The sequence below is a fragment of the Phodopus roborovskii genome, unplaced genomic scaffold (assembly GCF_943737965.1).
Source record: "Phodopus roborovskii unplaced genomic scaffold, PHOROB, whole genome shotgun sequence".
In the NCBI taxonomy this organism is placed as follows: Eukaryota; Metazoa; Chordata; class Mammalia; order Rodentia; family Cricetidae; genus Phodopus; species Phodopus roborovskii.
The window spans coordinates 11,544,594-11,616,682 of record NW_026126517.1 but is presented as its reverse complement, the minus strand read 5'-3'; the positions used below and the strand labels follow the sequence as shown (position 1 = coordinate 11,616,682).

Here is a 72,089-nt window from a genome sequence, read left to right as displayed (position 1 = left end):
GAGTTAAATCAGGAGTTGGGAAGATGGCTAAGTGGATAAAGTTCTTGCTGGGCAAAAAAGAGAACATGCGTTCTAATCCCTACCACCTACTTAAACCAAGCTGATATGTGTATTTGTAACTTTAGCAATGGTGGGGCTGAGATGGTCAGATCCCTGGAGTTCTCTGGCCAATCAGTGAGCTCCAAGCTCAGTGATGTGACTGGTCTCAAAAACTTAACACAGTAATACAGGAAGACCCAACATCAACCTCTCTCTCTCTCTCTCTCTCTCTCTCTCTCTCTCTCTCTCTCTCTCTCTCTCTCTTTCTCTGAGGAATTGGAATCTCAGTTGTGTATGCATCTGTAACCAATATTGTATGGTCAGGACATGGAGAGACAAGAGGATCCCTGTGGCTTGCTGGCTGTAAGCCTAGCTCCAGGTTCAACAGGAGACCCTGTCTCTATGGAATAAATGGGGAGCAAAAGAATAGGACATCAGCTACCCTTCTCTGGCCTTGCGAATGTGTGCACTAGCCTCCTCCTGCACACACCAGAATATATACACACAATCAAAAATTACAGAGCCTTGAGGTTACCACAAACTTAGAAAACAGTTGGAACAATACAAGTAAGCATCTTTTCTTGAACTGATTACAGCTCCATCAGCTCTGTACTGGAGGGTATATTCCTGCTAGGCACCAGTCTCCCCCTACAGAGTCCCCCACAAGCCAGAAAACCAGAAGATTAACCTGGACAGCTTACTTCCATGTTTCAGTGATCTCCTTTCTGTCTGCCCCTACTTTTTTTTCGACCATGGAAACTGAACTGAAGGAAATTTGTCGCACACTCACTAGACAAGCTGTCTACTCTGGGCTATCTTCAGGCCACTGCTTCACTTTTATTTTTAGGCAGGCTTCACTAAGTTTCTCAGGCTGGCTTTACCTTTGTAGTCAAGTTAGTCCTTATGGTTCTCCTGCCTCAGTTTCCATAGTAACAGGAAATAACAGTTCTGTGCCACCAGGCCATCCTATTATCATCTGTTGTACTAGAGTAAAGGATCACTCGGAATCACAGGCGGCATTTGGAATGCCCAGTCTTCCCCTGACTTTCAGAACCTTGACAATTTAGAGTATCATGAGCTGGTAGAATGGCCCAGGGTTTGGTTTTCTGGCACGTGCTCATGGCTTGATTTAGGCCTGGCTTCCTATGAGAAATATCCCAGAAATCATACTAGGTTCTTCCCCTGGCAGCCTGCCGGGATGCAAACACTCTCTGTGTATCCTGCTACTGATGGAGTTCACTTAATCGGTTTGTTGAATAGATGGTGTTTTCCAGGCTTTTCTGAAATTTAAACTTTTACCTTTTGCAATTAGCATTTTGTGCAGATGTCCCTCATGGAATTATGGGTATATCTTCACACCATCAAATTCTAATGTGTTCATTCATACCTATCTGTATATTTAAGTAAGTGTTCCTAAAGATACATCTCTAAAGACTCACATTTTCCAGTTCTATTGAGAGACTGGGATATGTTCTTTTCATTAGTTTAATGAGTATTTTGTCCCTGTAGGAAGCCATTCAGGTGGCTCACTTTTGGCTGATACACACCCACCAATCTTTGATTACTTCTTTATTTGTTCCTTCAAAAACATCTTTAGGCTTCCAGTCCCTTAGTGGGAAAAGATTTTTCAAAGCTGCTATCTGAGTTCTAGGTGTGCCCACTGTTAAACAGTGGCCCTATCCATAGCCCTTCCCAGTGGGCAGCACTAGGCATTATATGCATATCCATTTATATATAATATGCACATACTATGTGTGCATATACATTTCCATATGCTTATGTATACAAATACGTATACAGTCCACATTTATCTCAATTAGTATTGAAAATCCTGAGTTCATTTAGATGCACTCGTTTCCAATCCAACACCACAGGATCCCTCTATGTTCTTCCTTTCCATATCTGTAATGAAAATGGTGGTTTGGTTAGGTATATTGAATATGCTTCCTCACCAGTACCCTGTCAATAAACAATCTTTTCCCTGGGGACCCTCTCTACCCACTTGTGACAGGTTCCTCCATTTCATGGATCTCCTTTCACCCCGCCCCCCCCCCCAGTGTGTGGGTGCCATCTTCAGCCTGTTCAAACATAACCGCCCATGCTGAGTTACCCTCCACAAGAACACGTTCCCAACCTGCCTTGGTGGAACCCTGACCCCCATACACCACAACTTTTCTTACACCGCTAAGCACTACAGCTCCTGTGCCACTGCGAGCTGACACTTGCCCTGTTCAGCCACACCTACAGCTTCAAGAGGCAAAGAGATTGAAGAGATGAGAGAACAGATAACAAGAGGCAGCCATCTGCAGCTTTGATCTGCCTCGGTTTACACACATATGCGTGCATTTTCTGAGCTAGGAAGTATCTGAGAGTGAGGGAACTAGGGGAAATAGTAAATTATAAATTGGCTTTCTTCTAATGAACTTACTCTCCTTTGTAATTTTTTTTTTCCTAAATGACAAATTTTTACATTTCTTTCTCCGGGAGAGAAAACAGGGGAATAGAAGGGAACAGGAGGAGGAGGTAGGGCTGGGAAATGTGGGAAGCAGTGTTCTGAGTTATGATGTTACTGGTTTAGACAGAGACTGGAGTAAGGAATGCATGGCTTTTGAATCACTTTTGAATGTTGAGCAATACAGCGACAGAGCACTGTGAAAGCACAAGTTCTTTGTGTTTGAAAGCTTATGTCCTCCAGTGGACAATAAGGGAGAGAAGGGCAGGGACTGCGTCTGGCTGCGTGCCTGGCTTACGGAAGGCTGCAGTGCATGTCTGTTGTTTATCAAATTGCACCTGCTAGACAGAAAGGGTCCAAGGCCCAGCTGAGAGACAAAATGGAGTGTCGGTTCTGTTACATTCCTGCTAGCACTAAAGATGTGCAACAGAATAAAACCAGAGAGGATACAGCCAAAGCATTAGACTAGGCCACTGTTATAATTTGCTAGCAATTGTTACCAAAGCTGTGCTTGGTGTTAATTGCTTTCCCTGGTAGATGCAGTATTTCTTTCCCCGCTGATTATTATACTGCCCAGAGCCCCTGGTTTCTAGAAATGTTTAATCAAGCATCACATATATCCTAGCAATACATCCCAGACACCTCTGCTTCTCCAGACAGTTTCACCTTCCTCTGCTCTTTCTCTGTCTCTCCCCCCCACAACATAAACTTATCACACAGTTTTCTGCATAAGGTAAAAGTTTGTTACTTAGAAAAAATAGCTTAATAGAGCATACAACCATCGGGAAACCAATTTATGTCAGACATCCCTCTGAGAACTCTGAACTGTGGGGAATGCAGGCTATCCATACAGATAGCACACAGAGAAGCAATACAGACATATGGCTAGTCTCTGCATAGCTAAAATCACTAGGCAATAGCCTAAACCTGCCTCCCCCAAAGGAGTATTTCTAAAGGATTCTCTGCAAGTTCTTTCACCAGATCTTTACAAAGTAATGATTCCCACCTTCTAACAAGGACCCCAAACTCTAACAAATCCAGTCTTTCAGAGGTTCAGGTGAATAGAGAAGAGAGTAAGCCAGGGGCTCCCATCCCCACAATGAGCTCCATTGTCAATGACACAGTGGTTCCCCTGGCTGCTCTGTACTGAGCAGATCTTCACTGTCGCAAGACCTAGACCTCTCTCTTCTGCACAGGAGAGGCCTAGTTAATTCCAGATAGGATCTTTTGAGCATCTTAGTTTCCCAACTCTACCATGCTATTAGAATCATTTGCATACACATGCATTTAGGTTAAATCTTGATGAAGTCTTCAAGAGATCAGTTATCCAGATGATTGGCAGCTAATTACAAGTGGCATGGATCCAAACACAATGAAGAAAAAAAATGAGTTAAAGCAACTACCTCGTAACATATGCAAGAGGTCCCTGAGGAGAAGGGGTTATTCCACTTCCAGCATTTTGGGTAATCAGAACAGATGGACAAGTGTCCTTTACACATGAGGGTCTGTTCATTGTTCGGAGGAAAATATAGCCCAAAGATGAAGGGATTGCACTGAAGTCTCACTAAATTGTAACCACCCAGATCTCTGGAAAAAAAATTGAAAAATTGGCCTAACTATGGAATTTCCTGGTCTTGGTGGATTTACGACCAAAGGATGACCCAAGTCATAACTGCAGGCTGCACAGCAAATTCAATTACCCCAAATTCCAACACAGCACCCTGCTTCCTGTCTGTCACCCCTTTCTCATCATGATCTTTTTGGAGCCATGAAGCCCCTATTGTGTCATCTGCACCCATGTTTAATCTTTCTACAGATGCAGCATTGGGAAGCAATCCTGAGGACATCTCACCAGAGGGAGAGCACCACCTACTTGATGAAGCACAGTGACATAGATTCAGCCCCAGCCTGGCCAAACCCATACAAACAGTAAGTAAATCAGCCCCACCCCCTTTCCGGCCATCTCTGAAGATAAAGAATGCAGCATGAGGATAGAGAGCAGCATGGAGGTGTGGGTTGCAGGATAAGGCAGAGGGCAGTCTAGAATTAGTTTTATCTGCTGAGTTGTTAACCACCACTGTGCAAGCTCCATGTCCCTCTGACTGTCTTCCACCCTGCCAACCTGACCACGTAGGGACAAAGAACATCTCTACACTGTTACCAGACATCTTGAGCTTTGTGGAGATCTGAGGATGTATTGTAAACCTTCCCGGGAATGGCTAGGGAGAGAGCTCAGTAGTAAAATGCCTGCTGTGCCAGCCTGAGAAGCTGAGTTTGATCCCCAGCACACACTCATGAAAGATGGGCATGATGGCTCACACGTGTAATCCATAAACTGGGGAGAAGAAGACAGAAAGATCTCTGGAGCCCAGTGGTTGGTTGGTCTAGCCTATGTGAGCCCCAAACCAATTGAGAGAACCTGTCTCAAAAAACAAGATGGACAGCTCCTAGGGAGTAACATTTGAGGTTGACATCTGGCCTACACACACACACACACACACACACACACACACACACACACACACACACACACACACCATCCTTGGTAGACAGGAACCTTGAAAGAATAGCCAGGGTTTCCTCCCCAAATGGGGTTGTGGATATGGCAAGCATCCTGACTAGCCAGGCTGCCAAAGCCAGGACAGCACATTGGATAGCATGACCCAGTGCAACGTCTCTCATGAGCATCCTGGTTTCTGAAAGGTACTTGCTCTCTCTATGCTTTGCCCCCAAATAGTAAATTAAGTCTTGGAAAGTCTACAAATGTCATATTTTACAAAAACAACTACACATCACCACCTGGTTTAGAATACAATGTGCCATTTGGAGGGTGAAGGAGAGCAATAGCTGATGGTTTTCATTTTGTCCTTAATATAGTGCTTTCCATAGCCGAAGGCTCCAACGCTCTGGGAGGACATGAGTGGGTAGACTTGGCCCCTGGCCTGTGGCTGCACCCTCTGGATATTTGGACTGAGCAGTACTTTCTGCTCCTTTCTGCCCTTCTCTACCTGTGAGCACCTCCTCTGACATCTGCTCTACAGGAAAGTAAGTACCAGAAGCAGGGCTGTTCTCACCCAAAGCACTAAGTCCTTTATTGTCTGTCACTCCCTGAGCTCTATAGGAGCTGGGTGTTGTCTCTTCTCTTCCCTGCCTCAGCCCAAGATGCTGGCCCACTGTAATTGTGGACATGCATTCTTTGTCAATATTGTTCTTGTTTTAAGACAGGTCTTGCTCATTTTGAACTCTAGCTTGAGAGTTCCTTCAGCCTACACCTCCAAATTAATGACTATAATAGGGGAGGCCCTTAGCTCCTAAAAGGAACAGCTAGATAGCTTAGTTCTTCCTCCGGAGAACAGAAATGGGTGCTTTTGGTTCTCTAGAAGCTACTTTGTAGCAACATTTGGACTGCCAAAAGAAAGGCTTCCAGTTGTTTCTTTTGTAAGGCCCCAGACCCTCCATCAAGCAGCAACCCCTTGAGGTCAGAGCTGCCCCACCTGATGGCCAGAGTTCAGCTCCCTCCTGACCACCTAGGCACTACTCCCTGCTGCCCCTACCAGGGTCCCTGCTCCAACCCTCGTCAGCCCATTTAAAATGCCCTTTAAAAAGGGCCCTGTTTGGGTGAGTTCTTGGGCTCTCCTAGAGAGCAGCAGATTATCTGAAAATAGGTGTTATTGATTACAACCAGGTGGTCTTTGTGGAAAGGGGGCCACTCGAACCAAAATAAATATTTGCCAGCACAAAGAACAAGCCGGCCCCTGTTGCGGGCGGGGGCGGGGCTGTGGCCGTCGGCACTGCCCTGTCGGCCCGCGGGTCGGCGGCCGGGATTGTGTTTCTTCAATTAGGAGCGAGAAGCGGGGGCGGGAGCACAAAGTCCTCCCCCCCCCAGCCTCCCACGCCCGGCCCCGAAGCCCGCGCCATTGTATTTGTTTTGGCTTTCTGGCTCACTCCTTAGTATTTATTTCTTTTCCCTCTGTTTTATTTTTATTTTCAAATTGCCGGCCAGGCTGGATGCCGTCCATTCACCCCGCTGCCTTGGAGCGCGGCGCGCAGACTGCCGGAGCCGGCTCGCTGGACCCGGCGGCTTGCCCGCCTCCTGTACCCGGGTCAGGGCGCTGCCCGGGGCGCGGGGGACTCCGGGGACAACAGCACTAGGGAAGCTGCGGGTGCAGCCCGGAGCTGGGGTGGGGGTGGGGCAAAGCCCAAGAACAGTGGAGGAGATCCCGGTGTGGGTTGACCGGCTGGGGCCACAGGAGTCCCACTTCGGATTGAGTCCCACGCGAGCTGGCAGTGATGATAGAGTTTTCTCGAATGGATGTTAATTCGGGGTGAGATCTGGAGGTCAGTTCGGGAGACAGCTGTACCCTCCCTGAGGTCCTATCTGAATTTCCCCTGGCTTCTGTCTAGGGCAGAGCAGACGTCGCTGTCTGATCCTCCCCCCCAGCATCTGAGAATGCCTCTTTTACCTGAATTTTAGAGCACTGTTGGTGTCAGGGCGCCGATGGAGACAAAAAGAGTGTGTGGGGTGGGGGAGTCCTCTGTTAGTTTAAGAGGTTGAGTGTGCGTATGGAGCCTTCGCCGAGCAGCAGGAAAGGTTCCAGGAGCCCCCACCTGGCAGCCAAAGTTGTCTGGCCAAGGGTGGAAGGCTGAAGGCTACAAATGGTATGTGATAAAGGGAGGCAGGAAGGCCTACTGGGAGTCTGAATCCAGAGAGATTCTGGGAGACAGTGTAGTCAGAGACAAGAGAGGCAATGCAACCCCCCAAAAAATGAGATGGTGTAAACCACAGGTGTCGGGATGATGGGTAGGAGCTGAGGTATTGAAGGTTGGAGAGGCACGGTGAGAGGGCCTCATAGCTTCTTTGGCTTTGTGTTACACCCGTGTTGCCTCCTTGCCCATCTACAAGTTACAAATCCCTTTTCCTTCCGGGAATGCCATTGCTTGGCTGAAGAACACATTCCTGCCATTGAGCTGGTGGCCTTTTGGCTAGTTGTCTTAGAAAAGTGTTGTAAAGGAGAAGTGCAGAACAATGATGTCTTCTAAAAGCCCTCTAGCACAGGACTTCAAGCAGTATGCTTCAAGCCAGCCTTGTACAGTCAAGATGGTTTTCAAACAACTAGAAAGAAACCAGTACCTAGAAGGGCACGCATACATTCGCCACTTACATAGCATCTTGGGAAAGAACGGCTGGCCACAGGGCCTTTGTGTCCCCGGGTGAAGATGCCTCAGGATTCAGGGAAACAGAAAATGCTCTGCCAAGGTGGAGAGTAAGCAATGAGCAGAGCAAAGTCTGGATTTGTAAGAAAGGGATGCTCAGTAGATCTCTGTAACCTTACTTCTGACAACACTGTCATCAACCTCAGAATATCCCAGGTGACAGCCAAGTGTGGATATTTTCAAGGCGGAAATTGGCTTCATCTGTCAGAAAACCAGTATCCTTGGAATCTTGTAGGACATTGATGATCCCGATTCTGGAGTTCTGCAGAGGGACCTAAACATGGTGTGTTCATAACTACCACTCAAGGGGATCAAGGGCATGGCAAGACCTGACCAATAAGTTTCCACCTCAGGAGTGTCCTGGTAGTTTTAACAACAGGCTTTTGAAGGGACCAAGGGTGGGAGCATGTGATGGCTGGCATTTGCTCTTTTCCAGGGTGTGTTTCACCATTACAGATATCCAGGTACAATGTGATAATCCTGAATGCAGATCTATGAAGAGATGGCCCTAGTAGGTTTTGTATAAACCACACTCTTTCCAGAGACTCACAGAAAGGATGTGGTACAGCAACTTGGATACAGAACCAAGAGAGGACCCAGACTCAGGACTCGGACCCTGCATGAAACTGTTTCCTTGGGTTGAAGGTCACAGGCCTAGGATATGCTCCTAGAACTTCCAGTCTGGGAGTCAACATTCTGTTTTTGGTAGCATCATTCCCCACCCACACCTGAAATGAGTCAGTGTCTGTCCTGTCACCCTTTCCAGTTTTCCTGGTGGTTGTGCCACTTATGAATGATGACAATAGAGAAGTGTATGACTGATAATTTTCTGGGGTCATCCTCGAGGAAGTACATCCCTGAAGGTGGGGCTCATGGTTGCCTTCCTCATGGCTGTCTTCCTCTAGCCTTAGCTATTCCCAGACTCATAGGCTCCCAAACATACCATTTGAATGAATGAGTGAGTGAGCAAATTAATGAGGTTGTTGCTACTTTGGAGTCATACTTCATACAAATACATTTATGTGTAGATATATAAACATAAGAAAGTTATGCTCCAAAATTATTCCAAATGTCAATATAAAACTTAAGTAAAATATTTATAATTTTTAGTTTCTATTTCTTTTACTTGACATTTTGAATAATTTGTATTAAATCACTCTTTATTTATTTATTTACCTTGGATGAAGATCTTACTATAATGTTCAGGTTGATCTTGAGCCCCTGGATTCAAGTGATCCCCCTGTTTTGGCCTTTTAAGTAGCTGGGCCTCCATGCAGACCCCCTGAATGTGGGTCTCAGTTAGAAGGCCTAGGCAGACTAAGGGACCTCTGACAGGGAAATTGGGATGTATCCCTGGTGCATGAAAGGACTTTGGGAGCATGTTCCCCATGGAGGGATACTCCGTTAGCCTAGAAGCAGGAGGGAGGGCATAGACCCTACTCCAAATGCCTTGACAGATTTTGATGATCCCTTCTGGAAGGCATGGAGGATGGGAGGGGAGGGAGTGAGGGCATTGGAGGGAGGAAGAAGAGGGAACTGGGATCGATATGTAAAATAAGAAAAGATAATAACTATATATGTATTAAAAAAACACAGCTTGTGGTATGCTGGATCCTCACATTCTGGACTTTGCACAGATCCTCTTTTCTGGAACACCTCCATATCTTGATCCTTGACTTCATCTCCTCCTGTTTAGTGACCTGCCTGTATCCCAGGATTCCTCTTAATGTCTCCCCAGGAGGCTCTCTCTCCTTAGGACCAGCTCCACTTCTGAGAAGCATTTTTCCTGTCAGCTGCCCTGGTCTACAAATTCTCATTGCATTTATTTTCTGTGTCTCTAAAACTTTGCTCGGTGCCCAAATATATATTGAAAGTGCATAGCATTTCACCCTGTTTGGGTGCATGCTGAATTCTTTGCTGTGGTACAGTTGGGTCCTCATCACTTCAGGTACTTCTGGAAGACACATCTTCAAGTGAATGAAGTTATGTTATCTGTGGTAATAACAACCCCATGCCATAGACTGTCCCTGTATAATCAACACTGTTTCCACAGATGTTTTTTCTAATGTTCCCACAACTATGTGTGGCTTTTTTCATTAGCATCTTCTTGCTGGTGAAAGATTGCCAGCCTCAAGAAGTTCAGTGACTCCTGAAATTCATATGGAAACCACTGGATGCTAGGATTCTAATGCAAGCTCCCAGACAGTGGGAATTGCCTACCACTTAGGAAGGAAAGCCCATGGATTTTAACACAAGTTGCCTTGTGTTTGTATCTGAGGGACTGTTCTGTCTCCTACAGTGTAGAAGGAATTAAATGAGAAAATATTTGCAAAGCACTTAGAACAGTGTCTGCCAATAATAAGTCTGACATAAATATTTCACACACGGATTCATACCTGCATAGCCCCAACTGGATCATGAGTTTGTTGGTATCTTTACCCCTCTGAGCCTCAGTTTCCTAATTTGTAGGATGGTAGTAGTAACAGTATTTCAGCCTTGTAAGTCAGCATGGGAAGCATTTAGGATCTTGTATACTGTTAATAGATTGCAGCATCTCTATTCTTATACTACAATCTAGTTTTCTGAATGTTTTTATTATCCTAACAATGATAGGCTCACATGTGTGTGTGCCTCTATTAAATACTGGAATCCTTACAGTGGTTATTAAAGAAGGGGAGTATGGTTACTTCATCCTTACATTTGGGATCTGGAAGTACATAGCACCACCTGCTGGCCATTAAGCACACCTCATGAGAATGCCAACTTGCTCTGCTTACCTCCTGGTGGGCTCCCTTCCTTCCCTCTCCCCTCCCCCTCCACTTGGCTTAATAATATTTCCTATCCTTACACCCCAGACTCCTGGGCAACGTCTGGAACTTTGGGCCAGTCAGCAGAAATGCTTTCTCTGGAGCCCTTGGTTTCTCCATCTGTGAAGTAACAGCGTAAAGTGAGGGTGTACTCCGCTCTCATTCACTGCCAAGCTTCTAGGTTTCTGGTGCCCAGAGCATCAATGAAGCAGCCTTGGGAGAAGAATGAGCATTTCATCAAAGCAAAGGAGATGAAAATCAAGACAGGAAAGACGCCTCAGGTCAAGGTGGTCAGGAGCATAGTATGGGGTATATGCTTTGGGATGCTTTCTTTAAAGCCCCCCGAGTTTTACACAATACCCCCTACCCCTTGTAGTATGTCCTTCAGTTCTGGAGGCAGGTGGCCTCCGCCTCAACTGATGATGTGGGTGTCTGAGGCCATATGGGAATAAATGTGTTTCTTGGAGTACAACTTTTAGGTCACTGGTGCCCCCAAACCTGCAGCAAGTAGTAAATTGCCTCCAGTTTCCTCATAGAGGAAGCCAGCCAGCACTGTCACTACACAGATCAGCCTCTCGTGTGTGTGTGTGTGTGTGTGTGTGTGTGTGTGTGTGTGTGTGTGTGTGTGTGTGTGTATGTGGTGGATTCTTAGGCTCCTTGAATGTGTGAGCAGATGCCTCTTGCCTCTGCTACCTGAGGAAGCAGTTCAAGGGTGTGATATGTCTCCGTTCCCCAGACTGGCTTTCCTCCCCTTTCTTTGCTGTCCCCTTCCATGTGAGTTTCCCTTCAGAAGCAATGATCCCATGTGTGAAATTGGTGGAGTAAACCCAAGAAAGCCAGATATGTAATCAACTGGAATTCCAAAGGCAGAAGCCCTGGGCTCCAACCTTTACTTGCCTTCTCTGTGGCTTTGGCATTTAAGTGTGTCATGATAGCCTCTGAGCCTTAGTTTGGCAGAACTTGCCTTGCCATGCAAGCCTATCCATTTCCAGAAGCCTGTGTCTATTCTGTTAGTGGCAGGCAGGTGCCCACCTGGTGGTCCAACTCTCTACCCCTCACCTTTCCTTATTTCAAGTTTTATCCCTCCCAGTAAATCCAGATAAGCCACCCACAAGCCATCATTTCCTCTACTTCACTCAGTATTTAGCGTGGGGGTACAGGACAAAACAAGATTCAATACAACAAGGCAAATGTCCTCATATCAAGGCTGGACATGGCAACCCAATAGGAGGAAAAGGGTCTCAAGAGCAGGCAAAGGCGCCTGCAAGAGATAAAACAGCTTCCACTGTTAGGAGTCTCACAAGAGCAACAAGCTAACACTCATAATATATGTGCTAAGAACCATGGTGCGGTCCCATGTAGGCCCCAAGTTTGCCCCTTCAGTCTCTGTGAGCCCATGCGAGCCCTGCTTAGTTGATCCAATCAGTCATGTTCTGGTGTCCTCCATCCCCAGGGTTCCCCATCTCCAAGGGGAGAGACCCAATGGAGATCTCCAGTTTATACTCTGCACATAATGTCTGGCCTGTGAATCTCTGCACCCACTCCCATCTGCTGACGAGGTACTAGTCTATGAGTATAGCAAAATAGCATTAGGAATCATTTCATTGTTCTTTTGGTTTGTCTTGTTTTCTTGGTTGTGTTTGGGTAGTATTCCACATCCAGGAAACCGCCAGGCTGATTTGTCTGGTCTGTGTTTGGAGGAAAGCCTGTGGATAAGAAATGGCAGGCAGAATAATTAAAGATACTAAGATAGAGACAGAGAGTAGAGTCGGAATGGCATCCAGTGAATACTGAACCACTCATGTTTATTGTGCAGTCTTTTTATACCCCCATCAAAAGAGGGGGAGAGGCAAAAGACTCCTTCACCAACACACAAAGAACAAGCAAGTGTAATTACCTTCTCATTACCCATTACCCCAAACACCAAGTAACTATCTCCTGAGTTAAGTATTCCGTTGTTTAGGCAGGACATGCAGTGACCACATTCTTGTCAAGCATCCTATTGCATTCATACCCTTAGGTCAGAAATCCTTGTTTCTCCTTGGAAGAGAAAGGGCAGGCAAAAATCCTCTGACCTTACGTCAAAATGGAATAGAGTCAATTCTGTGGGCTCACACAGTTTGGTTCTAGCCTTAGTCTCTGGGCTATTCAGTCTCTAGTGTCTGGCCATCCAAGCAGGGCAGGGCTCCCTTTCATGGCCTGGACCTCAAATTAAACCAGACATTGGTTGTTTATTCCCACAAGTTCTGAGCCACCATTGCCCCAGCACATCTTGCAAGCAGGACAGATTGTAGGTGGAAGATTTTGTGGCTGGGTTGACGTCCAGGTTTTTCTTTCCATACCTTCTCACACTGGAGAGACTAGAATGTAGGGATGAAGATTCCATGCATGCACCAGCTCAACCTCTCTGCCCTCTGATTTGTGTGGCAGTTGTCTTCAGCAGGGGGGCCCTGCTATCAGTTTTCAGACAGCAACTTTCTGTCCTAGCATCAGCCTGGCTTGTTTAGGGATTTCCACAGGAGCTTCTTGCTCGACAATTCAATCAAATATAACCCACCACTGGAAGACTTGTCTGGCTACAAAAGATGGCCAGGTCAGGCTCCTTGTTCTCCATTACTAGCAGTCCTTACTAGGGTCACCCTCATAGATTCCAGGAAGTTTCCAAGGGCCTATGTTTCCACATCACCCTCCAAATGGCCTCTAATTCCAGCTGTCTCTCCCTGCACTTTCTCCCTAAATCCCTGACCATCATCTGATCACTTCCTCCCCTGTCCCCATCAGTCCCCAGTTAACACTCAGAATCTATTCTGTTTTCCCTTCCCAGAGAGAAATGCTCATTCAGCACTGTCTTATACTTCATTTTTAACATTTATTCATTTAACCATTTTCAGTGATTTTAATTGTAATGTGCTCTTGCATTTAATGTTACAGTAATGGATGCCCTAAACAGTTCATGGATTTGATTAAAAGGCAGTTACCAAGGGTACCATGGAAATTGAATGCCTCTCTCTCAGGCCACACCTATATCAGAGTAGAGATCCCTGTCCTAACTTTCCAACAGATCCACATTTGAATCTTGAAAAGCTGCTAACCCCAAACAGATTATTTAACACTGGGGAACTCAACTTCATTTTAGGATGAATGGGTAGAGTAAACCTTGCAGACACCCTGCAAAAGGAACAAGTTTTCAGAGACACAAGACAGCCACATTCATAGTCTCTTGGGCCAGGTCCCAGCATGCTACTGCTACTGCAAAGTGGCATGTAGACCATGAGAGGGCGGTCCCTCAGATGTTGGCACTCTCAGCAAGTGTTATGATTCAGTGATCTTAAGAAGGCATTATTACATGACAAAGTGTACTGAAGGACAGGGTTCCCATAATGCTGCCCACTGTGAAAGAAGTGACATGTAAATCCATATGTATTGCTTATATTTCCCAAAAGGAAACCACATAGTGGCCTGCTTCCCAGCATGGTGACTATACCAACAATGGCATGCTGCATATTATAAGATACTTAAAGCAGAGAATTGGAAATGTTCTCATCACAAATAAATTACAATACTGAGCTGATTGTGAGGGCAAATGCCTTAATCCTAGCACTCAGAGACAAAGGCAGACAGATCTCTGTGAATTCAAGGCCAGACTGGTCGACATAGTAAGTTCCAGGACAGCAGGAAATACTTAGAGAGACTGTCAAAAAAAAGGGGGGGGGGAGAAAAAGAAATGATAAATATTGAAGATGATGACCATGCAATGTGTGGCTTGATTTGATCATTCCACAGTTTTCACAGGGATCAAAATATCACACTGCTCTCCATAAATGTATACAATTATTATTTATCAGTTATAAAAATGAAGGGCAGTAGGTTAAAACTATTGGCAGTAGTTAGCTCTACAGGACAAGGAGGGAACAGAACATAGGACCTGCAGGTGCAAATGTGATTCTAAGCCCTGTTCTGTGACATCAGAATCATATGAATCTTTACATAATTATTCAAAGAAAACAGTCCAGGCTGGGGGTGTCAAGTCAGTATTTGAACCCCAGTACAGCAAAAAACAGACAAATGCAGGCACCAATTATTGAATTCAGCAAGAAAAGTCATCTGAAGTCAAGCTGTTGAAGAATCACATTGAGGAAAATAACAGTGACCTTATGGCAACTTACTGACTGTGTATCTCTCACAGGATAGAGGGTAGACAATACAGAGTCTTTGGTCAGATTACTGTTAACATACAATCCTCATCATTTTTAAACTATTGCATATTGAATATGACAAAAATATTTTATCCAGTATTAGCAATTCTGCAACCCACCAGTGGCCCCCCAAGCTGGCTAAGCCCTGGATTCTTGGTCAATGTGAGCAAGTTCCCAGCTTCTGCATTATGGCACCCCAGTTCCTGGCTCACAATGACTTCCAACTAAGCATCTGTAGGTTTAAAATAAAAACCATGGCCTAGTGTCCTGATTGTGGTAACCTTGTAGTATCAATGTGAGACCTGTGCCATGACCACCATCCTTTCCTATAGCCCCTTGAGTTCAGCTCTATCACTGCTGTCCCAAGTAGCCACTGTTCTTTCTACAAAGGAAATTTTCTATCTATTACTCTCTTCAACCCTTCCCCAACCCTATTTACAAAGTTCTTGTTTAAAACACTAAGGACACTGTGGCTTGTGAAGTTCGGTCATTTGTCAAGTTGCCTCATCTAGTAGATGGTGTACTTTGAACAAAAGTCCGTTGATAAATAAGAGACTAAATTCACTGTTAACCATGCAACCCTTAACTCATTAAACAAATTATTGATGGTGTAGGGGAGTATATAGAGAAATACATAAATCCTGGAGAACATAGATCCTGATCTCTAAACATAACCAAAACTTCTTTTCTGTCTTGGTTAGAATGAGAATGTTATCTGTTTCTGCCTTAGAGAATGGAATAAAATGTGTGTGTGGGGGGGGGTGTATGTGTGTCTATAGAAAGCCTAGCACTTGCAATGTGTGTATGTGTGTGTGTGTGTGTATATTCAATGCACATAAATGTTAAATATATGTTTACATGTATACACATATAAATGCAATGGGTTGCACAATTTGCACTGACAAGTGAGACAAATCTACAGAACACCTACAGAAGTCCTGGAGTTCTACTAAGCATACCTACAGCACCAGGGGGTGAAAAAATAGATAAAGCTTGGTCAGGGGCTTTCACATATGCTAATCTTGAGTCACTTCTCCCAAAGTGTACAGCCAGGCAAAGATCATGTATTGTCTGTGGGTTCCAGGTCAATACCTGATGGCCCTGTGAGTTTTCTCAGAAGGCAGTAGATCTACTTCCGGCTTCAGAGAGGATGAATTAATAAACTCATGGGCTGCTCAGCTAGACTGACTGCGTCTGACTCCCAGCCTGCTCTTTGCTAGCTACTGATGTGGGACAAGATCCTTGTTTTAGATGACTCACATAAACAATAAACATAATAGTACTGACCTCACAAGGCTCTTGTGAAAGTTAAAAGGGGAAGGTGTATTTAATTCTTAAAACAAGTAAATACCTAGTAACTGTCCCTGTGCTGTGTGCCTCCCTGCCTAAAGGGTGCTTGTGTCTAGAAAGTCCTGAGCATTCAAAGGTAGGCTGGTTGGAGGCACATGTGAGTTCCTAGCTCAGTGTGAGTACAAATCCCCTTCTGCAGGGCTCCTCTCCAAGAGTCCAGCTGTGTGCATCTGGCTGGAGAGATTAAATTATTTCTGAATTCCTAACCGAATGTTCTTTTAATGGAAACTTAATGACAGACATTGAGATAGATTTCCTCCCGAAGCCCTCCTCCTGAATGCCCCCCACATGACTCTGTGTTGCGCAGTTCCCGATAACCTTTATTCCCTACCCCTGGACTTTTATCTCCCCAGTGACATGCAGCCCTTGCTGGACAGAAAGAGGAAATTCCAGTCATTGTTCTTAAACTTCTGGCTTCCAAAATAAAATGCTCTATCTCCCCTGTCAAGCTTTGATTGACACATACTTCCTGTAATGGTGGACAACAACGGCCCAGGGGTGGGGCCTAGGGTTCATTTACATTCTTACCATTAGACGTTTCCCTACTGTTTGTTCTAGAAAGGGATGAGTCTCCATACCAGTCATAGAAGCATTGATGAAGATTCATTTCTGAGTTTAAGAAAAACCTCCAGAAAGGGTGTGGCCTAAGCCTTCCTGCCATGAATCCATGAAGTTTATCCCTAATATTCTTAATGGTGGAAATGGACACTCTGATCATCTCATTATGACTGGGGGCATCTTTTCTTTCTGCCTTTTAGCCACCCAAATCTTTGCTCTAAATATTAACTAGGAAAGTTCAAATGGAATCCAACTCTCTATGTCAATATCCCTATATCAATAGAGGTAAATTGGGCAAGCCAAGAAGGATCAGCACCAAAGAAAACTTTGAATATAGCAGTGTACCATAGGTGTTGGGAATAAAGAATAATTGGTTGAGACTGCAGGTTGCAGGTTCCTGAACCTGTGCCTGGACCATGAAGATTGCAGTCTTGGGGTGGCAGATGATGGATGGCAAGCAGATAGGGAAACAGACTCATATTGAAAGTTTTATTGAGGGAAGGTAAGAAAATAAGGTAAAGAGACACAGAGACAGAGAAAGGACAGAAGATAAGAGGGAGACAGGAAAGGTCTAGTCTGCCCCAGGGGAACAGAAGGAAAGAGAGCACAAGTAGATGGGGGTCTTTCTTTTAAAGGGGTCCTTTGCACCTGCATGCAGACTATAGACCCATGAAACCCTGGGTTGACCAGGGTACTGCCTGAGTTCATTCTGCCAGGTGACAGGGGCAGGCCAGCATAATGCATGAGTCCTTACAATAGGATGCAGTTTTTCTTTTTAAAAAATGCAGAATGAGGTAAACAGCAAATATAGTAAGACAGCATGCTAATAAGTAATAGCAGTTCCAAGTTGGTCAGGTCCTACATGGGAAAGGCTTTCTGTGCTAGGACAAAGAGCTGACCTTTCACCCTGGCATTTACCTACAACCCAGTTGACCTGCCCATGCCTTCAGCTTCCCATTTGTTTTCTTTCCTCACTGATCTTTGTGCCCTTGTTACCCCTCTTTCTGTAGTGCCTGGGGTAAAATAATTCTGGTTTTGAGCCCCAAGTACTCTTGAGAACCCCAAAGAGTTGACTTCCCCAGATCCCTACTTCCTGCGAGCTTTTTGCTATGTATGGAATGGGTCTAGCTAAAAAGGAGACTGCAAATGCAGGCTTCCAGGTTCTGAAAAAGGAATATTTAGAAACAACCCAGAAACATACCAATGAGAGTTGCATGGCTCAATTCCCTCAACATTCAATGAGATGGCTTGCTCCTAAGCACTCCCTGCAGTCCCCAAGAACACTGCCAGGGAGCAGAAGAGAGCAGAGTAGTATGTTCTGTTTGTGTGATGTCAATCAATACCATTCCTGCTGGTTTATAAGAGGCTGCAGGGTGGTAAGGTCTCCTGCCCATGGGCCAGCAGAGATTTCCAGCTCCCCTGGGCTTATGATACCTGATTTCTTTTAGCTCGGTCAGCAAATCATGATGTGGATTCAAAGATTTACAAGAACAGAATAACCTTTCAGTGTCGACCAGATGTATTCTCCATTGTGGCCACTGACAAGGTGTGCAGCTATAACCCCATCGGTTTCCACTTGACAGGACCATGACAAGTGTTGAGTGTGTATAGATCTGTACAAACTCAACCCCTAATCCAGAAAAACGAAGCTATCTCTACTGAAATGGGTTTGTAGTTGTCTTTCTCTTCACCAAGATTCATGCTGGAGAGACGTGCTCTAGCTGACACAAAACGGGCATTCTGAAACCTAGCTTGTTTCCTCCTAGGAAGTCTAGACAACAAATGCTTGCAGTTTGCCTCCATCCAGCAGCTTTCACCCCCTCCAGGAGAAAGTCTACCTTGGCAAGAACATTTTCTTCAATCATCCTGTCACAGTTAATGCATAGGTGACACTTTCTGTTCATGCAGTTTCAGAAGTTTATTAATCACATACTGAAAATACTCTGATTTTTTTTTAACAACTTTGAATTCCACTTTATTTTTCAAAGTGCATTCAGAATAATACAGGTGGGGAAACAAACAAACAAGACATTCACATTAGAACCTTCCTTGGAAGTGAATTCTCCTGCCGAATGGTTCCCTTTGGAAGATGTTGGGATGGCCCTCAGGGGCAAGAGAACAGCAGCATCCAGACTGTGAGGCTGTATCTCACTCCTTCCTCCTTTGTACCTAGAGTTTCAGTTCAAGCACTGAGCAGAGAAACACAAGAACTGTTCAGGGTTAGCATCGCACCCACTCCCAGACTGACTGCTTTCACAGTCAGTGTCATCTTGAAAGAACAAGGAATAAAAACTCTCTTTAACGGACCTGTAGCCCTATAACCCATCCATTGACTATTAAAAGAAATACTACCACAGATCTCCCCCACCCTGTGTGCGCATGTGTGTAGATCAGTAGATCAAAAGTTGACATTAGATTTTGTCCTCAGTCATTCTCTGCCTTATTTTTTTTATTATATTTGTATGTGTTTTGCTTGCATGTATGTGCACCTGGTACCCATGGAAGCCAAAAAAAAAAATAGCATCAGATGCCCTGAAACTGGAGTTACAGATGGTTATAAAACACCATTTTGGTGACAGGAGTCAAATGTGGGTCCTCTGGAACAACAGCCACAGTATATTTAACCACTGAGCCTTCTCTCCAGCCCCTTCACATTGTTTTTTGAAACAGTCTCTTTGGACTTGGACCTCACCCATTCAACTGGCCATCAAGCCTCAGATATCCTCTTTTGTCCACATCTCCAGTACTAGAGTTATAGGGCATGCTACCAAGTCAGGCTTTGTATGTGGTTGTTGGAGGTCCAAACCCAAGTCCTCATGCTTGCATAGCAAGCTCTTTACAAACTAAGCCACCTCTCCAGGTTCATCACCAACACTTTCAACTCAAACATCCTCCTTTCCAGGAGGATGTTTATTTAGCATCCAGAGAATGGACTTGGTCTTCTGTTTAATGTACCACAGGAAATCATTCAGGCCAAATTCTGTATGGACCACAGCATTTGGATGTCACAAAGCTTGTTGGGGCTTTCCTGTTCCTTTTTACCTTGGGCTCAGAGAGACGCAGAGTTACTGGATGACACTTTACCCCTTCTGAAACATGTGATCCAGACTCAGATGAAGGCTTCAAACACAAGAGCTTGAGGTTAGAGCCTTTGTCCTTCTTTGTATGACAGTCTCTTATTGTCAATGATTTGTTGGCTCTCTTCCCCCAACTCAGGGGACAGATTTTTCCATTGATAAAAGTCTGTTTTAAGATGAAAGTGGCAACTTTCTAATCCATAGAATCAAATGGGAAATATGGCTAGTTCTTGAAGCTATATAAAGCTCCTAACATCTTCCAGGAGTCTTCTAGAAGTATCTCCATTGCATGTCCACGTGACCTTGGATGACTTTGTTTCCATCAAGACTGTATGAGCTCACACAGTCATATTGAAGATTCCAAGTGAGTTCCTATGGCTTCCACAGCCTGTTTAAGTCATATGTGTCCATCATATGCTTACTACTGCAGCCTTGGAGAGCTATGAGTCCTGTAGAGTCATAGCCATGGGGTTCAAAGGTGTCTATGCTGGTAGACTTTGCAGTTTCCCATCCTGCATTCACTCCCCCAACTGTTGGTTGCTTCAGAACACAGCTAGCCATTAGGTTCATGCTAAGCTTTTTGTGAGTGAAAAAGCCACTGCTACATTTGGGTGTCATCTGTTTCATCAACTTCTGACAACACAAAATTAGGGTTGTCATAGCCTCTCTTCATCCTGGCTCTGGCATCTTTCTCATTATAAAGGCACATGGCACAGTGAGGGGTTTCTACTTCTACAGTCTTACCAAAGTTATGAAAATCCACTCGGTACTTCCCTTCCTTGGTCTTAGATACTATAGGGACAAAACGGTAGCCCCAAAGCACCTCCTCGGGGACATATGATGTGCGGACCTGGCAGGTTGCACTGGTGGATTCCACTGTACCATCTAAAAAGACAACTAATTCAAAGTCCTGCTGGGGAAGTGTCTCTGCTGCCATGTGGAAGAAAGGACTGTTGTGGTCAATGATGTGATAGATTGTCAGCGGGGAGATGAAAAACAAATTCTCATTGCCAGCATCAACTATGAAGTTGACGTTGGTCTGATCCAAAATAATGGTCTCTCCTTCAGGAGTGATGGTAGTCTTCAGAAGCTTGCCATATATGTGACTGCCGATCAGAAGGCTCTTCCTAAGATTAGCCACTCGGATGAGGAGGCAGAGCTTCCCACCACGCTTGCTGATTACAGCATTCTTGCTGAATGTAATGGTCTTGGCACGTTTTTTGGGTCTAGAAATCTTGGCTAAGATGGCACCACACATGAAAGAATTGATGATCACTCCAAGAATGGACTGGAAGATAAGTAGGAAAATGGCAGTGGCACACTGTTCAGTCACAAACCTGAATCCATAACCTATGGTCACTTGAGTCTCCAGAGAAAACAGAAAAGCTGAGGTCATACCATTGATATTCTCCACACAAGGAGTACGATTGTCTGGTGGGTAGAACTCTGGGAGGTCCTTATGAACGTAGGCTACCACATACCACAGGAGACCAAATAGGAACCAACTCCCCAAGAAGGCTGTGATGAACACGGTCATTTTGTACCTCCATTTGAGGTCAAGAACAGTTGTCCAGATGTCCACAAAGAATATAAACCTTGACTGCGCATCTACATTGCCAAACTCTATGTTACACCTTCCATCTTTGGAGACCAGCCTTGCTCGTTGCCGCGAATGCCCAAAAATGTGAGTGACAAACCAATTCCGAAGATGTTTGAACATCCTCTCTGTCAGTGCCCTGATCTGAAAACACATCAAAGGAGTGGGGGAGGGGTAAGATTACAGTTGTAACAGTGATGATGGAAGTGACACATATACAGACTTTGCAATCTCTAAAAAGAGCATTCAACTCATCAGGTTTGTTAACCATTAATACAAACCAACTAGTTTGTTATGGGTGACATAGCTGCTATGTCACATAGAGAGAAGAGAAGACACCAAGTAGAAAGTTAGTCACAGCTAGCATGTTCAAGTATTTCCTGACCTCAATCAGTCCATAGGGTCTTAAAAAAATGGAGTTATCCATTATAATCTGCACTTTTACTTATTGGATATAATCATGCAAATCATCTCCTCTGCATTAAAATTTAACCTGTTGCTACACAATTTTTATGAAATCATAAGCTTGGATTCATATTTTTGTGATATATAAAAAAAACTGAAAAAAGCAAACATCAATATATACATATATCCCCTAAATTCTTGTCTGCTCTACCAATACATCAAGAGACGTCCTGACCCATTTTAGTTCCTTTCTTTCTTAAATGAAGGAACTAAGGCTGCAAAAGTTTCCATAACTTCTCCAAAGTCATACTCCTAACCCATGCCCACCAACTCACTGCCTTCATTCTGGGACAACCCCATTCATGTTTTGGCTCGTATGTCAAATACTCTATCCTAAAGTTGTACTTCCCTAAAACACTTGAAGACAGGACTGGTTAAATTCCTTTTGACTTTTTTAGCAGAGCTCACAGCCCAGCAAGTCATCTCCCAGCCTGTTTGAGGATCTACATGCTGTCCTTGCTCACTCCCCATATTCTACCAAGATTCCCAACAGAAACAGAATGAGGGTAGCCATTGGCATTCCACACTCCCTCAACTGGGCTCCAAGCTGATGAACACTGACTTTACATATGTTCTTTGAAGGTAGAACCATGTTTAACTCATTCCTAGATCTCACCTGCTAGTTCAGCATAAGTGGGATAATTCAGTGACTAGATAAGGCCCTGCAGAACAATGTCTGGTTTCTTTTCAAGGACAGGTGTGGGGGGCACAGAGGTAGGGAGAAGAGGATGGAGGGAGGGAGGGAAAAAGAGAGAGGAAGAGAGAGACAGATTTCCAGCAAAACAGTGATGGGGCTTTCCCCTAAACAGCCAATAGCAGTGAAACTCAAGGGTCTTAAGCCTAGAATACTCTTCCTTTCCCCCACCCCAAAAACAAAAAAAAAAAAAAAAATCAAGGTGTGTCCATTGTGGTTAGCACTGCCTTTGTGGTATTTTTTTTTTTTATTAAATGCAAACATATTTTTAAAATAGATTTCAAAATCCCCCTTGAAAAATGTGTTTGCTCATAAGAACTAGGAAGCGAAACCAGCTTAGTGACACGTTTTAAACAAAAGCAATATTCTTCAGTATCTTGTTCCCAACTTTAACCCAGGTGAAAATGCAAGTGCCTGCACCAAGCAGAAACAGTGAGAGGAAATACACAGCCATAGTGGTGGTTTGAAATGTAAAGACCAGGCTCTAAAAATAAGAACAAGAAAGAGTTGCCAAGAGTCACATACGCTTTGCACACACTCAGAGACCTCTGTCCATCCCTCACTGATGGGGACCTCATGTCCCCAAGAGTCAGACTAAAGTGGTCCCAGATAAAGCACACACAGGGCAAAGGCTCCTTCCCAGGTTACTCCCTCCCATTGCTCATGCACTTAGGTGTAACCTGGCCAATAGTCTCTGATGACAGATGCTCCTGCCCAGGTTTATAGAAGCTTGCCTTTCTCACAGGCTGGCTCTCACCTGTTACCTGCTCTAAGCCCAGCATTACCCATGGAAGCCACATACTCTTCAGCACATACTAGAATTCAAGATGATTTCTGAAGCACCAAATGCCAAGCTTTTTACCCCTCCACCATTCTCCAACCTTTCTAAAATTTGCTTCACTTTGAAGGTGAAAGGTATTTCTGTAAAGTGAAGACATATTCCTAATAAGCTTGGGTTTACCATGGCTGTGCTAGCAAAATAAAACATTTGTTTCCTGGGTAAAACAGGAGTAGCCGTCATCCCACAGTGCTTTCCCCGGACTGTCTGCACTTACCAGCACTCTGAACACATTCCGATCTGAAGTATCCATGGTGGGCAAGGCTGGGAAGTGGTGTTGTTGGGAGCTGTCAGTAAAGCTGACTTCTTTCAGACCCCTACTAATGAATCTTAAGCTTTAGAATAATGCCTATTTGGATTAGCTTTCAACAGTTAATGAGTGGAGTCATGTGGTTTAAACTAACACAAATGGTTGTATTTAGACCAAGCATGGAGCTAGGTATATATATATATTTTTGCAAACCTCACATGGCTTGAATACCGTCATGCTAAGACATGACAAACCACCAGCTGAGGTCCTGGGCAGCCAACGTGGATTGGATCCCAGCATGGCCCCCCTCTCCTTTGCCACGCTCTATAGCTCTCTTGCTGTTCTCCTAAGTCGTGCCAAATAACTTTTGGCTAGAAACAATTAGTTATCATCAATCTTCCAGTCAGTTTTCTGAAACATACCGAGTACTAACCTTTCTAAGTGGTCAAAGATTCATACAGGTGGATGGAGAAACATAGATAGGGGCATGTTTGCAAGACAAGAGTAAGATCATACCAGGAAGAAACAGGAAACCACATTAATCTCTCTATACAACAGCCACTGTATTAATCTCTCTATACAACAGCCACTGTTATGTAAGAAACAGAGATATTATTATGGGGTTTCATCTGGAAAAACTGGACTTCACTGGAGGTGCACTTTACACACACTGGATTAGTGTATGGTGTTGATGTGCTTATTGATAGAGTGAGGAGGACTAAGGAAGCAAGTAAATCCATCCACTGACCAAACCAATCAGTCACATGGTAGATCTGCTGTCATGCAGATCCCACTTTGCTTCGACCATGCCATTTAATCTAACCACAGACAGAGCCAATGTGCATTTATGAACGACTGAGCAATTAGAGATTATCACTGGTGTCTCAGGTTATATAATGTGCCCCAGCTTTTAGGTCCCTTTCTATTGAAATCAGTAAATCTTAATAGCAAGCAAAGGGCTGCACATTAGCTAATATTTACCCAGGTATCCTTGGTGGCTGGCAAAACAAGTGGATTGCATTATTGCAGCTTGCTTTTTATGCCCCAGCATTCTTGTTCTGTAAATAGGACATTTTCAGACAGCAAGACTTTGCCTGATGTTTCCTACTCATTGGCTGTCTGCTTATTCCTTAGATCTGAAAGATAAACAGAACTCTTCCTGTTCTCAAGGGGCTCACAGTCAGATGAGGAGGCGAGCAGAGAATGTTGTAACTCAGTGTGGTTTGTGCTAACCCCAGTAGTACAATTTTTCTATAAGATTTCCTATTAACTATGGATCCACCCTCTGAGGATGTGTTTTGACCAACTGCAAATGCCTTTCTGTATATATTAAACATCTCGATCTCTCATTAGTCCATAGAGATATGCTGACACCACTGTGGGTATCAGTCACTGTGCTACATACCACAGAATTAATAGCTGCTTGTCCTTGTCAACATGCATTTCCCAGGTGGCTTAACAGATGAGTTCATGAGCAAACAGACATAGAAGACTGTCATATGAAACAGGAGGTACCCTCCACAGAGCACCTATTGGGAACAGAGGAGTGACACAGAATCCAACCTCTAAATATGTTACAGCCACAGGTAGCAACAACTCCATAAACAACTGCTGAGTTATGATAAATAAATGGATGGATGTGTTTGTAAACACTGAGAACTGATGGCTACCCATACTGCTCAGTAGCCATCAGCTCCTCCTCCAGGAGAGCTATTTTAAGAGAAGTCCTGAGTAAGATGTGTAACAGTGACTGTCCTGCATTTATTTGTGTGTGTGGCCCAGGCAGGAGCAGCAGAAGAAAAACAAGCCCATGGGAAAAGAAACAAGATCCAGGATAACACATACTAGAGTGCTAAAGGGCTTTGATGCAGCCTAGGGCTGGAAAGTCAGACAGGGGTCAAACCACTTAGTGTTGGCTAGCCACAAGATGAGCTGGTTCTAAAATGAGCACCTATCCAATCTCAGCTACAGAGACAATCCATACTTCTAAGTCCGTCTGAAACACCTCTGCATTAAGGTCCTTGAAAGCAAAGGCATCCTCCTCCAGAGCAGGCTTGTCACTCTGAAAACATACTCTTCATTTGCATGCAGCATCCACCCAGCCAAACTAGCTCTTCCTGCTAATAAGAACCCAAATGCTTCTGTTTCCATCAGTTACTAGATGAGGGCTCTATGATGGCAAATAAGCTGGGAAGCAGAAGCAGACACCCACAGCTAAACACTGAGCCGAACTCCTAGACTCCAGTTGCAGGGAGGGAGGAGTGATAAGATAAAGGGTCAAGACCAGGCTACAGAAACCCACAGAGACAGCTGACCTGAACAAGGGGGAGCTCATGGACCCCCAGACTGATAGCTGGGAAACCAGCATTAGACTGACTCAGACCCCCTGAACATGGGTCTCAGTTAGAAGGCCTGGGCAATCTAAGGGACCTCTGACAGTGGAACCAGAATGTATCCCTGGTGCATGAAAGGACTTTGGGAGCACATTCCCCATGGAGGGCGGGCCCAGACCCTACTCCAAATGACTTGACAGATTTTGATGATCTCTCCTAAAAGCCTTCACCCTCCCTGTGGAGTGGGGGCATGTGATGGAAGGGAGGTCTGGGGGCATGGGAGGGAGGGAAAGGAACTGGGATCGATATGTAAAATAAGAAAAAATAATAAATATAAAGTAAAAAAAATTTAAAAAATCTAAATGCAGAGGTTGTTTTGGGGCATCCACCCAAGAATCCTTAGTGTTGGATTGGGGGGGGTGGTTCTTAGAGCATTTATTGCTCTATCCTTTCCCCATCCCTGGCTGCTTTGTAAGAGAGATGAGTGTTGATGCTTGTGTCCCCTGAGTTCAAAATACAGGGCTGTTGTGCCTTTTAACTAGACTCTTTGCAGCTCCCATATAAGCTCAGCTGACTCTAGGATATTTCTGGAGTCAAGTTTTTATATTAGAGTAGGAAATGTGAACTGGGTGGCCCAAAAGCAGATGTCAAATGATTTTCTCTAATCTCCTGGTAACTCTGGAGCAGAACTTCGAGTTTCTATGAAATTGGTCTGCCTTATCGCAGTCCAAGAATCAATTGACATCAACACTCATATCTGGATCTCCCACATGCATCCCTGGGACTGTGGGACATCCTCTCTGCTGTCTTAATCAACAGACTTGAGCACAAGCTCTGCTTATTAACCATCTACTAAGTACCAGGTGCTATGATAGGAACAAAGAAGGAACCACCCTTACTTTGCAGCTGCTCTTGGAGAAGTCACTTGGTAATTGTCATGCCCTGAACTAAAATGATGTCCATGGGGTTGTGTGTCAAGCTTGGCCTCTTGAGCCCATCTTTGCTAAAGAGAAAAAAAGAAAAGAAAAGAAAAACAAAAACAAACACACAAAAAAGCATAATAGCTTCTATAGAGGACTTCTTCCTCTTTTCTGCGGAAATCATCTCAGGATGGCTAAGAAGAGAACCTCGCAGGTGGACCTGCAAACCCACAGAGCCTGGGGAGCCTCAAATCACCCAGTTTCTGGGTTGCCTCCTGTCTGTTTAGGGCCCATGGAGTGGGAGTCCTTTGGGCATGTCAGGACTTACCCTGACATCCTTGGCATAACTGAGCATCTAGCTAATTTAGAGTAGAACTTGGAGTGGTTAGTTGGACTCACTCCTTCTAGCACACATCCTAGGTGTGTGCCCCATGCATGGATTCCAGGGTCCATCTCTCCTTTCAGAAAGGAGTTTGGGAACAAGCTGGAGAGAGCCACATGGTCTGGTGGTATCAGTGCCTTCACAGGCACACAGTGCTGTGGGTGTTTCAGAGTCATCTACTTGCAACCCCATTATCTAATGAGTTGGTGTGTTTTGCATGGGAAGTTTTAGGGAGATAGGAGACCTAGGCCAAGAATGTTCCCAGAATAGGCAATGACCAGAAGCAGCTTGGAAAAGGAGAAGTATTCCAGCTTGTGTCCACAGGCCTGAACTTGAATTCCAGTTGTACTATTTAGTGACCAGGAGAGCAGAGCAAGTCACCTTGCTTTTCTGAGCCTGTTTCCTTGTCCGTGAGATGGCTCTAATGCTATCCTTACAAATGTCATATAGCAGAATAGATAATGTCCCTAGAGCATATGACAGACAGTGGCAATGTGTATTAATGGCTCCCACACTGAAACCAGCAGCAGTTTAGCCAAATGTCTGACTCTTGTTCACCATGGACTACCATATGGTAAAACTGTAACTGCACCAAAGGAGAACATTCCTTTAAGGGAAAGGAAAGATTCTGGCCATGTGCTACATCTATAAATGATACTTTTAGGAAGAGTAAGCCTAGGCAAAGCAAAGATGATCATGAAGGATTGGTCAATAATAAAGGCAGAGTCTTTCTTAGCGAGGCTGCTCAGAAGCCTGGTACCTCGGCACAATGCCAATCTTGCTGCCATAGAAACTTACTAGAATATGACCATGTACACTTGTTCTCTGAAAAGTCAGTCTCTTGTCTGGTACCTATAGTCATGTTTTGATGGACAAACAGAGTCACAGACATCATCAACAAAAGCACTCTGTTCACCCTAAGTCTGAGGAGTAAGAGTGCTTGTTATGTTATAATGACCCAAGTTCAAGTCCCCAGCACCCATATAAAAAGAGCCAGGTGAGTACCTCAATAACCTGAAGGTTTTTGGATGGAGACTGGAAGATACTGTGGGCACAGTGACTAAACTGGAGCTATAAATGGTGAAAACTGACACTCTTGGCTACTTGTTGCAGATGTCACATGTGCATGCACCACTCTACATAGGTTTATGAGAATGGTAAGAATTATTCATGGAAGCTACTAAATGATACACAAAAGGCCATTGCAATGATTTAAAGTCTGCAAGTTCAGGTTTTAGATGCTGTCTATGTGACTAGCTTTTTTGGGGGGAGGGGGAGGGTCACTGTGCATACTTAGAAACAACCAAAGATCTCTGCTTCAGGCCCAGTGGGAGGCTCTGGAACTCTGTCATTCATTTTGACAAGCCAAGATGGAAACAAACTCAGGGAAGATGTCAGTGAGGTATTACTAGACTTTGGTGGTAGCTCATGCTTGCTGTGGTAGATGGCAGTGGAGTGGATGCTGGGAATTTCTTCTGTGTAGCTTCCCAGAAGGTTTCCTAGTGCAACTGTTTCTAAAGGTCCTTTGGAGATGGTGGCATGTACAGCCTTGCAAAGGACACTTGGTCTCTGCTTTGTTCAGAGTTTTTAAGAAGAACACTTCCCCAGAGTCTATGAAGATGGCAGCAAAGAATATACCTCTCCCACCATGGGGGCAGGGGACATGAGAAACTGGCAAGCACACAGTGTTAAGTCCCAGGACTCTGTCAGGGATTTTCTTAGCCATCTTCCCATCTAGGCACAGGAGCACAATGCTTTATGAAGGAAAAGTGTTACTTTATTGCCTATGAGCATATTGAGCCTGGGGTGACAGGGGAAGAAAGTTTAAAATGGAAACTTGTCCCCAAATGGATGACATAAAGCCCCCCAACCCCTCCGCAGCCTTCAAAAGTGATAATGTGGGAAGAGTAACAAAAAGGGGCCCCAGGAGGCTTCTCTGTCCAGCAAATTGCTCCAGGAGACACTGCTGCACGCTGTGTGTACAGCACCCCCTGGAGCACACAAGAGGCACTACTTAGTGACATCTTGGGACCCCGAAGCCAAACAGACACGGAAATCCTGTACTTGTATCATTTGCATTTAGATTTTATAATAGTTTTGAGAGCCTGAGAACTGAGGTCCAGAGATGTTACGCCACTCACTCAGGTCACAAAGCAGAAAAACAAGCATAAAGATTAGAATGGTCTTTGTTTTGAAGCCCCACAGCATACTCAGAATAGCTGCAAATAGCTAGAGAAGGCAAGCATGCTCCCTGTGTGCAGGAAAGGCAGCCTGGGGTGTGCTTCTTACTGTGTGAGGAATCACTCAAATGGCTAGAGCTGGTAAGAGATGAGGAAGGGAGATCTGATTAGTGGGGAGAGAATGAGTTTGGGGGTCAGGGAAGATATGCAAAGACACCCAGAGGAAACAAGAAGAAGGATATGAGTGGGTGTCCAATGGGGAGGGCACAGGGCACATTGGATTGGATACCACCGGTGTCACTACATGTGCATTCAGTGCCCTAGAGAGCTCGGAAATGCTCAAAATGCCAGTGGGACCAAGAGGTAACTGCAGATGCAGGCGAAGACTTGACACCATCAAAACTCTGTTTCGCCAGGTGGTGATGGTGCACACCTTTCATCCCAGCACCCAGGAGGTAGAAGCAGACAGATCTCTGTGAGTTTGAGGCCAGCCTGGTCTCCAGAGAGACTTTCTGGACAGCCAGGGCTACACAGGGAAATACTTGTCTCTCTGAAAAAGAGACAGAGGAAGGAAGGAAGGAAGGAAGGAAGGAAGGAAGGAAGGAAGGAAGGAAGGAAGGAAGGAAGGATAGGGGAGGGAGTGAGGGAGAGAAGGAGAGAGGGAGGAGGAAAGAAGAAAGGGAGGGAGGGAGGAGGGAGGGAGGGAGGAAGGAAAGAATGGAGGAAGGGAGGAAGGAAGGAAGCTCTGCTTCCTCTATAGCTTATATGGCTTGAGGCAGTATAGGCAATGGCCTGCAGCTGGAGGAACAGTGTCCTCCATTTGGAGATGCCAATAAATGTCTACAGGCTTTCTGCATCTTCTTCAGGTAGCAGTTCATTCTGATGATGAGGAAGAGACCTTGAACTGCTCAACACACAGTCCACTGCCTGGAGAGACTAGATGGTTCCCTCCAGAATCCTGGGAACAATCCTAGGCAGACAGGCCAGGCGAGACTCTTCCACACAGAGAGAGCCAGAAGGATGGACCTGCTCTGCCTCTCATGAAATTAACTTTGATTCAAGTTCTCAGACTTGGTCCCAGGCCTTCCTGAGAGTATCTGCCCTAACAGTAAATTCTGGTTCCTAATAAATTTAGAATTGAAAATTAAATCAGCTCAACGATTCAGAGGCTTTCCTGGTCTAATGGTCTTCGATTCTTATTTCTATTAAGCAAAGAACATCTACACTGGGTGTACAGTTTTATACTGAAAGCAATGTATGTTCTCAGCAGGCAGTATAAGGGCAGAAACTGTGGAGAAATCATATTACACACACAGGAGGATATTAGATATTTCAAGGAATCCTAGAGTGGATTATTTTATGAAGTGAAGAACAATTTTTTGCAAATCAAATAATCACGGAGCACTCATACAAGCCGTACCAGAGCGTGTTTGGGTGGAGGCTGTTACTCTGGAAACTGAACACATCTACAACGACACTATTCTTAAATTTCACTTGTCAAGCCACCCACCTCAAATGGCACAGCAATTTCATGAAGGAATCTAAATGTTTATAAAAACTCGTATTTATTATGTGCACACAAACCCTGTTATTAGCCTGACCCTTCTAGTTCTCTGTGGTTTGAGTTGCTATTACATCAACTCACTCCTTTCAGCCCAGAAATAAATGAATTCCATGTGAACAAGAGCCCCGAACGCTGTCTGCAACAAGACTGTGTGAACCAGTATCTATGTCCTGTATCCACAGGCAATGGCTGTCTCAGCTCAGCCTGATGTACACATAAAGTTGGAGGCCTTCGGTGTCAGCCTCTGTGTTTGGTAGGGTATGTGGGATGACCTCTGGTCCCATGGTCTAATTGATGACGTATATTTTCCTGTTCCAGTGTCATCAGGTCACCAGAGTAGAATGTGACATGTGGGTTTGAGGATTTGAATCAAAAGGTAGTCATTTATTTGCTTGAACACTGGGTACTATGTAAACACTTAGTGGGTCAGCTTCCTCAGCTGTGCAATAGGAACATTCAGATATATTTTGTAGACAGACAGACAGACAGGGAGACAGGGAGACAGACAGAGCTTCAACGGCCCTGAGGATAGAAAGCAATGTAGCCTAAGCCTACCTTACAAAGTTCTGCCACTCCTGCAGGAATAGTAGGAATGGGAGGAACAGACTCAAGGACACCATTGTCTGTGCAGCCTTTCACTCTGGGCTCCTGTGGCCCACGTCAGGTATGCTGCATAGCACTTCCTGAAGGGTAAAGAGAAGGACACAGCTTGAGGTAGCCCATGGAATAGCTGGGGACCAGTCTTCCTGGAGCTTCTATTGCTGTGCCCCAGGGAACTTTCAAAGGTCAATTATTACCCATTCGGGCTTAAGCTCTGCCAAGCCATCAGTCACATTAATGGGAAGGCACGTCATCTATCCTTCCACATTAAGGAGCTCTCTGGGAAAGCCCTGGGGCCATCAGGAAGCAGAGCTGGTAGTCTCTGTGACCCTAAAATTCCGTGCCACCAAGTCATCCTCCATACATCTACAGGGCTCTTCTTTGGGTAGGTGGAATGGCCTCCTCCTTGCTATAGGCAGAGCCCACACAGGGAGCCCTCTTAGGATGGTGACATCATCACAGAGCCTTCCCACCCCATTCTCTCCAGAACTACAAAACATTTAATTCCTCCTTGAATGAAAAAATATGACCTACTCTTGTGTTCTGTCATTGAAATGAGAAAGCCAAACACAGGGGACATCCTTCCAAGATTCATGGTCAAACCAGGATTGGCACCCAGCCCATGGCAGCCCCAGCTCCTGAGAGACCAGTGGAGCCTACTACAGCAGCCAGTAGCTGACGCACATTCACCCATGCCTTTCCTCCCTCTTTGGGTACAATGACCTGGAAAGGGTAAAGGAAATTCTGTTTCCTTTCCTCCTATTCGTCCTTGTCCTTCTGTCCTGATCAAAATGAATGGAGAGAAGCTCCTCGGCTCCACAGCTCTATAGGCTTCAATTTTTTGCAAGTTGGCTTTGGTATAAGAAGGATTAAGTGAAATTCACCCATGCCCTGCACAATCACTTGCCCCAGATGTTTATAGCAGGTTTATTCATTACTGCTTAAAAGAGGAAGCAACCCTATATGTTTTCACTCATCAGTTAATAAGGTGTGGCATGCGTATAGAATGGAGAGGTGCCTTGGTCCTGCCTCAACAAGATGATAGGATAGACTTAGTAGATTTCCTAGGGGAGGCCTTACTCTCTCCAAGGAGCAGATGGGGGTGGGCTTAGCAGGAGGCAGAGGAGGGAAGTGGAACTTGGATTGGAATGTAAAAAATTAATTAATAAAAATATTTAAAAGAACATTACTGAAAAACACTTCTGATGGTGGGATAGTATAATGGGAATTATATCCTGCTAAGGCTGAAAATGCACTGTAAAGTGCCTGAAATATAGTAGGGATGCAACAAACTTCCTCCCATCCCCATCCAGCTTCTGTTCCCTCAGCGTTGAAGTAACCTCAGGTGACCCTGGCTCATCACACACTGCCATCCTTTGGCTACTTGATCCTAGAGCACAGAAAAATTTGTTTTGGCAACCATTCTTCCTATGCTTCCTGGCTATACAAGCATTTGTTCTCATATCTGTGTTCTCCCAACCATGAGCGGGAGGGGGTGTCAAGTCCAGCAGAGGAAGTAGAGTCCTGGGTCTCCATCAGGCTACATTGGATGGATTATGATCTAAAATTTCAGCTCTGGGTACTACCACTCCCCAAACACTTCCAGGGCTGTTACCTGGAGCTTCAGCTCCTACTAGTATACCAGGCCAGCCTCATGGAGCCCTGAACAGCCAGAAGATATTCTCAAGACCTTGGCCTGGTCACTGCACCACATGTAGGCTTCACACAAGAGTGTTTGCAACATCCTGCCTCATACATCATCATCTCAGGTACTTTCTCTTTGTCTTTCTGCTCTTTGTCATTTAGCACTTCTACTATATCCAGCACTTTATTCTTTCCCCACAGCTCTTGTATCCTGGAGTCAGCATCATTAATCTTCTATTCCCATGGAAGATAGCCTCTCTGAAGAGTCAATGCCAACTCAAAGACAATCCCAGGGTCCACAGGACCACTTAAAACCCTTGATACTGGAGAGATGGCTCAGAAGTTAAGAGTCTGACTGCTCTTCCAGGGGACCCAACTTTGATCTCCAGCACCCACATGGAAGCTCAGAACCATTTGTAATTCCAGTCCCAGGGGCCCATCACTTTCTTCTGGTCTCTGAGGCACATACATGTAAGCAAAACATTCATACACACAGAACAATAAAATAATTTTTACAAAATTAAAAAATAAGAACAGAAATCGGAATTGTCCCCTAGTTCCACAACTCCTTCCCCTCCTCTGCTGCCCACCCCCATCCAACAGGAAAGAAAAGGACTAGAGAATGAGACATTGCTGCTCCAGAGAGTAACAACTGGCAGAAAAACAGCACAGAGTCCAGGCTCGGGATCTAGTTGGATCGGGAGATGACAGGATTTCATCCTATGGAGTTTGGCCCCTTGAACAAAAACAGGGCTGATGTCCTTGCATGCTTTCTGAGGAGTGTCATGATCAAGAGTCAGCAATAATATACTGGGCCACCACTCTGTGCTCAGTTTTCAACCTTTAAAAAAAAAGAATCCTTGGGCAGGGCATGGTGGTGCATGCCTTTAATCGTAGCAGTCAGGATGTAGAGGCAGGCAGATCTCTGTGAGTTCAAAGATAGCCAGCCTGGTCTACATAGTGAGTTCTAGTACAGCCAGGACTATAAAAAAGAGACCCAGTCTCAAAAACAAAACAAAACAGAATCCACATCTGGATTAACACAAATCATAATGACCTGGTTGATGACACATGGTCAAACCTAGGTCCCACAGTTACATGAATGTGTGATGGTTTGGAAGAGAAACATAACGACAGCCTATGGCAAATGGGGCCCTAATTCCCTTGAGAAAAAGTAGCCCAGTCTACCTGCTAAGCAGACTCCCTTTGGGCTCTGGTCTTGAAACAGGTGACTGTGTCCTAGTCTGGCTTGAATTCCAGCTCTGCTATTCTCTGGGGCATGACCAAACAGCCTGCCTGGGGGTTCCCAGGGCTCATTTCCCTCATCTAACCCACGAGGGAAAGGAGAGAAGGGGATAACTAGGCTGTTGTAAATCCCCTCTCACCCTGCCTCCCTCTCTCCCTCACACCCTCCAGCCTGTACCAATGTTTCATGATTCTTCATTCAGGCATTCAGCAACATCAGACTAAGTTGACATGTCCCACCTTGTTAAGGCTCCCCTGAGAAGCAAGAAGACCTCTAGGAACAGTGAAGAGATTGACAGCTGTGCTCAGCTGGAACTAAATTCCTGGCTCTCTGGCTCCTGAAGGATATGAGGTCCAAGCTATGATCAGCATTAAGATGGAGATTGTGTCCACTGTCTACAAATGCTTCATGCATGAGTAACAGTCAATGAAAGCTAGTGGACTGGGATGCCTGTGTGTCAGATCCTTCATGCTGTCACTGCTTTATACCCAACACCACCCATGAGGCCTCTAACAGAGGCCCTCTAACAGAGACCCAAGAAAAGAATCTGGTCTAGTTGCTCAGCTAACTAGCTACCCAGCAAATATCTAGGACAGTATGAAAACCACATGTTTTGAATTCAGGAAATGCTGAGGAGGACATAGCAGGAAGAAGCATCAGTTCTCCCAGACACAATGGATATACTCTTGAGCACTCCTTCATCTTCCTAAGTTAAGCTGACATTTGACAACATGTAACAGCATGACATTTGTGGCACAGACATTTTACACGTGTTGAAGTCGCACATGAGCATCTGTTTCCATTACCAAAGAGCTGCTCATTTTTAACATCGATAAACCTATCAAGGGTTTAAGAGTTTAAAAAAGAACAAAGCCACACCTTTAATGTCAGCTCTCAGGAGGCAGAGGCAGGTAAATATCTTTGAGTTCAAGGCCAATTGGTCTACATATCATGTTCCAGGACAGCCAAGGCTACAAAGCCAGTGTTATCCTATTCAAAAGCTTGGAGAGACCAAAGAACATGGATGTTGAATAAAGAGATCAAAGAGAATCTAAACAGTTTGGGGATTATGATGCAGCCATGTTACAGGGACAAGCCAGCACAATGGAACCAAGCAGGACCAAGAAGGAAAAGGAGCAAAATGAAAAGAAAAGTCCCATAATAAAACATAGGAGACAGCACCTAAATGAGTGAGAAACACGCCATCATGTTATTGACAATTAATCTCTGATAGCATGCCATACTCTTCAGGTTACAGCTAGGGTGTGTTGAATGAGTGAATCAACGGATGAATAAATATAAGGGAAGGAGGTATATCTTTCAGAGTAGTTTGAAGATTAAAAGAAACTGGATGCATTAAACTGGCTGGAAAATCTTGAATGTTCCATGAACTTCTCTTGAATCTAGTTTAGCCTCAGAGTAGTTTAGGGGCAGATCAGAAAAAAAATGACATTTATGTGCCTTCATGGTAAAACAATTACAACTGCTCCAAGGTATTGTTAGCTGTTATTAACGCTAATATCTCCTGGGTAGACAAGAACAGGAGGACATCAGAGACTGCAAAGGCCAGGTAAGTGAATGGCATTCAAAGAGTCAGAAAACTGGAAGCTAGCCTACCTCAGTACTCAAGCACCATGAGCTGGGTCATGATTTAATTATTGGATGAAACTCACTAAAATGTATCTCTCCCTAGGTCCAACACACCTGAAGGCTGGCAGTACATTCTTTGCAGGATTGGGGTTGGAAATTTGATGCCTCCTTACCCTGACATCACTACAGAAGAAAGGAGAAGACAGTTGGTGAGTGAATTCCTGTGGTCCCAGAAACTGAACTTCTCAGGAATGACTCATTCGGGCCTCACAGTGATGCCCTGCTGTAGATATACTCAACTCCATTTTACAAGGGAGGGAACTGAGATTTAATGAGTGACTGTTGCTGTTTGGAGCACTGGAGACTGAACCCAGGCCTTGCACCATGCTGAACATTACTCTGTGTCTAAGCTCCAAGCCGCATCATCCCCCTTTCCTGCCCCCACATCTAAGAGAGGTTAAAATTTCCTATGAGACAAAGGTGGGATGGAAACTTAGAATCCCAACCTAGTGTCCAAATACAAGTTTCCTCCGTATTTGACCAATAAAACAAGTGAATTCTAACATCTACTGTGGAATCAGGGGAGGCAAGGGAGGCTGGGGAAGACAGGTCTTTCACATCCCTCCTTTCCTCCTTTCCCATGAGCTTATTTTCACTGGAAGCCTGTCATTGTCATGCATGGGAAATGCTGCAGAGAACTGAGATGTGACATCCATGGGCAAGACTGGTATTAGGGGACATGGGAAGAACTTGACAGATAGCTTAAAAAAGAAAAAAAAAGGACCCAAATAGGGGCTGGAGAGATGGCTCAGCATTGACTACATTGACTACTCTTCCAGAAGACACAGGTTCAATTCCCAGCACCCACACAGCAGCTCACAACTGTCTGTAACTCCAGTTCAAGGGATCCAGCATCCACACAGACATACATGCAGTCCAAACACCAATGTATATAATTTTTTAATGTCCTAAATAACCACAGTGATGATAAGATGATAATAAGGACAGTGTGAGAAGGACTAAGGAATACATGGTAACTAGAAGTGACTTTGAGGGAACCAGTAAGTGGCTGTGGCATTTGTCTGTGTGTACTTCCTCCAGAAGAGGAGTCAGTGGAGATCACAAGTTATGCCCATGAGGAGTCAGTGGAGATCACTTTATGCCCATGAGACTGTAAGAAATTCTTATTCTTTCTCTCCTTCTCCTCTTCCTCCTTGCCACAATCACCCTGTCCTCTCTGTTCTTCCTCTACAACAGAGGTTCTTGATTTCAATTCATAGCAGTAGCAAAATTACAGTTATGAAGTAGTAATGAAGATATTTTTATTGTTGGGGGTCACCAGAGCATGAGGAACTGTATTAAAGACCTCAGTATTAGGAAGGTTGAGAACCACTGTTCTAGATCCTGGTTCTAGAAAACAGAGTTCGCTTTAGTGGGATACCAATGGAAGTCTCTGGTCCCAAAGACTTTTTTTTTAAATTTCCTTTTGATATCAGAAACAGAGTAAGGAATCTGCCTCAGAGAAAGGTCACCTCTCAAATAGGAATGGAATTGGCTCAAGTATATCTGCTACTCTTCCAGAGGACCTAAGTCCCACCACCATCTATATCAGGGGGTTCAGAACCACCTAAACACCAGTTCTAGAGTATCCAACTTCCTCTTCTTCCCTTCAAGGTCACACACATACATATAGCATGTACCCACACAGACAAGCACACACGTGCACATAAATTTGAAACATAAACTAAATTCTTAAAATAAAATTTAAAAAGCAACAGGGTTTTCATTAGGTCTATAGTATGAGTTTGGCTTGATTTATTGGTTTTACCTTGGTGTTTTTAGTCCATTGAGTAAATAGACAATGAGCCAGGCAGGCATAGTGGCACATGCCTTTAGCCCCAGCACTTGGGAGGCAGAAGCAGGTGGATCTTTGTGAGTTCAATGCCAGCCTGGTCTACATTGAGAGTTCCAGAATTGCCAGGGCTACATAAAGATACTCCGTTTCATGAAAAAAATATACAGACAATGTAGTGTCTCATCTCTCTGTGTGTCTCTTATAATACTATATTTCCACCTCAGGGGATATATTTGAACTGTTGTATGCCCTGTGGAGTATCTGGAACCTGTTATATACTATCTGCCCACTTGAACCTCTCTATTTTTTTTAATCAGTTATAGTTTCTCTTATAACATTTGCATCTTTTAATAAAGCTCATGATTTTCTGAGAGATGTCAAGAACTCAATGTATTTTAGTATTATTTAAGAAAATATCAAGGTCCTGTTTGATTGGAGACCTGGAATAGAGAATAGAGAATGGCTGTTAGGCTCTAAGGCATTCAGATTCCCCAGCAAGCTCTTGAAGGGGATAGATTCAGGCAATGATGTCAAGAAATGTTTCTAGATATGGGGGCACTGGGATTTTAGTACTGGGGGTGGCAAGATTATCCAAGGTTTCAGTTATTGTGATTTAATAGGAGACTTCTCCAAGGAAGGGGTATTTGTCAATTGTTTGGGCCCATCTTATTTAAAGACACCTATGATTTCCAGATCAGTTTTACAAATTTGGGTGTAAATTTGGATCTTTTTGTAAAATAAAGCTTGTACAAAATGTAGCTTAGGACATTTGTGAGTCATTTACAAGAGTGGCACAGTTGTAAACTCACTTTAGGATCAATGTTACCTTAGTTTGGCTATGCTTTCAACCCATCAAGCCTGTTGTTTGGTCATGTGGGCCCACATTAAAAGAATTTTCTTCCTTAAGGTTGTGGATCAATTCTATTTTAATTATAAAGAATCCATCAGAGAGGTGAATGGGCAGGAATTAAAGAGGATTTTGTCAAAGAGAGCAAGAGTAAACTGTATCAGTGCTCCTGTCAGTACTCCTGGCCAATGGAGTCAGGACCCACATATTGCCTGGCCATCTGCAGTACCATACACTAATGATTTGGGAGTTACTTTGGCAAGAACTAAGGTCCAAAATCTTGTTGGAAGTTCAGGCAGTACTGTCACCCACAAATCCCGAGATGCCTTCAATCAGCGAAGACCAGAACCCACAAGTCACCCTAATGAGCAAGGCTTGGTCTTTTTGTGCCTATAGAAAAGAAAAGGTATGATTTCCTCTCTCAGGTATGGCTCTAATTTCCTTTGCTTAAATATCAGGAATGATCTGGAAGAATCCCCAAAAGAGGTCTATATTTTGGCACAGTAATTCATAGAAAAACTTATATGTTCCCTTTAGAACCCAGTAAAATATATTAGGTATAGTAGATAAAAATGTTCCAAAACTAGAAGACCCCACCATGAACATCTGGCAACATACTGACTTTATCAACTAGTAATAGAAACAGCCAGAAAACATTGAACAGATACAGTATTAACACTCCATTTGGATAAAAGACCTGAGTTAGATTAGCATGGAGATAGCAAGAGATGAGATACATTTGGAACAAGAACTAATAACCAGTGTCTGTCAAATCCTAGGAAAACAGGGAGCTTGTATGCAGGCACAGAAGTGCACACATAGAAAGGAGCTGTAGACAGGAAGACTTCTGTGGTCTCTACCCAAGAGAGGGGAGTCCAGGCCTTACCACTAGGAAAATCCAATGTAACTGTGTAGAAACTCCAAGAGATGTCCTGGGGGTCCCGTTCTGCTCCGTTTGTCTCCCCACCCTTACAGTCTTCATCAGATGGATTTGAAAGAGACCCAAGTGTAGTTTGTAGAACACAGACTTTATTTCAGGTGGGGGTGGAGAAAACAGAGTTTAATCAAGTGAATCATCCCCTAGGGAGAGAGTGGGCCATGACTGAAGGGCCCACTGCTCAGATTTACATTAGAAAGTAAGCCTGGGCAGCTTCCTGTGGGGGCGGGCTTTCCTAAGTGATTGACAGGGAAGGGACAAAAGCATGTAATGTTTTGAGGAAAGATTGGAATGTCACACCTGAGCCCTAGGTAGAGCTTAGAGCTCAGATTCCATTCTTTGAACCAGCAGTCAGTTCTTTGGTAGGCTTCAACAAAACTTTGAAGTTCCAGCTTTTCATATGGTAGCATAAATCTTTAGGGGATAATTGTGATGCTTCTATTTCTGGGGTTACCACGGAAACGGGGGATGGGTCCATCCTCAATGTCTTCCAAGTCTGTGAATATCTAGCTAGCTACCTAGCATTGGCAGCCCTCATGACTGACACCCTATCTGTGTTTCCAATGAGATGAAAAGTCCTGCAAAGTAGAACTGTCATCACACTTTGTGCAGGCCAGCAGGGCTTTCTGGGAGGTCTTCTAGCATGATCCTGTGACATTGCCTCTACCTTATCATTAAACATAACGCAAACTCTATACTCCATGTATAACTATCAGGAGCTCAACCCCCTAATAACATCAGAATAAAAGGTTGACTGTGCCTATAAGCACAAGGCCAGATCCTCTAATCTCTCGGAATATCTCATCATTGGACTGGACTCCATGGGTCCAAATTTTATGCACATTTTTTCCGTGAGACACTAATAGCAGTCACTCACATTTGCCAAGTTCACTTTTCAAGGACAAATGGCTGATCTGGAAAGAACCAGAAAGTTCCTAAGAATTTAATCAAGGGCAACGAACCACGAGACTTCCCTTAGGGGCAGTCACCTGAGAGAGTTTTGCCTGCTCTAATCCTGCAAAAAACACCATATTAACCTGTTGCTTTCAAATAATGTTCTGTGAATATTTAAATCATCTCCCTGAGGATATGGTGGTATACTGGTAAACACACTGGTAAACACAATTCCTGAATCTGAGCCAAAAACAGTGTCTATGCAATTGGAGGAGAGGAAGACGTATTTGGAAAATTCTAAGTGGAGGGTACTGGCCTGTATCTAAGAGAATTGAACATGAATCTTCTCTCAGAAGCCAAGGTGGTCCCCATGAATCTAAGTAGTGTGCAGGATTTGCAAGCATCCTACATGCAGAACACAGGACAGGGCAGACAGGTGTGCCTTGATGGACATCATTGCTTCCTGGTGCACTCTATGCTGGGAGAAGTCAGACTTTGTCTTACATGAAAGCTGTGAACAAGCCACCACCATGCTGTGGACCTTAGTCTCTTCTTTGATGCAAGAGATGAGCTGGAATCAAAGATTTAAGGTGGTGCTTTAGAACTGTTTGTGACAGGATGCAGCTAGAGACCTTACAGAAGTTTTGAGGAACAATTAAATGAAGCACAGCATTTTGGGGTTGTCATTACTTCTGAAGTTGCCTATCACTTGCTTCACCCTTGGGTTCTTACTGCTATTTCTAAGACTTATTTTATTTTTAATTACTTGTGCCTGGGTATCAGTGTGTCTGTATGTAGGTCTGTATACATGATTCTGGGTGCCTTTGAAGGCCAGAGGCAGCAAAATCCCCCTTGGACTGGAGTTACATACCATTAATGGCCAAAGAATCTTTACAAATGTGTTGCATGCTTTTACCACTGAGCCATCCCTGCTGCCCATTGCTGCTATGTCTTTTCAAAGCTTCAGGTGTTCTGTGATCAGCATTGCTTCTTTTCCCACTTGCTGGAAGATGCTAACCAGGCAATGGGAGGATTGGGCAGTAACCATGTGAGGACAGATCAGACTCACAAAGCTGGAGTGTGGATTTTGTGCCAGGACTCCTGTGACCTAAGTCAACTTTCCAAGACTGTTGACTTTTCCAAAAGTCTTCCACGCAGATTGTTTCCTCTACTTTTCTTCCTTTGAAGATTTTGCTTGTTCATATTCAGTTTTGTTTTTCCAGTGGTCACACCCTGCTTTTCCACTTTCCAAGTACATTACCCCAGAAAGCCATTCTTACCCTTTCAGAGCAGAGCTACCATTCATGAATCATGCATGCTCCAGGAGAAAGAGGAGATGGGGTGGGGTGGGGTCCTCTCTTTACTTGTGGCTTTCACCTGTGTCCCCATAGCCTGTACCACCTTTTCTCCACCCATCAGGTGGGGATGATCTTATTTAGAAAGACAGATCCAAGTTGACGTGAGGGTTGAGAAAAAGCAGAAAGGTGCTATCGCCTTCCTCTGAAGACCTGGGTTTGCCCTTTCTTGAACATTATAGAAGCTAAGCTGGAATCACTTTGGGTTGTTATTGGGACCTTAAGGGTCAGTTCAGCACTCTAGGGACCAAGGTCTTGAAGTATCTGGCTTTACAGTGGCTTTTCTAAAATAGGTCAGGACTTAGAGCCAAGATCACTGAATTTCCAGGTATTCTATGTCGTGGGACCTTATCAGGCATTTCAGAGCCTATGATACCACCTGAAAGGGGAGAGAAAAAGGTGAGTGGGGGTCCCAGGGTTCCATGAAATGCAACTATGAATTGGGCCTCTGTCTATAGCAGGGCTTAGTCCAGTGCTTCCCAAACAGGGAACTCTAAAGGACATCATGGATTTCAGATCTTGATCTCTGTGGCTGCAAAGGTTAGTGAGGACCCAAAGTAGCAGGGTCAACAGCCTCATCCCATACACAGCAAATGCTGCAAACACCACCAAGCTCCATGACATCAAGCAGGAAAAACTTAGGAAACATTGGCTCAACCTTAGTTTACCTCACTGAGGAGGAGGTCCAAGCAGCATCATTCTTGGGAGAAATAATCCCCTGGAACGCCTGCCCAGGGCTGATTCTGACAAGGGAGGGTAGTAACAAAGAGCCTCTAGCATTTGACAGTTGTGCTGAGACTCCTATCTCAACCTTAAGTCATTCCTATGTCCTACAGGGCCACTGAGGGTTTAGCTCTCAGAAGCCAAATTGACTCAAGCTCCAATACAAAGTATCACTTAAGGCCCAAGGGTAAAGAAACACTAGCTACACCTTTCCCCCAGACAACCTTACACTCCACTGAAGTGGAACAGATAAGAGGCCCTGCAGCAGCTCAGGTACACTGCCCAACATGCCCCACACTCCAGCTCTCCCAAACTGCAGCCCAAGTGGGTATGAAGATTAAGTGTAAGGAAAACGCTCATTGTCTTTTAACCCTGTTCACTCATCAGGTGAACTTTGGGGACTTTGCCAGGTCTTGGGCTTTACTTTATTCGTCTCTATCCCCTGCTAGCCAATCAATAGCTAGATCTCAGAGAGTCTGCCTCTTAGTGACCTCCTACCTGGCTTCCGGGCCCAACTTGCACAGAAAAGTCTTCTTTTCACTAGGAGACTAAGCACTTACTTGGTATCCCATGGCCTTCCGGGTATGCTGAGCCCCTCATCGCCTCCTGTGAGGCCTTGTCCCATGTACCCTGTGCCTCCTCATGTCCTATGTTACCCATTCACTCTTACCTCCAACACTGTTACACTGGCTTAACACTCCCTGCATGTGTGCCTGTATGTTTTTGTGAACACTACTTCCTTATTCTGGAATGTTCTTTTTCTTGTCCCTATCAAGCACCATCCTATCTGCCTAAGGTTTTTAGGATCATGCTATGTTGAAGTCTTCTCTTGACAGTGGACAGTAGGTTGCACTTGCGCTCAGCCATGATTCCGTGGCTGCCCTGCTGTAGAGAAGCCCCAGACACCATGTATTTCTGCCACACACATCACACTTGTAACCTAGACTGTAAGTGGCAGATTTCCACAGCAATGCTGGCAATTATGAGCATGTGTCTGGCCATGCAGACCTAGAACAGTTCCCAGAACATTCCAAGTTTGTTTATTGAACACTTATGGAAGCACATATGAAGTTTTAAAAGACATCAGGTATAATATTGATATTAATGAGTACAAGAATGGAAAAAGACAAGTGGCATCGAAAGCATCTTTGATGATAGAGGAAGAGAAGTCAAATGTGGGTTAAGTGAGGATCACAGTGCTGAAACATACAGTCATCCCAGAGAAAGTTTTGTAAGAGCAGTAGGGGAGCCACCTGTCCATTGAAGCCCCAGGGCCAAGAAAAGGCAAAACACATGAGTCACAGCTGGATCTTCGGGAAATCACAAAGGTTTGTAACCTAGTGCTGAAAAACACCTGGCAGAGAAAAGGAAAGATACATGCATCGGGGCTCTGAGTCTCAGCTCCCCAGAACAGAGCATGTGTGGCCATCGTAAGCGTCTTATGACATGACTGCTTTTAAGAATCAGTCAGTGCAAACCAATGCACAGCACAAAGGTGCAAGATTCTGTTGTGAGCAATCTGTGCTCTCTCTGCTTCTTTACAACTCAGTCTTCAACCTGAGAAACTGGTGCCTTCCTTGTGCAGAGGAAATTCATCTCCATGAGTTGAGTCAAAGAAAAGAAAATGGGGAAAAGAACTTGAAATGGCAGCTATTTTCCGAGATAATCCTATCCCATTGTGACTTGAAGAGCTATAGTTGATTGACTGTGTGGGAACATATTCACACAACATAATGCATAGGATAAAGTGAACTTAGCCAAAGGCCAGTGAAACCCAAGAATCTCAGTATTCGATCTCTCCTCCAGCACAAGAGTGTTTGGGAAGCCCTTGTTTATCATGGCTTCCTTCTATACTCACTGTGTTCTTCCCTGAGAGATGTAGGTTGTCCTTTCCCTAAACGTTGATTACAGAAGGCCACCTTCTTCTGAGAACTTATGAACAGAGTCCATAGAGATAGATATTTGGAGAAGGAGCCCATGCCTGCCAGAGTATAGGGAACCATTTGGTCCTCAGTTTTACTCCCCAGAACACTTATCAGAGCAATATTTAGGGAGATGAACAAATAATGAGAGCTCTAAATGCCTGTACTTAAAGGGTACAAAAGTCTACTAAGTGCCATGTAAGAAAATGAAGCAAAGGCAAAATGTCATATAACATGTAACTTGCCTTCTCTATCCTAGACCTCAATTGAACCTTTCTTCTCTCTGCCTTCAAGGCAGAGGTCTGAAGGGAGGCCTGCTATTAAGCAAGGTGCTGCTGAAACGGTACTCCCAGATGCAAGAGCCCTGCACTCATTTCTGTTGCCAAGAGAAGAAGACATTGTGCTCAAGAATGATGTAATCAGACTCAGCCTTCCAGCCTCACAGCTGTGAAGTGGCCAAAGGAAGGCAGAATGTGTAATCCTGCTACTAATCCATCTGTAAGCAGCAGATCAAAGATAACAAGTGATTTAAAACCACACTCTTATCCCCTGGGCATGGAGGGACAAATCTGTCTGGATTACTGGTAGGGGGAAAAGAAGGTAAATTTCCATGAGAATTAACTATTTTTTTTTCTACAAAGAGACAATGAGAAGGTTCTCTTCTTACCTCATGGATTGCTGGGGTTAAAATAGAGGCAAGCACTCATTTTCTTGGTCCCCAAGAACGTAGCCAGGTGACTGATGTGAGCAAGTCCCTTGCACCTTTGATTGGAGAGTTTGGATGTCCCAGCTGAAGGTACTCAGTGCCTTGGTTTTATGTCTGTGGGTCAGCTTAGACCGGCTACTGACTCATCTATATGCAGCAGTTCGCAAAGAGCATGGTTTACTTTATAACCGGATCCAACAAGAGTAGGCGTGGCATTAATGAGTGAGATACACCAAAGGTGTTGAGCTGCCAAAATAATTAAGAGACTGGTTTTTGGAGCCAGAGCTTAGAGCAGAAGGAAGGCCTTCTTGTGTGACAGTGTCCATATCACATAACTGAGTACACAAGGGCCAGGGTGCTTCAAAGAGGGAATTTAGGGTCCCCAAGGAGCCCCTCCAAAGTGTCACCTGCCTGGTGACTCACTCAGCTATCCTAGAAGGTTAGGCCAACCTGACCTTCCAACAGTTCTTTTTCATCACTGTAGTTATATGACAATGTTGTCCTTTATTGCACAGACTCCTGAGGAGCCAGGCAAGGTTGAGACCCTGATCCTGAGGCAAGTTGCCTAGCTTTTTGTGTGTTCTGAGAAGCCGGTACTGTGAAGCAAGTGAGATAATGTGGGAAATGCATCAGCATTAAGTGTGTTCCATCCTCTATAGTCACCTCTATATCAGATCCTGGATCCCTTGAGTTGTCCTTCTAGGTGCCGCTTTAGGTTACAGTATTCTCTCTGAACACTCACTTCACCACTAATCACCACCAGATGCTTAGAAAAGCTGTCATTGTGCAGCAGAGATGGTGGCAATCTAAACAGGGTTTCACTATCTGGCAACACAGAGATATTAGCCCCAACTCGGGAGTAGAAGCAGAAGGTCCAAGAAGAAGCACCTCAGGTTGGAGATGCTGTACCAGTGGCTCTGACACTATAGCTACTGTGTAGCCATTTCTTTCACACTCCATCAGGTGGTGGTGGTGGTGCACACCTTTAATCCTAGTAGTACTGAGAGGCTGAGGCAGAGACAGGTGGATCTCAGAGAGTTGGAGGCCAGCTGGATCTACAGAGTGAGTTCCAGGACAGGACAAAGAAACTCTGTCTTCAGGATAGATAGATGATAGATAGATAGATAGATGATAGATAGATAGATAGATAGATAGATAGATAGATAGATAGATACACAGATAAAACATTCCAGCAAGGAAGAGAATGGAGGCTACAAAGCTCATGAGAAAATTGCAAGACTCAAAAGGTTCCTGCCTCAGAACTTTATAGATGGATAACAACTCCTCGTGGAGAAGAGACTCTTCATTCAGCGATATGGCTTTCATGAGTTGTCAATCATGCTGGAGTAGCATTTTGGTAATGCAGCTTCTTCTAGCCTCTATAAATAACCCCAGTGACCCCATTGATTCATTAAGTTAGATTTGGGTAGAATTGTTTCTTTTGTCTGTCATTAGTATTCTTTCAGGCCTGAACAGACTTTTGCCCATGTTGCCCTGGGTAAAATCATGTAGAAACTGCCCTCTAAAGAAGAACTGACATACAATGAATGATGTTTGCAACATGGATCAAATGGAAACTGATATAGAATTACATGGGTAAAAGATACTAGTTGGGTACTGTAGAAAAGGGAAAAGAATGTAGTAGGTTGCTGTGGTCTTACATGCTGAAATGAAATTGACAACATGATCATCTTAAAAGGTAGAGTCTATAGAGGGAGATTAAGTCTTGAGGGCAAAGCCCTCCAGGATGGTACCCAGGCCTTTGTAGAAGGGCCTGATGGAGTGGGTACATTCTCTTCCACTGCAGAACACAACCTTTATCTACTTCCTGCCTTTCCCTTTCTATGCTGTGAAGGCACGGTGTTGAAGGTGCCATCTTGAACAAGTAGATCAGGCATTCAGAAGACACAGATCTGCTATCGCCCCAATCTTGGGCTTTCCAGTCTTTAGAACAGCAGAAATGATTGCTGCCTATGGACTACCCAGTCTCACGTATTTTGTTGTAGAAATCCAAGAAGACCAAGACATGGCTGTAAGTAAAACCATTGTTGGCAACATTTCCCATGTCAAGTTCATATGAGATGTTTCCCAGGGAGCAATCATATGGCACAGGGGAAAACAAGAGCAGAGACTCAAAGCTCTTGCTAAGTGTAACCTTTCCTTTCAAACAAGCTTTCCCATGGACACTCTAATTCCCAGCTGCACGCCCCTGTTCCTAGGTTCATTGCTTTTCCCTGCTCCATCCCTCATTGTGTGGCTCTCTTTTTATTTTTTAGGTCTTCCCAACCAATGGAATATGCTGACCCTTACCACAACCCCAAGCAGTCCTATTTCCTCTAGAGAAGTCTAACCTCCTCAAGGCTGGAAATAGGGTGTCCTGAGATCAAGCCCTGAAGACCTCCAAATGCAGGGAGAGCCAGGCTCAGGCACATACGGTTGACATAGTGCAGCAGGATGCTAAAGAGAAACCCTTTAACATCTTCATCGATCTCTACAGTGGTCTGTGGTACAGCCACCAACCTGTCTTCCCCTCTTCTTCATTCAATCAGTCTTGAATCAGTCCTTGATTACTTCTGCTTTCCTTCCCCGTTTCTCTCACCTGGGCATATCCCCTAAAAATCCATTCCACCATTAATCTCATTTTATGGTTTGCTTCTTAAAGAACTTGAAAGAGCACAGTGGTTTGATCAAACAAGGTGGGAACCATCACAGAGCTTGACAAGAGAGATACTGGGGTCCCACAGAACATCTTAGGGAAGGAGCTCTCATAAGCCAACATCACAAGCAGCACTTTCATGAGCTCATATTCTGCCTGCCTGCCTCTGTGAACTGTGGGTCTGCTTTTTCATCCTCCCAGGCACCCAGTAGTTGACTGTGGCAAGACAAACATGTATACCAACACTTAGAGCTCAAAGATAAACAGTGCTTACCAAATGTGAAGAATAAACCCCAAATGCGGAAAATAAATGTTTTCTTAACTGCCTCATTTATTTGCGAGGCAGGTGCCTCTTGCACAACAGCACCAGGTTGTCTCATTATTATGCAGACCAGGTAGTGACCTTAACTTTGTCCACCTCCCTCTTGTCCCCTACCTTCAAAATGGGGCCCCTTTGCACCTGCAGGGAATGAAAAAAGAAACTCGTTGCTAAGCAACACAGGAGGGCAGGGCTGATGCATTCTCTCAATTCTACAAATCTTGGTGCTAATGAGTAAGTGAAGGCAGCTGACCTGATAGATGCTGCACCTTCTGTGAAACCCACATGGCTGTTCCATCCATCCTTCCTCCTACCTCATTGTCTGCTTCTGCAGTTAGGGGGAAAGCCTGGGTCTCCATTCTATAGCATTTGGAGACAAAATGAAGAGTACACACCCCACCCCACATCCCACACCCACCACTCTGTCCCCTGTCCTTTCATGTGTCTAATCGTGTTGGCCTCGCTGACAGTGAAGGACTTCTTATGCATCACCTCACCCAAGAACCTGAATGCAAGAAACACTAGTAAATTTAGAATATTTTTAAAATACTGTCCTATTGCCACTAAGTATCCCAATAGAAGTTGTTTGGAGAAGCCATTTTAGGGGTATCTATGCTTTAGGAAAAGACAGAACATTCTACTCCTGCCACAAAGGAGAATAGTGACAGATTTCTAAGGGCAAGAGCCCTGGAGGTGAGAACAGGCAGGGAAGGCAGAGAAGACTTTGCAAACTGGGCTGGAGAAAGAGGAGGGGCATGGAAGACAGCCAAGCAGAGCCACCAAGCCCAGCAAGACAGTTGACTTCCACTTGATCAAAAAGAGGAAGAGAGCAGCTCACTGGATTGTTTGAGGACTCAGCACACAGAATGACAGTTCATCATTGGCAGATCCTTAACTTGCTACTTCATAAACAGAGAGGCTTTGCTTCTGGATATATTCAGTTTGTGAATAAGCTGAGATTCAAATGCAGACCTACGGGGCGAGGAAGCACTCCTAGTAGCTGACCCATGGAAGGAATTATCTAGGGAGCAGACAAAATGTTCTCCAGTGGGGGGATGAAGTCTTTGCCCCTCCTCTGATCTAATTCATTAAAATTCGCTTTTAACTGTAGATGTCATAGCTCTGTAAATGGTCTATGCAGAACCCCGAACTCACCTTTTGGGTAATCTGGGAAGAAATTTGGAAGAATCTTAATATAAAAATATAATAGATTAAACAAGTGTTGTTTTAAAGACAGAGTAAAGAACCCCAAAGGTAAAAAAGCAATGAGGATTCAGAAAAGATAACACAGTAGTTAAGAGTTTTTTTTTTTTTTTTTTTTTTTTTTTTACAGAGTTTAAGAAGCTGGAAAACAATCGAAGAGAATATCACTGCCAAAGGTAAGCTTGGGACCAATAGACAGCAAGAACAAGCTCCCCAAGCCCAAACCAGAGGAGCAAGAGTGGCCAGATACCTCTGAACAGGGCTGATATTAGCGGCTCTAAATAGGAATCCTGGCTGAATGTCTTATAGGGCTGAACATGGTTACACACACCTTTAATCCCAGCACTTGGGAAGTAGAGAGTGGTGGATCTCTATGACTTTGAGGTCAGCCTGATCTACATAGAAAGTTCTGAGAGAACCATAACTACTTAGACAGACCCTGTTAAGAAGAAGACAAAGGAGGAGAAGATGGAAAGGGAGGAAGAGAAGGAAGAGGAGGAAGAGAAGGAAGAGTAGGAGGAGGAGAGGAAACAGATTTCCCAGCACAGGATTTGAGGTTCACTCTAGAGAAAACCAGAAAGGGTGTGAACTTGGCTTCTTCTGTCACAGCTTAGGGTGGACACAAGACACTCTATAATATACATTCAATGCTTTGTGCAAATCTAAACTGCCTAATAAGAGGCCTTCACCTCCTTTGCCAGCTCAAGTGCTGGATCCTAGCCATGAGAAGAAGTCCTAATAAGGAAGCTATGGGCTGAGGAAAAGGACACTGTCTATACTGACATCTTGAGGTCCCTCCACCTGCAGGATCAAATGCAGCCTTTTCCTCACAGCTTCAATAAGTGCCATTGTCTTCAATGCCAGGCAGTCAAGGGTCACCAGACATCTGAGGATACTCTCTAACATGAAAGAGACTCTGGCAAACATGTGTACAAAACCAGAATAAGCACAGACAAAGCAATGGGCAAAATAAACTGAGATGACATTATAGATACAAACAAATAAAGGAAATGGGGGTGTGGGGGATGCACCTGGAAACATAAATTCTTACAACAGGAAAAAGATGTAAAACATAGCTAAGAAAACTCAAGATGGAAATGATACCAAAGAATAGGTTTGATGCAGGAGATTTAGGATCTGCATGATGATAAAATGTGGTAGCCATGATACTGTAATGACCACCTGCAAATGCACATTAAAAAAAAAAAATCCCATCACAGCTTCTGTTCCAAGACCAAGGTCCCATGGGATGTTCTCAGCCATTGTCTGAATCAGGGCAACAAGATAGGCCAGCTCCTAGAAGGGCTGAGACTCAAACAAAGGGATTTTTTTCAAAGATGGAAGACCATAGGTAGTATCCTCTCCAAATTTTCTTCCCTCTCTCCTTCACAGAGGACATCAAGCTGGCTACCTCATTCCCAGAGCTCTTCAGACTCCTCCCCATATTCTCTCATAGGAATGTCCCTTAACAAAATCTTTCTGCTGTTCATTTTTTTGTTTGTTTGTTTTTGTTGTTAATTTAGTTTTGATTTTTTTGTTTTTGAATCTCACTACACAGACTCAGCTGGCCTTGAACACTCTGTTTAGAGTTGACTTGAATTCACAGAAACTCACCTCTGCCTCCCAAATGTTGAGATTAAAGTTATGTATCACCATAACATCTACTTCATAGAGAACTCAGGTAGCACCTAGAGCTTCTAGAAAGAATTGGTAAACAAATGGGAGAAATGTGTCTTAGTTACTTTCCTACCCTATAATCAAGGAAACATAAAAGAAAACATTTATTTGGGGCTTACTGAGGGGTAGAGTCTGTGACCATCATAACAGGAAGCATGGCAGCAGACAGGCAGACATGGTACTGGAGCAGTAGCTAGGAGCTCATACTTGGATCCCAGCAGAGAAAACTGACAGGAAATGGCATCACCTCGAGAAGCCAAATTCCCAATGACACACCTCCTCCAACAAGGCACACCTCCAAGTCCTACCCATACTGTTCTATCATCTAGGGACCAACCATTCAAATATGTAAGCCCATAAAGGTCATTCTCATTCAAATCATCACTCAGTTAAAGTACAAGAACTATAAATAGAAAAAGTCCACTCAGAAATCAAACCAAGAAGTTCTAACACTTACATCAAGGTAATTTTATGAAAACATTTTCTTTTTCCGTCTTCATTTTTTCTTTTTGGTTTGTTTGTTTATTTGTTTGTTTTTCAAGGCAGACAGGGTTTTTCTGTTTAACAAAATTCTGGCTGTCCTGGAAATCACTTTGTAGACCAGGCTGGTCTTGAAATCACAGAGATCTGCCTGCCAAATATACAACCATCTTTCTTTCTTTCTTCCTTCCTTCCTTCCTTCCTTCCTTCCTTCCTTCCTTCCTTTCTTTCTTTCCCTCTTTCCTTCTTCCTTCCTTCTTTCCTTCCTTCCTTTCTTTCTTTATTTCTTTCTAAATATGTGATTCCTGGTAAAAGATATGATCTTTTTTAATGAAAATAATTTTTCAGTAAATATATTCTGAACATAGTTTCTCTCCCCCACCTTCTCCTAGATCCTTTCCATCTCCTACCTACCCAACTCTACACCCTTTCTTTCTCTCTTCCTTTATAAAACAAACAAACAAAGAAAAAACACAAGAAACATACAGACACACATGCATAAACACAAAACCTATGAAAACACAAAAACCCCCACAAAATAAGAAGCCATAATACACAAGCAAAAAGACCGGTAAGAAAAAAAAAATGCCCAAGGAAAACCATATGACAAAAAGTCTACAAAAATGCCATTGGATTCATTCTGTATTGATCATCTACTGCTGGGTACAGTGTCTACTCTGAAGTATGATTAATACCTAGTGAGATTACACTGGACAAATCTAGTTTTTCATATGCAAACTGCTGCCTCCTCTTTCACGTAACTCCCTAAGCCCAGAGGCGATGAGTTGGATGAAAACACCCTATTTAGGGCTGAGTATTCCAAATTCTTTCTCTGTCTACAAATTGTTCAGTTGTGGGTCTCTACATTAGTTCCCATCTACACCAAGAGGATGCTCCTTTGATGACTGCTGAGTGAGGCACTAATCTATGGATATAGCCAAATGTCATTAGGAGTCATTTTATTGCTATGTTCCTTTATCAGAACAATAGTATTTGGTTTTCTCCAGGTCCATGGCCTACCTAGTCTCAGGTTCTTGGCCACCTGGGCAATGTCAGGTCTGGGTTCCATCTCATGGAGTGAGTGGCTCTTAAACCAAGTCAGAGATTGGTTACTCCAACATTTTTGCCACTATTGCAGCAGCATACCATTCATGCAAGTCACCATTGTAGGTCATAGGGTTTGTGGGTTGGTGGTTACATTTCTCTTCTGGTATTGTGATGACTGGTCTTATACTAACTTGATACAGCTAGAGTTATCTGAAGGAAGGGACCCTCAACTGAGAAAATGCCTCCATAAGATCCTCCCCAAGTTCCTTTGGTCATCATCATTGCAATAGTAACTCTAACCAAGACAGGCATAGTGCAGAGTACCATCGAGTACCATAAACACTAGTCAGTTGGGGCGAAGGCTCTACATCACCAGGTCTACTTATAAAACCATTTTAATGCATTAAAAATAAAACAAAAGATGTCCTCAAGCAAACATGCTCAGGAGAAATCACCAAAAATCCTAATAGCCACACTGGATGGAAGCCCCCCACACACAAAACAAAAAACAAAAAACAAAAACAAACAAAAAAAGCAGAGCAGGTTTACATCAAAATTATGAGAGGAAAACAGTCCTGTACATACTCAGATTGATCAAGAAAATTGAAGGTGGACCAAAGACAATTGCACGTGCACAGGGTTCAAATAGCAATGCTCCAGATCATTCCCTCTGAGACAACTAGAAGATACAGCAGTGAGATGGAAGACACCCATGAAGCAGAAGGGAAGTGAACCCAAGCACAGGAGGCCAGCACAGGCTAGAAGTGAGGAGTCTTGCCTGGGTAACAGTGAAGAGCCGCCTGAGAGAGCATCTGTTCAGCTGACTCTGAGGATAGCCAGTACAGAATGACTGTCTCTCAGGGGAAATGGGCTATTTGGAGTTATCAATAATGGTGTTAAAAGGAGTTTTATGGTTCTAATGTTTTTCCAGATGAATTAATGATAGATATACAGAGAACTAGGTAAGTAAAGAATGAGAAAATTGTTGATGTTATTACATGCAAATATCTATAAATGAAAGAAAAAGTCATTCTGCACTAACTAATGCAGACAAAGCAGGCAACAATATTTATTGAGAAACAAGAACAGGAAACTAGATAAAATGATGCAAAAAAAAAAAAAGCAGTGTGAGCTAGACTTAGTGAGTTGTAATAATTCAAATGTTAAGTATTGAACTACTAAAAAAGTCTGACATAATCATTCAGGAAGAACAGAAACACTGAATCTGCACTGAGACACTGAGATCCTTCCAAAACCTTGTCCATGTTGACATATCAATTCATCAAGAATAAATTTAAAAAGCACAGACCCTTTCTTTTTTGTGGTACTATGAGTCAATGCAGGGTCTTGCACATGCCAGGCAAGTGCTCTACTAACTGAGCTAGATCCTGAGCACACACAGTCCACTTTTATCATTGTAGAATTTACACTGAAATTCTGCATGCTGGAGCAAGCACAGAGACAATGGGCTCTGTTCCTTTCAGATGAAGCCTCTGGCCTTCCTTGAGCCACAGTTCCCATGGCCCTGGACACTGCTGCCATCCTTCTACTTATAGATGGTACTGTAACTAACTTTGATTGACTTGAGATATTTTTACCCAGAGTGTAAGTCTGATGGAAATATAGTGGTTAAGTCCTCTGTGGACAGTTGGCAACAGTAACAGCTCCTCCAGAAATTTCTGGAGGGTAGGGCCCTTTTCAGAAACTTAGTTCCAGCCAGATTCCCAATCTTGAGATTATGTGATTGTCAGTCTTCTCCTCGTGGGTAGTACTTCCCTTTAAGTATTTCACTGGCAGGTTAGGCCTTGCTTTGTGCTATAGAAAACATGCATGGCATCCACAATTGTCTGATAGACAGGAAGAGTCAAACAGTGCCCACTGTGCATTGGTGAGATGTACATGACAGTTTACCATAGTCTCCTTCATCTTACAGAGCAAATTTACAAGTTGAACCCTTTTAATGTAGCTGCAAACTACATTAAGTTTATGAGTGACTTGATGGACCCAATCTGTGTAGGTCCAACCTCAACAACTATTTCCAATACAGTGAGCCCAGTTGAAGTCTTTTCATCTAGCTGCAAACCTACAGTCTGTCTCTCATCTTTACTTAAGGAACCCTGATCTCTGCCATCTATGTTCTTCTTTCAGTTAAAAAAGGGTGGCAATGAAGATGCTCCCATTGGAAAAACACACCTTCCTTGGGCATCTCAGCTTCTGAAGGGAGAGGACAAAGGGACTTTATTGAATTTTTATCTTTTTAAAAACTTTTTGTTCCTTGATAATTTCATATCAGATGCCTTATGATAACTGTAATCACCATGCTTTCTAATCTCTCTCCCTCCTCTACCGATCCCCTTCCTATGATTGCCTTTTAAATATTCATACCTTTCTTTCCTCTCTCTGTCTCTCCCTACCTACTAAGTTAAACTAGGATCATCACTATGACTATGTGTTTAGAGCTATCCGTTGGAGTCTGGTGGGCTCCTCAGTGGGTAGATAATTGAAGACCTAATGTCCCTCCTCTGAATCCATCAGTAGATAATACTTTATCATGAAGGGACCTAATGGTCCCTTCTCCAGCCCATGAATGACTTGATAAGCCCACTCTGTGTAAAACCATTTCAGCTGTGGCTGTTCTAGGTCATGACTGCATTGGCTCTGCCATGACAAGAAGACAAAATTTCACTGCTCTTCTCCATATTTTCTGGCTCTTAATATTCTTTGTGCCCTCTTTTCTGCAACGATCCCTGAACTTTGGAGATGGAGATATAAATGTTTTGTTTACTGCTAAGCACTCAACAATCTCTTGCTCCTGGCAACTTTAGAAGCCATATATCTTTGCAATCATTGCCATTATTTGCAAAGAGAAACTTCTCTAATTAAGGCTGCAAGTAACATTTGTTTATAAGCATAAGCATAAATATTTAGAAGGCAACTTGGCACCATGACTATTAAACCATACAACAGTAGTAAGCTCCTCCTTAGGGCCTAATATCTCCTCAACCATGACTTTTTTGACAGATTTACAACACAAGGCATGAATTTCTTCATGCGCAGTAGGATTTAAATCCATCAGAGAGTAGTTGGTTACCACTTTAACAGTTGTGCCACTATTGTACAAGCAGACATCTTGCCTGGCAGGTTGCTATTGCAGACAGGGTCTTTCATCATTGAGGCTTGATTTTCATATGGCCTTTGTTAGGTAAGAGGAATATGTTTGCTACTGAGAACTAAAGAATCTACTGAGATGAGAAGAATTAAAGAGCTATCTCTGTTTCAAGCTGAAAGGTTCTAAGAAAGCCATATATGAGAAATGTAATAAACACACACACACACACACACACACACACACACACACACACATATATATATATATACACACACACAGAGAGAGAGAGAGAGATGAAGAGTAGACTTCAATGGAGGTTTTTCATGATTTTGTTTAAAGCTTGTTGAAGGACTCACTAAATAAAAGGCACCAAACATGCTAATGATTTTGAGAATTACAAGATACTAAAACATGCTCTCTGCCCTTCTAAAATACAACATTTGGCAGAGGCTTAGACAATGTTGACCACAGAAAAGCACCAGTGACCAGGAAGTGTTAGGGATGCACAGAAGAAAGTTGCTTCAGCTGGAACTATTGGGAAGGAATCTTACCCAAGCATGTTCACATGGGCACAGTCAGAATGGAGAGTTACGTTAGACGGATTGGAACCAGGAGAACTGCTGAGTGAGTGGCTACCGAGTAGGGTCAGGGTCCTCACAGGAAAAACCAAGGCTTAGAAACAGCATGATGGTGGATGGGCAGGGCAGAGTTAAGTAGGAACTAAACCGCTGAAGGACATGACATCATGCCATTGGGATTTTGACTTCTGAGTGTTGTGTCTCTCTAGAGGGTGACAAGTACCAAGAATGCAAAAGCACTGATGTTCACTTCTCTTTAGTCTTTGTTTTCCATCTCAAGTTTTGTCATGTTATTACCAGAAATTTTGTATTTCCAGATCTATTTCCTATTCTGGCATCTCTGGTTTGTTTTGAACAGATAATGAAATTCTCCTTCTGGGCAGGGGGTTGCATCCAGTAAATCACACATACACAAAACATGTTATTTGCAGAGCCCAGCAGCTCACATCAATCAGAAAGCACAGTCAAACAAGGAGGAGAAGGTTCCAGCTGGCTGCAGACTGGCTGGCCTCCTTCCCCTGGACCAGACTTTGCAGAAAAAGACCTGACCATCAGCTGGGTTCTGGAGGCATGCTGTCTCAACATGATCAAGAGTGGTTGGACTGTGATCAGTCCCTTCAAGCAAGTGTTCATCTATCCTAAACAGCAATGGTATCTCCTGGCTCCTGCCCCTTAAGTAGGACTTCACTGCTCACTAACTCCTTGTGCAGACTATGTGTGATGACCATGGCAGGTTTGATGGCCTGCTCCTAAGAGTGAGCCAATCCACTTGACAACCCTATGGACTTTTCAATGCCTGCTGTTGAGGAAAAACATCCTCACTAGAGTTGGACTCCTAGGTTCCTGCCCAGCTGCTCTGGGATGCTTTGCTCATGAGAAGGGCGGCATTGAGACATGGAGACAAGGTCCCTAAGTAAAGCTGACCAGCTGCTTTTCATCCTGCGATTCCCAAACACTCTGAAGTTCCTTCACTGGTGGTGTCTTCTCCCTAGAAAGGAAGTTGCGAATAACCATCATCATAGTGACTAAGAAACCGGTTTAGTAGGATTCACTTTAGAAGGATGTAGAAGGATTGCAATGTCTTCCTAAAGGAATCCTAGTACTGGCTGAAGCTGTGACCTTGATCCTGGCAGTATTTTTGACAGTTGGATAACATATCAGGATTTTGGGAGACTCTGGACCTCCCCACCCTCACCCCATGTCTCCAGGTAGGTGCCAACTTACGATGCAAACAAGGTCTAGATTCAACAACTCCACACATTTAGCAGTCACCTCTGGCTCACCCACATTTCTTGTATTTTCTCCCCAAACACTCTAGCCTTCATCCTTAAAATCTGGCCTTTTTGGCTCACTACAATTAGCCCCAACAAGACAGGGCTATCATTTCCTTTGTTCTGGATATCATGTTCCTATTACCTCCCCCCCCCCAATATACACACTCTCATTGGGTGAGACTAGAAGTGATTTCTGTTTTGAATGGCTTTGCTTACAGATGTTAATCAATCCATGTACCTCTCAACCATCCCTTATATAACCTGATGAAGAGTTCAAGGAGACAGCTTCCCTCTCTAAGTCTGCATCCACCAAAAGAGAATGCCTGCCATCTACAAGTGTCACAAACTAAGAAAATCTTTTAAAAGTCACTATCATACATCTTGCAAATGTCTTTTATACACTCAAGATCAAGGCAGGAATCTTACAATTTCTTCTTTTCCTGCCACCTGGCCTGAAACTATAGCCATTGAGCCCATTGAGCCCCTTATATAGGGGCTGCCATGATACATGTGGTCTTTAGACTCCTATTTCTTGCAGTTATTAATTTCAGAACCTCCCACAGACACAAGTATCTCCGTGTGTAAAATGATGTGGTATCTGTGTATGAATTATGCACTTCTCCAGGACTCTAAAGCATCTCTAGATGTCTTAGAATATCTAACATAATGTAAATAGAATGGGAATATTTGTTAGGCTGTGCTGTTTAGGGGTGATGGCAAGTGGTAGAGTATTATGCTTAGTATAGTTGCTATTTTAGAAACTATTTCCCATGAATTGCTGTTTGGTTACAGATAGCCAGTGACACTGTGCTATCTAAGGCAAATCACAAATGAAGTGCTTTCTACACAGAGATTCTGTTTGCTGAGAATTACTGAGTGGTAACTGAGGCCTCTATTCAAATGCCTTCCATTAGGAACATCCAGGGTGAGGCAGGATCCCACAGAAGGCTTTTTAAAAGTTCCCAATAGGCTCAAGAACAAGTCTTCATTCTGTGTGGCAGGATCGCTGGACTTCTAATCCCTATACTTGTTTCAGATTCTCAGTTAACCTGGCAGGTGTCCCCTTAATATCAGAAGATAACACAAAGGGCATACCCAGCTGTTTACCCCACGTGCTCATTGACATTCCAGGAGGCAGGAGATGCAGAAGGAACTGGCAGGTTTTGGCAGGACCCTGTGCCCAGGCTAGCCTGTTCACCAAGGTCTGTTCTCTGATTCCAGCACCCAGTCCTGGCTGGGACATCACTGGCATCTGCATAACAAGCACAAGCACTTTGGCCAGTCCAGCGACCTTCAGGCGACATCCTTCTGGCTGCTTACCTGAACAGTTCTCCTGTGGCAATGACTGACCCACCCCATATCTCACTGGATTACTTCACGTAATGGTACACAGTCTTAGTATGCAAGACAACCCAAAAACTACAGGCCTTTTTCCATGTTCTCACACTGAGAGCATGGCCTCCCAGCCCTCCCTCATCCCCACCCACTCCCCACCCCTGCACTGGCTTTCTGGCATATAGGCCCTTGGCTAGGTCATGAGGAGTTTCTGTCAAGGGTGGGAAATGTGTGTTAGAATAAGGTCCCCAAGTGAACCTCCGGGAGCTTGGGTGATCGGAAAAACACTGAGTCAAAATCCTGGGCTTGAGATCTGACTTTGCCGTGTCATAGCTATACGACCTTGGGTTAGTTGTATAACTTTTCTGAGGCTCACCTTTTATTCCAAAGTGGGCAAACTGTCCTTCCTTGAGTGACTCTGCTTATAAGTGCCTAGTGACAGCTAAACTGCCTGCCATCAGTCTCCCTCATTGTATGGAATACTAAAGCCAAGTGCAGCCTGCAACTGGGAAGTCCTCTGCGTTGCTTCAAGTCTTCTGAGCCATGTTCAGAGGAGGCCACCCTTGCTCCTCTGCTGTGACACAGAGGCAGAAAAAATTGTCCCACTGGCTCTGGGGGGTAGTTGGAGCTGGGACGTGCTCTTCGGAGCCTGGAGATGACAAATGGGGGCTGGTGTAGGCATGGGTTTCAGGACATGGGGACTTTGCTGTCACAGGATCTTGCTGGAACTTCTGAGGCAATCATTATCATGGCCTCCCTTGGCCTGGCCCTCACACAGCATCCAGTGTTAGTATGTGACCAGCTAAGGATGGGAAATCAACAGCAGAGAGGGACGAGGAGTGACCCTGGCCCTATGGCCCCAGTCAGGTCAACTGTCTGTCCCTGTCACCCCAGCTGCACTGGCCCACACTTTCCCATCTCTACAGCTCACACAGGGCCTTCCCCTCCCTGACTCCACATACGGAAGACCTAGGAGACCCTCTCTTACCAACAGCCCGAGCACTTGATCTCTTCCTTGAAGGAGCACTGATGGTTGCCAGGTTCCAGGGGAGGGGATTTGCAGACACCAATTGCCCACTCAGTGGTATTTGATGCTATTAAGAAGGCAGGAGGGACTCTTTCTGTGACTCTCTCTCATGACCTTAACCTTCTTATTGTTCTCCAGTCCACAACAGAGGTAGAGAACTCTCACTCCAAGAGACATCAGTATTCTCTCTTCCAATCCCATCAGCCTGGGCTCTAGTCTCAAGTAGGCGGCTGCAGCTGAGGGTGAGGATTTGAGTAAGGCAGTCTTTAAAAATGCCCCTTTAAGCCAGGAGTGATGGTGCAGAGGCAGAGGCAGGAGCATCTCTGTTAGGCCAGCATGGTCTACGAAACAAGTTCTAAGATAGCCAGGGCTGTTACAGACACAAAATCTGTATCAGCAAAAAGAAAAAAAAATCCAACCCTTTTGTGCCTTCATATAGAAATTGAGCTTTATGTCAAGAAAAAAAAAAAAAAAAAAAAAAAAAGAGGGTAGGGCGGGGAAGGGACCCTGTATTTGAAGTTGGGAGGATGGAAGGGAGGAGACAATAGGTGAGAAGAGGAGAGGAGGGAAGAGGGAAGGCAGCAGAGCAAACAAGGACAGGGGCCCTCTGCTCTCCCAGGCACTTTCCAGGAAAAGGCAGACTCATTCAACAGCTCCAACTTTGCCTCCCACAGAGCACACCTTCCTGCTTGCTCAATAGCCCAAACCAAAAGCACTGACTGGGTCTAGCCTGCCTGCCTACCCACCAGCCCATGACAGATTGCAGGTTCACCCAGCAGCATTGAGGCCCAGGCAGCTCACTCCCGCAGAGAGCCCTGTGCGGACGGAGCTGTCCTCTGTATTTTTGTGCCTGTGATGAGTATGGGGCTCACTGACTATGAGTTAAGGAATTAGCCTTCCCATCTAAGGCAGCAGGAGGCTAGATGGCTATTGATGTTAGGAGGAGGTGGCTGTGAGGGAAAGCAGGTGTCTGGGCCTGCAAGGAACCCTCAGTACATTGCCACTTGCTGGAATATCTTGGAAAACAGCTTATCTAACCTCCATGGAGATTCCCAATCCTCTCAATTAGCTGCATTTCTGCTCTAAATATACTTATCTAAACATTTATTCCTCTGCCATGTGTTTAGAAACATCCTGCGGGGCAGAGAACGCAGCTTTATTCATTCATCACACATCTAAATCCAGCCCAGGTCCATTTGTGTGATAAGGGCCAACAGGCGGCTACAGAGTGAATGAGTGGAATGAATGAGTGACCAGTGTGAGGATGGGAAGGAAATGCGTGTCCTTCCGCTCTTCTCTGACAACAGCACAAGGCAGCTCTGGAAAAGGCATAAGCCTTCAAGGGTAAGAAGATCTGGGGATGGCAACTCAGGTGTTCTCAAAACCCAGGAGGTGCCTGCATTCTACCCTATGGTGGGTCAGTCAGCTTTCAGGTACTGTACCAAATGCCTGAGTTAATAAACACATTAAAAAGGAAGATGTGTCTGGGCTCGCAGTCTTCTAGGTTTCAGTCTGGTTGGTCTGTGGCAAGGCAGCATCACGATGAAGCACATGGAAAATAAAGCTGTTTACTGTGTGGATAGAAGGCAGAAGAAAGGGGGAGAGGAAAGAGCCAGAGTCCCACCTCCAAGGGCAGTCTCCATTGACCTGAAGACTTGTCAGTAGGTCCCACTTAGGAAAGAATGCACCCCCCCACCACCAACAGCACCAAGCTGGGGGACACGGTTCTAATGGAAGTTCCTTTGAAGATATCTCAGATGCAAACACTTTTAATCATTCAGGAAAGAAAACACCACACCTGGCACTTCAGATCCTGAAAAACATAGTCATCTGTGGCACTTTCTGTGGTAGATGGATTGAGAAGTCAAATAAAAGAAGTTGGTGAGCTGAGGGTCACATAGAGGTCATTAGTAAGACTCCAGCTCCCCTCCCTGACCCAGGCCAGACAGACAAGTCCACCAGGCTTTTCATCTCTCTGATGATTTCATCTCTAGGGAGCAAACAACACCAAGGTTCTGAACTGAGAGACACATGGCACCATTAAAGAATGACTTATTTATACCCCAGAGATGATTAAATGATCATGGCCACATTCCAAGACAAGAGTGCAAACTCTTCACCTCATGTGAGAAGTCTGGTGATGAGGGTTCTGTGGTCAGTGTTATGATGGTCAAGGTGCTGTGGTCAGGGTTTTGGTGGCCAGGGTTCTGTGATCAGGGTTCTGGTGGCCATGGTTCTGGTGGTCAGAGTTCTATGGTCTGTTTTGTGTGCAGAGTTCTGCGGTCAGGTTTCTGTGGTCAGAGTTCTGTGGTCAAGATTTTGGTGGTCAGGATTCTGTGGTCAGTGTCTTGTGGGCAGAGTCCTGTGGTCAGGGTTCTATGGTCAGAGTTCTGTGGTCAAGGTTCTGGTAGTCAGTATTCTGGTGATCAGGGTTCTGGTTGTCATGGTTTGTGGTCACATTTTTGTGATTAGGGCACGTGATTAGAGCTCTGTGGTCAGGGTTCTGTGGTTAAGGTTCTGGTAGTCAGGATTCTGTTTGTCAGGGTTCCATCCTCCACTCAAGAGGGAAAAGTTGTTCCCAGGGAGTTTTACTACCCCAAAAGCAGCATGTTGGCTTCAAGTTCCTGCAGTGAAATGGCTCAGCCAGAGAATTCTTGAGGGAGCCAGACAGGTACCAAGTCCTAGCCATGGGCTGCAGTCTTTTCCAGCCAGGCTAGCAGATATTTGAGGAGAACCAGACATGAAAACAGTAAAGGAGAATAAAACTCCAAACAGAAAAGACACTGCCAGTAACAAAAACATGCAGTAAATCACAGCCGAGGCTCCTGAAGATCGCACAAGAGAGAAAGCACAATTCTCAATGGCAGCGTTAAGAGAAACAGCTGGGTCACAAAGAAAAACTACAAAGAGAAGTAGATGAGGAAGATTTGTGTATGGATCAGCTACAACCAGAATGGTTGGGACACAGTAACACCCAAGCTGTCCAGCTAGCATGGTGGCATAGCTTCACTTCGGGAAGAAATGGGAAGAGTGAAAGCATTTGGTGATGACAGAGAAGGAAGAAAAGTCAAGTTTCCATCCTCAGTGCTGTCCATCTAGGAGTATTACTGTAAGTAGAAATATTCCTGTAGCAATGTCATTTGGGACAGGCAACCGTGTCAAAAGAAGTTCAAAGATGGCTTCTTCAGATGGTGAAATGGAGGGAGAAGAGGACAAATTGTTATCATGTCAAACTACAGCAATGCCATGCTTCAATACATTCATATATTACTTTAATAAGAACACAAACTGCAGATGAAAAATAAATCAATTAAATATAATTCTACTTAATGTAGAATCTTTTTTGTAACCACCAGATGGCGCCATTGGCACCTTGTGGAAATGGGAGAACCCAGCATTTGTACTTTTCCAGACTGAATTGAGAGGTTTTGTTCTTGTTTTTGTTTTGGTTTATCTTTTACTAATAAAGTTAGGGAAGACATGAATCATACAATTCTTCCTTCCAAGGCATTTTTTGTGGTACTATCCCCTCCAGACAGCACCCATTCCAGCCTGGCAGTATTCTCCAGACCTCCAAATCCTAGACTATACAATATGGTTCCACCTCAAAGCCTGTTCAATAAAAATTAACTCATATTTTAAACTATATTTTGTTTCGGTATCCCTTCTCCCACATGACAGTGTTTTCTGGCTGTCCAGTATATACCAGGTGCTGTTAGCCCCAGGACCAATTGATGTTCAGGAAAAAGCCAGACTTATGTGGCTCCTATAGTCTTGGGAGTCACAAAATAGGTACTCTGCAATTATTCATGGAAAAGAAAAAAACCTTTCATAGTGGACTTTCATACTTCTGGGGTGGGGACCCCAGAAATCTGAGGTACTGACTTCTCACCTGCAGAGTTAAGTTCTAAATCCATAGCTGGGGACACAGGCTTTGCTGGAGGTGCCACCTCTGGTCTTGTGGTCCTGTATCCTATAACAAAACGAGTTGATCAAGCCATGGGGTGGAAGTCAGTAAGCAATGTCATTCTGTGGTTTCTCCTTCAGTTCCTGCCTCCAGGTTCCTCCCCGTAGTGATGAAATAAACCCTTTCCTCCCCAAGTTGCTTTCTGGTCATGGTGTTTTGTCACAGCAATAGAGACTCTAAGACACAGGCCCTCCCTGGCATAAGTGTATTGGTTACTAGATTTCTATAACTAAGTACCGTGCCAAAGGCCAGACACTTGAGAATTTTATCTCTCACAGTTACAGTTACAGAAGCTGTGGGACCAATAAGAAGGTACTGACAGCCTGCTTCCTCATGAGTCCCCTCAGCTTGTATACAATTGTCCCCTCCTTGTGTCCTCCTATAGTCTTTCTTCTGTCCTGACAATTCCTGATGTCTCGCTGTGTCCAAATGTCCTCTCTTTATAAGAGCATAAGCCAGATTGGATTAGAGCTCACCACAGTATCCCCATATTGATTTAATTAATTCTTTAAAGCCCTGTCTCCAAATACAGCCACTTACCAAGGTACTGGTGGCTGTGTTTGGTATGGTCACAGGTCAGTCCATCACAATTAGAAATATGATTCTCAAATCTAAGGAAGAGTGGGTTCTGCTAAGAGCTCTGAGACACCGCTGATGACAGCACCAATGGGGAGGACCCTTTCTCCTCTGAGTCTGTTCTCAAAGGCTGTGAGAAAATGACAGGCAATTGCTTACAGGAGCCTCCATGGGAGTGGAGAACATAGTAGGCACTCAGCTAATTACAACTGGCCACATCAGTCTTCTTCCAAAGTCCCTGTAGCACCTCCCTCCCCGACACTACACACTTCTAGTCCCTGAACCCAGGGAACTCATCTGGCCATTTGTGGTTCATATCCATCCTATCTCCTGGGAAAATCCCAGCATCCTTTCCAAACTTGTTCTCTTCCTAGCCTGGTAGCTGGGAGTCAGCCCCAGTTGACTGCTGTATTGCTCTCTCTGGGCTTCATTAACATTCTTATCAGTCCCACACCATCACCCAAGTATCCAGGAGGAATTAAAACCCACTTTATGAGTCTGGCTTTCCTGTATACCTGCTGACCTTCACAGGAAGTGCTCTTCATCCAAGTCCATTTTGCTTGTTACCTTCTCTTACAGCATCTGTCAAAGTGTTTCCAAGACCTAAGGCCTGCAGGTGAATGTGAAATGACTCACAATTCCCTTAACCTCTGCCTGTCTCCAGGTGCCCCGAAAATACCTGAACACATGTTGCTTTCCCTACATGTATGTAAGGCCTCTCCAACCAAACTAAGTCCACATCATCCAGTCCAGTTCAACCACAATGGGATGCCCTCCTCATGTAACAGTAACCCTATCACAAATTTCTTTTGCTTTCTTTGAAATTCCACAGACCCAAGTTTTGTTTTTTACTATTAAAACTGTCCCAACCTAAGGTGAATGAAAATTCTTTCTTCAAACGTTGGGAACCTTCACCATTTCACTGAAAAGGACTCAATATTTGGCCGTGGGGTCTGTGCCGTTTGTATTACTACACTGCTGCTTCAGAGATATTATTAAGCAAGGTAGGGACAACGTAACATTAACATTGGTTACCAAGTAAATGCTCAGGGAATGGTCTCTCATACAGTGTAGACACCTGTGCCTTGATGGGACATAGTGAGGTGGCGTGAGATTTCACCATGCGACTCAGAATTGCATGCAACTTAAAATTATACATTGAGTATTTCTGAAAAATTCCATTTGATTTATTCAGGCCACAGCTGACTGATTGTAACTGAAACCAGACAAAGTGTGGCAGTGAATGAGGAGGAACTATTGTATACATGGTTAGTGTTCACTGATTGGATAGCACTTTTTGTTGTTGTTGTTTTGTTTTTTGTATTTTTGTGTGTGTATGCAATTTTAATATAAAGAAAACTTAAGAAAGAAAAAACAAATTCAGGTTGTTAATTCTTGAGAGAAAAGGGAGCTCTACTATAGGGAGTTCAGTAGTAAATTGCACGGATGTCATCTGACTATTAGTTAACTATTGGTTAATAATTTCATTGGTTTATATCTGCTGTTCCTGGAGAGTTTATTGACACACACAGCAATGGGTAAGAGATTCTCCTAGCATGAGAAAAAAGTACTTAAAATATTAGTCTTAGAAGAGATATAGTTAGGATTTCAGAGTATATAACTCAACCAATTCTTTTAATTAATATTTTATCTGGCAGGAAATATTCATGAGACATCACCGGCCTCATAAATGCAAATGCAATTTCTATAAATAGGAGAAAAAACTAATTTCCTGTAGGTGTTTTAGTCTGAAGAGAAAACCTTTAGCTGTGAATGCAGTTGCTCAGGAAAGAAGGGAAGAGAAGCAAATGAAAGAGGCAGAGAAGACGGTCTGCTCTTCAGTAACGGTGCTAATACACACCAGTTCTGCTACTTTCTTGTACTTCTCATTAATTTCCAGATGATGAAAGACACACTTAGCACCTTGCAGGCTCTCTAAGCAGTAGTGACACCTATCCTTAAATGCCATTTGTGTTCTCTCACAGACTTGGCCTAGAAAAGTCCAGACCACCCTAAATTCATGAACCAGACAGGACTAGAATTCCATCCATCACTTCTCATTTTTCAGGCCCAGGCTACAAACTGGGCTTAGATTTTTCCGTCTCTAGTTAAAGATTCCAGTGTTGATGGGATATTGTCAAAGCAGTATTGCCCAGACCATCCTGTTTTATTACAAATTCTGCCATGTTCCATCAAGAGGCAGAAAGAACAGCTTGCTCTCTATACTAATCCAAAGGCCACTGCTGCTACAGGACGGAATATGGAGACTCAGGAGATGCTTCAAGTGGGCATTAGCTGGATCTCAGAGCAGCACAGCTTCTCATGAAAGCTAGGAAATCAGAGTTAAATACTACCTGCTGAGTGTCAGCACACAATGGATGCTCTGACCAATTTTATGTTGACTTGACACAAGCTAGAGCCATCTGAAAGGAGGGAACTGTGGTAGCATCGTTATCATTGCATATAGTTTTTATATCAGGCATAAAACCTTTTTCTTTAGACAAAAAGGGAATTGTAGGGACATCTTTCCTTACCAGTGAACTTGTAGTAGTGGCCACACCCTTTGGGCATGTCGCAGGTGCATACCCATTACAACTTAGAGTAGCTGTGAGCTTGTGCTCTCATGGGTTGTGGAGAGCGCCAGAAGAGCAGAGACTGCATCTTCTGCAGCAGGAAGACCTGGGCAGTTATTTACTCTTATCTGGGTAAGTTCTTTCCTAATAAAACACCTACTTACCATTTATCTTGGGCTTGGTGAACTCATTTAGCCCCCCCCCCCCACCTTCAGGGAACCTCAATTAAGCAAATTCCTCTGGCTGTAGAGCATTTTCTTAATTAGTAATTGATAGGGAGAGGGCCCAGCCCATTGTGGGTGGTGCCATCCCTGGGCTGATGGTCCTGGGTTCTATAAGTAAGAAAGCAGACTGAGGAAGCCATGATGAGCAAGCCAGTAAGCAGCCCCCCTCCATTGGTTCCTCATCAGTTGCTGCCTCCAGGTCCTACCCTGTTTGAGTTCCTATCCTGACTTCCTTTGGTGATGGACTCCAGTGTGGAAGCTTAAGCCAGATAAACCCTGTCCTTGCCAATTTGCTTTTGGTCACAGTATTGTATCATAGCTATAGTGACCATAATAGGACAATGAGATGAGCACAGAGACAGTCAAAGTCCCTTGAGGGACAGACAGACAAATTTCGTGGTTAACAGAGTAGGCCACAGTGAGTAACCAGGGGCAGTAACCTGGTGGCATTCAGTTCTGTTTTGGGGTGGGATAGGACTGTGGCTCCTGGGTGCTGCTCTCCACCAAGACTGTATAGGTGTACTCAGGCCTAGTGACAGGCATGAATACACCAGCCTCCTTGGCATACCCATCATTCACATGACAAATATTCTCCCAAACACAGGACCTAGGACCTGAAGATACACAAGTATTTGCCTTATGGGCCAAAGACAGCTTACTCTAAGTCTGATGTTGGGGTGCTGAACCCTAAAAGCTGGATAATAGTCATAGAGGGGCTAGAGTTAATAGTACTGAGTTCGATAGGCTCCCCCAAAGGCACCAGCAGACAGTCACCTGCTGGCCCTCCCCAGACAGCAGACCTCCCTGTGCGGAGTGGCATTTCTATCTTTCCTACAGTTCACAGGAATTGAATAGAGTCCTCTTTGCTCAAGGCCAGGAGTCCACAAAAGAGGTGGGGGGGGGGGTGGAGGGGTTCTGACAGCAAGGAGAGGAATCTGAGCTTCATAGAAACAAACAATGGATCCTGGAAGGGTGTTCAATCCCGGAGCAGCAGCCAATGGAGTATATACATGGAGCATGCTGCACGGAAAATGAAATAAAATTGAGAGATCTGCTCAGATGCAGAGGAAGATGTACAAGAAAAAGGACTGGAAGGTAGGTGGGTTTGGTGCTTAGTGAGACATGGGGATTCAGGACTGTGCCATTAATACCATTATCAAACAGATTTCCATTTCGTATACTCATTAATACAACAATGTACATAGGACTTCATTTCAGAAATGGCATTTTTTTAATATTTATATAAAGGACTTTTGGGAAGAGACAGAGAGTGGAGCAGTGGGAGGTAAGGCCACCCACCTCACCAGGGGATGATTCAGGTCTCATGTGTCCTTCTAGGAAAGGCCATTTACTTGCCATTCCTACCTGGCTATGGGCTGTTTGGGAGAAAGGGCCTAAGCAGAAAGCCCAACAACAGACTCATTTCCCTTCTCCTCAGACTTTCACCTCCAGTCAGAGATTCAGACCTTCTGAAAACAGTCTGGCTACAAGAGCCAAACACACCAGGGTAGGGATTTAGCTTGAGATGCAAATGGGGCGGTGACTCTTGAATTCCCTGAATGTCCCCCACCTGCTGCACTGGGTCTCTGAAAAGGCTGGAAGTTCTGTCAACACCTCCTTCAGCGCCCCACAGGGACTGCGCAGTCCATGCAAGGCTCTGAGCCTGCATTTTCTACCCTAAGAGTTTTTCCTGTCTGCTCCTTCGCATCTTCTAAACACAGGTCCCCAGGCGCTCACACAATCGCGGGGGCGCTCACACACGTAGACCGGCGCACACACAGGCGATCACACATACACACAGGCACATGTGAGCCTTCCCAAACGTACACGGGATGCTCTCACACACTTACAACGGCCGGTGCAGGTCTCGGACCCTCACATCTGAGTGGCTAGAAGCATAGGAGCATCACCAAGGAGGATCAGGAGAGAGGCAGAGAACCAGGGAAAAAGAGGGTAACAGTGGGCAAGAGGGCGGAGGCTGCAAGCTCTCTCCGATCCGCCTCCAGCACTGGACTCCTTCCCAAGTGACTTCAACCTCTATACCAACAGCTTCCACCTATCTCCACTCTCTGCCCCATTGTGCATGCATTTCCCCCTTTGCTGTCTTTCCTTGTGGTTCTCCTTTGCCTGTAGCCCTTTAAATCGCGTTGTTATCTAGAGATTCAATTGTAGGGGGACAGAGGGAGGAGGACCCAGGGGGGACGGGAGGGGATGGGGCGGGAGAAGAGAGGAGGGCGGGGAGGAGAGGGACAGCTGAGAGCTTCCCGCAGCTCTTTCTAGCTGGAAGGGCGAGGCAGACCGGTGAAGGCGCGGGAGGTTTAGACTCCTCTGCCGGCAGGACTTGTGACTTCAGAGTAGCTCAGGGCTGCTGCCAGTAGGTCGGCAATGCCTGAGGCTAGGGAATTCCCGGGAGAGCCCTGAGCGCCACCTGCACCGCCTAGGAAGGACCACCAGAAGTTAGCCCCAGGGGTTCAGAGCTCCCTTCTCTCCAAGTAAGTTGTCTCCTTTTCTCTTGCTTCCCCTTCCCAGCTCAGCGACTCCCGGAGCGGGACTGGAGCCAGGGGTCCTTTGGTTCTGAACGCAAGCTCATCTCCCCACCAACCTCCTGCACCCGCGAGCCTGCTAGGTAGCGATGGGATGGGAACAAGATCCCAAGGTCCAAAGTTCAGCAAACTAGAGCTAGTCTTAGCCGCTGGGAGATGAGTCCAGTCTTCCAAGGACTGCAACACCCCTCCTCCAGGCGCCAGACCCGTGTACCTGGACGCCGGAAACCTTCCATCTGGCTCACTAGGCCAGGCTGTGGGAGGAAAGAGAACCTTGCTCCCAGTAGTACCTTCAAGTGGGGGGCCTAGATGGCCCAGCGGGTTTACTCCCTGAACCTTAGACTCTAGCCTTCAGCTTTCTGATCAAATTGGGAAGGTGCTCTTGTGCCAGCCCTCCCCTCTGCTCTGGCTGCAACCTACATGTGTGCTTTTTAAAACATCTTTGCCATTATTAAAAAAAAAAAAAAAAAAAAAAAGTTAAAGTTAAAAGCTGGAGGAGGGTGAGTACACTGTCAAAGGGCATTTTGGTTTTTGTTGTTCTTTTCTCGACAGTGTCTCTCCCTGGAGATCTCGTCTATAGTCCTGGCTTCTGTCAGGGCTTCCCTCAAATGCAAGGGCAGGCCACTGGGAGGGGGCTTTCTGTCTTGGGGCTGTGGAGCTGACTATGGCCAGTGGTGGCTCCTCAAAATTCCATAGGATACCCCTAAAAGGAAGTGGGGTCTCTAGCTTGCCCAGCATCCATACTAACTGGGGGTCCTTTCAAATAGCAGATGACCTGTGGGATTAAGCATGTTTACCAAGAACTCTGATTCCTCTCAGTTAAACAGGGTTAGAAATGGCAGGCCAGGGAGGATGTACACAGCTTATAACAGGAGATTCTCATTTATATCGGACTCCAAATTGCACATACCTGTTCTTTAACACAGCAAGCTGCCTACTTCACACAGCACATTCCCATGTGGGAAAGTTGGGGAGAGCCACTGATAATTATGAAACTGAGGTGCTGAACTGAGACAGGGCTCTGTGATTTAACCTGGATTCAGGTCCTGAAAGGCGGGGCTTGGTTTTCCTGTTTCTAGAAGAACTACAGCAAAAAGAATGATAGCCCTAAGGGGGCACTTCCAATCTATCCAGTCCATGCCTTTGCTTAGGTACAGTCTCCCTCACCCCCACTGATGTTTATTTTGTTTTGAGAGTCAGCATATCACTATGTAGCTGTTATACTGGCCTGGAACTCACTATGTAGACCAGGCTGGCCTTGAATTCACAAGAGATCAGCCCACCTCTGTCTTTGGAATGCTGGGATTAAAGTTGCGAGCCCCCAAAGCTTTAGATAAATGTAGTCTTAAATCTCACCCTAGGGTCTCCTAGGCTCCGGCAGGTGAGCAGAACAGAGTAATGCTGTGGAGTTTAGAAGAGGAATGGATTGGGATCATAGCCTGTTGAACATGTACTAGTCTTACAGGGGATGGCTCTGCTTCCATTGGGAGATCTAGGGCTCAGGGTGTGCTTGGGAACATGACTGAATCAGACTGCCATTGAAAGAGGAATTATCACAGAAATAATTTCATCCTCCAACAACACCCAACCATCTTCCCCAGACTTACTACCTAACTTTCCAACAGCAAAAGGGCCCAGCACTCTGGTGTCACCTCTCCAAGATAGCTACCAACTGCTGGCCACTCAGGAGCAGCATTTCTTGCTTAGGAGCCTGTCTGCTTTAAGCATAAAATGAGTGTGTTCTATGCACTGTGACGATATCCCATTGGCCTTCCTCTGGTACATGAGGAAGGTCTCTCTGGGGTTCTCTGCAACTGTGTGACTGGGTTTCTGGTCCATCAATTGAGGAGCCTTCTAAGGCCGCTATGGTCATTTGTGATGAAGTTCACTATACAACAGGACATCCAGTCTTTCGTTTCCATTCTCTTTTAAGGTGCTGGGATCCTTCTGGGGCCAAGCCACAGGAATGTATATATACACTGGAAGTTCATATGCCTGAAAACTCTATCCACTTCTGAATGTTATTTAGAATCAGTCTGACATCAGGTCTATTACCTAGCCTGCACCAGGGATAAATAACTTTCAGAGCCTTTTGAATGTAATCCTTTAGGCAGGGTTGTTTTCCATTTAGGATATTAGCTAAAGCTTGCCTGTATTTTCCAAGCCAATACTGACCAGATTTTCAGGCCGGGAGTGGAGGACAATGGAAAGAAATTGAGTGGGGGGCAGGAATCTGTGGGTGGTTCAGTGTAGTCGTTCTTAGATG

The 72,089-nt window shown here is 44.5% G+C and overlaps 1 protein-coding gene across 3 annotated transcripts; it reads right to left on the bottom strand.

Annotated features, from left to right (window-relative positions):
* Positions 1-20,289: 20,289 nt before the first annotated feature.
* Positions 20,290-45,403, bottom strand: Kcnj1 (potassium inwardly rectifying channel subfamily J member 1). 3 transcript variants are annotated; one of them, XM_051197459.1, is made up of 3 exons: positions 45,197-45,403; positions 31,472-31,599; positions 20,290-21,434 (listed from the first exon to the last, which is right to left on the bottom strand). In XM_051197459.1, the coding sequence occupies exon 3, from the start codon at positions 21,411-21,413 to the stop codon at positions 20,295-20,297; it is 1,119 nt and encodes a 372-aa protein (XP_051053416.1). In that variant the 5' UTR covers positions 21,414-21,434; positions 31,472-31,599; positions 45,197-45,403; the 3' UTR covers positions 20,290-20,294. The 3 variants fall into 3 exon arrangements, with proteins under 3 accessions (XP_051053416.1, XP_051053417.1, XP_051053415.1); XM_051197460.1 differs by lacking the exon at positions 31,472-31,599; XM_051197458.1 differs by lacking the exons at positions 31,472-31,599; positions 45,197-45,403 and adding an exon at positions 23,505-23,648.
* Positions 45,404-72,089: the final 26,686 nt, after the last annotated feature.

Excerpts from the sequence above, each read along its gene's own strand:
- Kcnj1 (XM_051197458.1), bottom strand. The coding sequence starts at position 23,540 with ATGGATACTTCAGATCGGAATGTGTTCAGAGTGCTG. Across the intron at positions 21,435-23,504 it reads GGAATGTGTTCAGAGTGCTG|ATCAGGGCACTGACAGAGAG; the intron begins GTAAGTGCAGAC and ends ATGTGTTTTCAG.